At 38.8% G+C, this 71,655-nt stretch overlaps 5 protein-coding genes and 1 long non-coding RNA gene across 7 annotated transcripts; all 6 read right to left on the bottom strand.

The window, feature by feature from the left end:
- Window positions 1-1,055: 1,055 nt before the first annotated feature.
- Window positions 1,056-1,654, bottom strand: LOC117477744 (cytochrome P450 3A27-like). The gene is given in 3 exon segments (XM_034124484.1): window positions 1,056-1,185; window positions 1,288-1,340; window positions 1,419-1,654. Coding segments are annotated over 3 exon segments (342 nt in total). The 5' UTR covers window positions 1,578-1,654.
- Window positions 1,655-12,357: 10,703 nt separating this feature from the next.
- LOC117478154 lies at window positions 12,358-14,837 on the bottom strand. Its single transcript, XR_004555391.1, has 4 exons — window positions 14,303-14,837; window positions 14,099-14,210; window positions 13,817-13,990; window positions 12,358-13,666 (listed from the first exon to the last, which is right to left on the bottom strand). It is a non-coding gene; the product is annotated as an uncharacterized LOC117478154 (long non-coding RNA).
- A 4,098-nt stretch (window positions 14,838-18,935) lies between these two features.
- On the bottom strand, window positions 18,936-20,828 carry LOC117478149. Its single transcript, XM_034125066.1, has 5 exons — window positions 20,703-20,828; window positions 20,503-20,546; window positions 20,301-20,418; window positions 20,012-20,185; window positions 18,936-19,842 (listed from the first exon to the last, which is right to left on the bottom strand). The coding sequence occupies exons 1-5, from the start codon at window positions 20,703-20,705 to the stop codon at window positions 19,237-19,239; spliced, it is 945 nt and encodes a 314-aa protein (XP_033980957.1). The 5' UTR covers window positions 20,706-20,828; the 3' UTR covers window positions 18,936-19,236.
- Window positions 20,829-21,424: 596 nt separating this feature from the next.
- Window positions 21,425-58,057, bottom strand: LOC117478151. Of its 2 annotated transcripts, XM_034125068.1 has the most exons (8): window positions 57,938-58,057; window positions 56,614-56,650; window positions 56,463-56,494; window positions 55,003-55,031; window positions 54,510-54,889; window positions 54,273-54,402; window positions 54,059-54,134; window positions 21,425-21,823 (listed from the first exon to the last, which is right to left on the bottom strand). In XM_034125068.1, exons 2-7 carry the CDS (start codon window positions 56,626-56,628, stop codon window positions 54,100-54,102), a joined length of 621 nt encoding a protein of 206 aa, XP_033980959.1. In that variant the 5' UTR covers window positions 56,629-56,650; window positions 57,938-58,057; the 3' UTR covers window positions 21,425-21,823; window positions 54,059-54,099. The 2 variants fall into 2 exon arrangements, with proteins under 2 accessions (XP_033980959.1, XP_033980958.1); XM_034125067.1 differs by lacking the exon at window positions 21,425-21,823 and having other exon boundaries at window positions 53,577-54,134; window positions 57,938-58,056.
- On the bottom strand, window positions 22,691-31,538 carry LOC117478147. Its single transcript, XM_034125064.1, has 12 exons — window positions 31,520-31,538; window positions 30,587-30,641; window positions 30,163-30,194; window positions 28,308-28,348; window positions 27,812-28,194; window positions 27,574-27,703; window positions 26,176-26,207; window positions 25,616-25,647; window positions 23,906-23,943; window positions 23,413-23,792; window positions 23,176-23,305; window positions 22,691-23,039 (listed from the first exon to the last, which is right to left on the bottom strand). The coding sequence occupies exons 2-12, from the start codon at window positions 30,611-30,613 to the stop codon at window positions 23,005-23,007; spliced, it is 1,260 nt and encodes a 419-aa protein (XP_033980955.1). The 5' UTR covers window positions 30,614-30,641; window positions 31,520-31,538; the 3' UTR covers window positions 22,691-23,004.
- LOC117478148 lies at window positions 48,731-50,549 on the bottom strand. Its single transcript, XM_034125065.1, has 5 exons — window positions 50,504-50,549; window positions 50,301-50,356; window positions 50,103-50,220; window positions 49,819-49,989; window positions 48,731-49,667 (listed from the first exon to the last, which is right to left on the bottom strand). Exons 1-5 carry the CDS (start codon window positions 50,504-50,506, stop codon window positions 49,041-49,043), a joined length of 975 nt encoding a protein of 324 aa, XP_033980956.1. The 5' UTR covers window positions 50,507-50,549; the 3' UTR covers window positions 48,731-49,040.
- Window positions 58,058-71,655: the final 13,598 nt, after the last annotated feature.

The following is a 71,655-nucleotide window of genomic DNA, read 5'->3' as shown; positions in this document are numbered from 1 at the left end:
GTGATAACAATGCAGGCCAGCCGGTCGCATCACAGATTTCAGAGCGCTGGGCTCTGCCTGTTATTCGTCCTCCCAAATCCCATGGAAATGATTTACTCTTAGGCTTAGCACCCAGAGAGTTCCAGGGAGGACTACCACTTGTAGATTTATTACCCAGTACACAGCCCTCCTGTTCCTTGGAAACCTTGTAGCTGCTAACTAGCTGTGAGTTAGCATACCCTTTTCCATTATCTTGCAACACTGGTAAAGTGGTGTTATTCCCACAACATAGTCCATTCACTTCCACGTTAACTTCCAACCGTTGCATTTTCATTTCCAACACAGCCATCTTCTGTTGAAGTTTGTGGAAGTCATCTGTAGAGAACGGAGGCATTTTGCTACCAACTAGCTTAAGCTAAATAGCATGCAGTAGCCTACCAGGCTTTAGCTGTTGCTAGGCCACGCTACTGTAAGACTGAGGTCGTCGTAAAAATGTTGAAATATGGCTGAAACCCTCCGTCTATTTACGATGAATAACTGTCCCAGTGATAAGTTAATGTCCAGGAGCCGCTGCTCGAAGTTTTCAGAGAATAAGAATAGGAAAATCAGCATAAAAAGTAAGCAGAGGCAAGAGCAAGCAGAAAAGCGTCTGCACTGTAAGAAAGATAACAGAAGAGCATCTAGGACTTCTTCTGCCTCTACTTTCTTGTGAAGGCTCTGGATCAGATTACCTGAGTGCTGCAACATTATCGGATACATCTGTGAAAATAAAAAAATAAATAATGAATGCTTTTCATACCAGAATGATCAAACAATGCTCATTACAAATATTTTAAAGGTGCAGTGTGCTTTTTAACCTCTTTCAGGCGACCGCTGGTGAATGACGGTGAGAGTACACTGCGAATCCTCTTCCACATCTTCTACCATTGGTACGGCATCACGTAAGGGTCCATTTAGGCCCAGATCCCAAAGCCAACCCCCACCCCACACACACATATACAGACACAAACAAACACAAAATGCCTTATTTACATTGTGGTGTACATTTGATTAGTATTGAGGTCTTAACTTGGGAATCACTGGGAACAGGGTGCTTTGCTCCTTACCCGTCTGTTAGTGAAGACAGAATAACACTCCTTAACCAAGACTGCTTTGATCATAGCTGTGTCCATCGTAGCGATTATTGGCTGCCTGCCATCGTACAACCTTAAAATTAAATGACAGATATTGTGGCGAGCCAGTTACAGCCTGGAGCTTTGCTATGCTATGTATGTTAAGATAATAGAGTATTCTTGTACACACACTTACCCCCACATCTTTCCATATTTCTGATAGCATTATGTGTCGAAATTGTGAATGCCCTAAGGAATAGAGGAGTGACAAAGTCAAAATCATTATAAGAGGAATGTAAGCTTATCACACATTTGAATGCGTCTCACATTTTTGTACCCCAAAAAGGTCCCAATAAAGGGCATAGGTTTGGGTCCACGGATGCCTAGTTTCTTGAAAAGGCCATATGGAGGATTAAAAGCATGATTAAAAAACAGAGAACAAGTCCATTCTTCTTTCATATTGCCTTGTGTTTTCAGTTGTATCATCAGTAAAAGGAAAATAAACAAGTTTAAGTATGTTCTTGATAAAGAATATGGACTTGTATTGCAAACTGTACTTACATATCCACTGTGACATTATGTAGTTTAAACTGAACATTGTTAGCTGAATACCATGAACAAAAATGTTTTTTTAATGCAATATTTAAAGTCTACCAGCAATAACATGTATTCAGATTGTTAATTATTTTTGTATTTATCTGAATGAAGCTTTTTAGCTTGTACTCTTTCTTAACTTATAATTAAACAGTAAAGAATAGCAGTATATTCTAAAGATTAAATCCTCAAAAGCAAGAATGTAAAATGATGATGATGATAAAAATGACATTTTACAGACAGTTTGTAATGACTTCACCTCAATAAGTATCCCTGTTATCTATTATGAGTAATGATCACATGTTCACAGAAGTGGTCCTAATTTCAGAAGGGCAAAGTTTGAATGTGTTATCATTATTGATACTCCTAATCATTTCTTTACTATTACTGACCTCCTGGACCTCTGGTTGGCTACAGAGGCGGCTGTTAAAAGTGAACAGGTTTATATAGAAAAAAGCTGTTATCAGCTATTAAACTGTATTAAACCACAGACCTGCAGCATCATCAACTTGTTTGCACTTTATGTTGGTCAGTTCACTCAGGGCCGTCCCTGGCCAACATGAGGCCCCACGCAAAGTTATATGATGAGGCCCTCTGTTTCGCGACCGTCAACGGGGGCATCGCATTTTCGGCTCAGTTGAGGCTCCCTCCGCAAGATGAGGCCCCCTCCGCAAGGTCTGTAGGGAGGCTGATATTGTTTTCATAGAGGGTTGGCCATATGGTCTTAGCATAAATATTATAATTAGTTTGAGACGTTTTTTTCGGTTGTGTGATGTTTCACTTATGAAAGAAAATCCTGTCACATTTCAACTTTAAAAGCATTGGTGTAGTGGGCTAGATCTTATTTCCATAGCAGCAGCATTTGACTTGTATGAAGTCTTTAAAGAAGAATGTATACATTTTTATAAATTACAATTATTATTAATATTATTATTATGTTCTTTATGTTGATCAGATGCATTTCAAGATTAAAAGGAAGATAAGGAAATAAGAAAAGAAAAGCTTTTAGCCTGCTGCTTATTTTTTTGTCTAATTTGTGTCCTGATAAAGTGTAAGTTTAGCAAATGTTGTTTTCAAAGCTTAAGTATTGTGTCTGTCACAGTGAGCGCAGTTTCTTGGTTACGCAGCGGGAGTGAGGCTCAGCTGAGATGGTTGGAAAAGCGATCAATTACTTTTGGAAGAAAACCGGAAGTATTCTACACGCAAATCAATTCTGTTCACTTCTTCGCTGATCGTTTTGCTTCAGAATAGGTCGGTTCCCCCTGTGCAGCAACTTAAACTGCAAGACTTCACAGCTAAATGCTTTTTGCAACATAACATTGTGACGTTCACAAAATATCTCCAGTTTTCTATTTGTATTCGGCTCAATTTGTCTGAAATACATCAACTTTCAGAAGAAAAATAGTGGCAAACTACACATAAAAACTTACATTGCGATTAGGGTTAAGAAAATGACTATTAAAGCAGTGGCGGTTCTAGACCAATTTGACTGGGGGGGCCAGGCTGGGGCCAGTTATTTTCTGAGGGGGGCACAATAAATGCAGGACGAAAAAGACAAAGACAGTATGAAGTAATTGCGCATAAGAAAACAATGCAATACAGTTATTGGTATTTGTTTCATTACACATTATTATATGCTTACCTTTAATCTTTGCGTGCTGTTTGGGTCTGTGGGACTCTCACTCTATCGCTGCTTTAAACTCCTGAATTTCCCCACAGGGATAAATAAAGTCCATCTTGTCTTAACTTATCCTATCTTAAATTTAGATTTCTTTTATTTAAAAAAAATTATGAAAAAGCCACAAGAATAAAATTAAAATGAAACAACACAAAATAGAATAAGACAGGATAAAATATAATAATTAATGTTACAGTGTCAGACGTTAATAGTTGTTTGCTTTAATCGAAAGCAGCAACAAAAAGAAAAAATCTTCAGCCTTGATTTAAAAAAAGTAATAGTTGCAATAGACCTGCAGTAAAATGATTATATTTATGATGTGCCAAAGCCAAAAGAAAAGCACACCGGGGTATCACATACAAAACTGTTGAATCAACTAACATGGCCCATCTCTTTTGTCATCAAACTCAACCTTAATGTTGATCTCATCTACACATGGGGCCATGATTCTGATCTCATTAACCCATCAGTTTTCAGACAAAACCTGTTCACAGAGAGACGTGGAAAAATACTCCTTGTACATCATGTGAATAGTACAGTATGTACCATGAAGCACAATTTGTTATGATGACACACAGCCTCACAAACTGAAACAAATACCAGCGTTATTGTTTAGCAGGGAGTGTTATAGTAGGTAGTCATTCCAGTTTTGTATCTCATTGCTTAGAATGAAGGTGAAGAGAGACAAAACAAATCAGAGCCAAGAAGAGAACAGGAAACATGAAGGGTTTTCACACCGAGTACTCAAACAGACAAAAGCTGTTTTATAGTTGCATTGTGCAATTATCATCCCCACCTTAATAAATGCTACCTCAGAAGATCTTCCAGACTCATGAACAGCACATTCAGGACAAACAACTCTTGTCATTGTTTTAAAGAATGGTAACGTTATAGCTTATTATGATAAAGTTGAAATGCCAGCATACAAGAACATACATAAAGAAGAAGTCTACGGCAAGTGCCCTGACAAACAACCAAATCAATAATTATTTACATGATTGTCCTTTCTGTAACTCTCTATTTTTCTAATATTAGACTTCCTACTGCATAGTCCTTTAATGAGCAAATTCCCATTCAAATCAGAGTGTGATGAGAAAGTGAGGTTTAGCTATAACTAAAATAAAACTTGACTTAACTTTGACTATAGAATTGATGATTTGGATTGAAATGTCCTAATTCTTATTTTCAATGTGAAAGTAATAAGTGTGCTTATAACTTTTAGTCAATAACCTGTCAAAACTTTGTGATAACAATAAGGTCATGTTTCATATAAAGTGGAAAAGTGTCTCATTTGTGTAAAAACCTTTAAAGTATAATCCCATAAACATATTGGATCTAATGACTATGTGTAATGCTCATGAATCTACAGAGAAATATCGATAACTTTGAGTTGTTCTCCTCAGCAGAAAAAAGCCTCACAGAGTTTTGAATGAGATTTTAAAGATTGGTTTGACCAGGAGGCAATTGATGTGTTTCTCTGGATTCAAACACAATAACTTCAGATATATCTTTTAAGGTAATACGATTGTCTAGGCTAAATCGGAGGACTGTCCTTTAATAGTTGGTCAAACTGCATACTTGCACTAAGCAGGTTTCCGTCGTTTTACCCCAAAAGTAAACAGATAATATTGTCAAAGTATATTTTGAACGTTTAGTGGAGAAACATGTTTCAGGATGACAATTGATGATCTCTACTTTTGAACTGTGTTAGATTAGCTTTCTTCTGTCCCACATTAGAAATGTCCCTTCAGTTATTTGGAAACTGTCCAGGCATGCAACAAGTGAAAAGAGGAAGAACCTGTTCCACTCTGAGCCTGTTTTTCAGGTCTCAGGCTCGAAAATGACATTCCCAGAACAAATGACCATATCTTCCCTTCTAAAAGGGTTAAATTAATAATCTTTTCTCAAAGTAATGATAAACCTGTGAGTTGGATGTAGAAGTGTCAGAATCAATATAAATGTTTTTTATTTTAAAGAAAATTCAGATTTTACATAGTAAAAAACTGTAAATTATAGTGTCCGTCCAAAAATTATTTTTTACAGATAGTGAAAACTACCCTTGGATGATGGGTTAGTAGACTAAAAGCTTTAGGAATCCAAAGTACAACATATAATAAGTACCCTGTATCAAGATTGATGCAAAACAAGTGAAATTTGACCTTTTTAGAGAGATTTAGCCAAAAACTGGGCCATCTGGGGTCATTTGGGTGGATTTGACCTATCTCTGGCCCCCCTTGCTCGATCTGGTTGGTTGACATACCCTTGTGACCGTTAGAGCCAATAGAATCGAAGGAGGATACTTACATAGACACACATTGTAAAGAAAAAATGTTGCCGCTTCGCGTGTGGAAAGCGAAACTAAACTGGAGGAATGTCTCCTTCTGGAGTTTGGAAACTAAAACGCAGTTGTACAGGGTTGCCAACTTTGGGTACCTGGCTGGAGTGAGATTTTGATATCATGGGTTTAATTCGGTTTAATTACACATATGCGCACGAAATGACTGCTATCGTGTCAGCAGCGGGACCTTAGCATATAGGATATATATACAATATATACAAATACACAATAATGGACACAGACTATAAAGGGCACACAGTTTCATTCACTAATGAAAGTCAAACATGTTTGTTTCCACTGTTTTATTGTGTGCCTGTCGCGATAAGCAATTAATTGACTTATCGTACGATAAATAAAAATGCACACACACAAACAAATCTACAGACTTACTCCAAACTGCCAAATATATTAATTAACACACTCTCAATCTCATATACTCTTTGACTCTATTTTGGCCTAGTAGAACAATAAGCAGCAGACTTTTACTTTTTTATCATTTCTACTGGATTTTAGATCTGCGCATGCGCAATACGGGTCGGCAGTTGCGGCTCCAGAGTATTTTTGTTGGGTAATCTATGGTAGGGCTAACCCATACAGTGGTGGGGCTCAAGTCAGTATTTGCAATGTAATTACATACACGCTCCCCCCGACAGTGAAACGCCACGCGTGAGGTTTAGATCATTTCCCTGTCTCAATCCAAATTGAACTGTATGAAATAAAAAGGCACATTTGTCTTGCAGTAAATAAAAAGGGCGACCTGGAGCCAATCCTGCAATTTCCCCACAGGTGAAAGAGTTGACATGCTGAAGACCCAACCCCTGCAGGGGGGTCTGGGGGGATTCTCCCCCAGGAGATTTTTTGAAATACTAACATAAAATACACATTCTGGTACTCTCTTGAGAAGAAAAATAAATAAATCTATTACTACACGACATATTTAAACAAATTAATTAATTTTAGTTTTTTGTTACTTTGTTCTGAAAGCTGAACCTGCTGCTCCTCACAGAGAGAAGAGGGAAGAGGCTGTGTGAATTACTTTACATTGTGGATAAGGGTGGATAGCCCCCATTGTTCTGTGTGTCAAAATGAAAGACAGCCCACACACCTATCAATCATCAAACCGTGGGGTCTTATTTCATTACGTGTTGATTTCTATCAACACGTAATGTTGTATCGATGTATAGAGATGTACTACCGCAAAAGTATTCTCCGTCGGGACTTCCTGCAACAACACCACGCCGTTATCGTGATTCTGATTGGCCAGAAGACATTATCAAAGATGTTTTATTGAGAAGATGATCACTACGTGACAAAAGTTTTCAAAACCGTTTCTAGTCTTCGGTATTCTTGTTTTTGGCGTGAGAATAGTTTGGGCAGCGTGAGAGCGTGAGATTGAGAGTGAAAGCGTGTGTCACACGCCAGATGCGTGAGAGATATGCCCCTTTCACACCAACGCAACTCCGGTTCAAGCTCCGTGCTAGAGCTTTTCTGGTTCAGAACCGGTTCTTCGGTTTAGCGCCGGCTCTTTTCACACCGCTCAGAGCCCGACTGGTGCTGCCGCTGCTGCGTCATGACGTCACAGTTTACGTCGCTGAGTTTCTCCCCAACGCCGGAGCTCACCTCACAACAACGGGCCGGGGACTGCGTTGCTTTTAATCATACGAAGCCAGATTAAATTAAATAACGACTTCTCCAACCTTATACTTTTCTCCAGAGTGCCGTGGTTCATTGTTTATTAATGTGTTTCAGCGGCATTTACCGACCGCTGCAGTGCTGGCCGGCTGCTCTTCAACGGGAGTGTATTCTCCCGTTAGCTCCGGGTTAGCTCACACGGCTCTAAAGTATTCACTGTCTGACTGTCACACAAGCAGCTGATACATATCCCCAGTTCCCCTTAAGTGAATGTGTGTCAGTCTGAATTGACGCTGTTTGGTGTCAGTCTGAATTGACGCTGTTTGGCATCACAACGCTGTTATGAAAGTTTCTCTGGTATAACATGGGTGATGTTAGCATAGCAACCGAAGCTAAACTGACTACTTGCTAAGCAGTATTCTACAGGCACTTTTTACCGACGTATTTTTCATTATGATTCTACTTGTGATAGTCGGACATGACAACCTGTGCAGCCCATGTATTGATTCCATCCGATAGCTGCTATAATAACACACAAAACGTCTGCCTGCTCTCCACAATGATCAATAACAGAGAACGGATGGTCAAAGTAAGGTACAAATAAACAGAATCACACGAAGCCTGGTTAGTGTTGCCTGACTTTATAAAGTGTGTTTTTTTTAACAAGTGTGTGGTTGCGTTCTAGTCACTTTGCTCAGCACTACTGCTTGTTACAACTTTTATTTGCCGTACTCGCCTTAAGTGTTAGCTCAGGTTAATCTCGCCCCCCTCCGACGTAAGCGTGACGTATGCGGTTCTTGCTTCTAGACGGACAACTTTTTGGTGCTCGAAACGAACCGGATTCCGGAGCTATGACGCTGCTCCGCTGCGGTGTGAACAGGAAAACCCGGTGCTTTTCAAGCACCAGCACCGAACCGGCCCTGAAACACCGTTGGTGTGAAAGGGGTATTAGTGATGTGTCGGTCGCGAACGAGCCGGCTCTTTGAGCCGGCTCTTTTAAGTGAACGACGGGAGCCGGCTCGCGCCCGCGAACGAGCCGTTTTTTTGTTTTTGTTATTTTTTGTTAAGTAATACAGAATGATATGATGATCTCCGCGCTACAGCTGCTCCGTGCATGCATGCAGTGGCATGTAATATCCAAGGATTAGAGACTGTTGGATGCTGCTGTTTAGAGCATTGCAATACATTTATTTGTATTATGTTTTTTTATGATTAGAGACGGTTGGATGCTGCTGTACTGAGCATTGCAATATATTTATTTTCACTATGTTATTTATTTATGATTATCCTTGGGCTCGGCAAAGATTTGATGTCAGCTGTTGCTGTCTTTTTTTCTATAGTTAATACTGAAATAGAGCCCTGCTGTTTTGTCAGGGCCTTTTCTTTAAATATAATTTTAAAATGTCGATACAGTAGCCCCTTTTTTTAAATGTCTATGCTTAAGTTTTTATAGGTGTTGCTATCTGCTTTGTGTAGCGTGGTTCTACAAGCAAGTCTGTGCATTCATTGGGTGGTATCAGAGAGATACAAGGGTCTGTAAATGCAATGAAAACAATTGGCCACAGCAAATAATTGATATTAAACATGTCATTTTTACTTTTGAATACTTCAGTACCAAGGATGTATTGAATAATTTAAGTGATATGTGTACACATATAAATCATTAGTCAAAAAAGGGCTACATTTGATTGAATTATAAAAGGTATAATATGTGGTAAACTGAAGAGCCGTTTGGGAGCCGAAAGAGCCGGCTCTTCTTGGTGAGCCGAGCCAAATGATCCGGCTCACCAAGAAGAGCCGGAATTCCCATCACTAGTGAGAGTTGGCAACCCTGAGTTGTATTGCTTATGGATTATCAGAAATAATTTCAAAGAAGGCACAGACACATAGGATGAACCTATGGATTAACTGCAGCATCGTTTTTTTATCGTTTTAATGCCATTGAAGACCACTTTTGACCAAGGTAAGATATATTTACGTGTTTAGCTTCTTAGCTCCACATGTGATGATGTACGCTTTCGTTGATAGCGTCGCGAATGTTTATCACTGAGTGTTGAGGTGGGCACCGTTAGATTCAGTGTCTCCAGGACACCAAAAAATAGTGTTTGGTTGTGCATCTAGGATAAGTAATAAGGGAGTTCTGAGTGAGTTTATGTGTCTTTGTCGGTCCCGTTTTTTCGATCGAGGCTAATTCAGAGGCTGAGTGCTAGCATTGTGGGGTTTTTTTGAAAAAAAAAATTAAAAAGATCAGTTAGCTGAGTTTCTTCCCGTTACATGGATATAACACATTCATAGTTTTATTCAATATTAAGATTCCTTAGACGTTGTTTCCTGCAAATGACGCGTTTATCCGCCCGGTACCGGGGGGAAGGCGTGAAACAGGTTTTAAGGGCTAGCAACATTTGTATTGTTTGAGACTGGCAAGCTGAACACATTTTGTACATTATGGATAAGCTTCACCTGAGAATCTCAAGTCTTGAGATATCTTCAAATATTTTGTCAATGACTTCAAGACCCAATGACCATAGATAACAATAAGGATAGATGAGATGATATTGGAGTACTTATTATTCTCTAGCAAAGAATCACTTGAAGTGGCAGGAGAAAAAAACCAAACAATGTATGAAACTTAGTTTACGTTATTAGAATGTATTGTTAACAACATGATCAATACATCATTGCCTGCATGCTTCATTCAGACAGTTGACAAATATTTGCATTTATATATTTACTGTTACACATAACAAGTAGCAAATATAAAGCATGATGTATTTGATTTCCACATAAATAAATTCACAACACAGAGGATTCAAGTGAGATCATTTGTAAGTTAAAGTTCTTGTGACTAATATCAAAAGAGATCTGTCTGGTCACTAAATGAAAAAGGACCATAACAATTATACCTATCAATATATTCAATCTTTTCCCTTTTCTTATCATCAACTCAATCAAATCAATTCTACAACTGTGGGTTGTAGAATTGAATATCCCGTGTAAATCCTTCGGGCAAACATTCCCTGAGATATGTCCTGAGTCTGACCCTCTCTGCAGCCATCTTCCTGTTTTCATCTGAACTTCTCAGGATTTGGTCGTGCTTGCTCCCTAACTTCTGTATCATTTTTAAACAAGTTGCTCACACTTTCAACCTCAGCACAGTTGCCATAGGGAAACGTTTTAGCTGTATATGTATCTCTTATCAAACCAAACAAATTCTTACATGATGTGCAAGGTTTCATTTCCTCTTTCTCCCCCCTGAAAAGGTTAAACGTCTCGCAAGTGGCCTGCTCTGGAAGTCCGATGACTCCATCAAAACCCGTATGTTTCGTATCATTTGGATGGTAGGTCATCACTGCACCAGCAACATAACTGTGCCAGTGTTCAAGACAGGATGCAGAAATCATGATACGGCGTAATTCAGACCCCATTTTGGACATGGAGACCCCGTAGTACCTACAGACTGAGTTTTGGTTGTTCAGATTTGTTGTCACTCACTTTGTAACACACTGTGCTTTTTTCATTCTTACATCTGCTATACCAGCGTGTTTTAACCACTTATCTTACTTTTTATTTATATAGCACATTTCAACACAATTGCTTTACAATGAATGAAAACATTACGGCTCCGTTGTGTATATGTGTAACGGTTGTAAATATGCAGTGGGGTTTATTTGTAAATCATTTAGTATAATCACACAACTTCTGTGTTTTATATTTAGTCATTCTGTGTTCTTCATTGATTGAATGTTCAATACCTTGCCTGACAAGGTCGGAGATCAGTGGGCGGAGCCTCTGAAGTGTGGTCGCTGTGCTCAGAGAATTATTTTTGTGGGGACTTCCCCTTTATATTGTGTCCCTCACATTTCATCTTCCCTTTTTGTAAATGTTCCACGTGAGAGGACAAAACTATTGGTAACACACTACACCATAATGGATCAAATCCTGCAGCGCCTGAAGGCCCCCCTGCTGGAGAAGGCTCATGAAAGGCCCGTCTGAAATTTGACAATGAACATCTGAATAATAATGTCAATTTCTGGATTTCCGAAGATTTGCAGATAGAATCAGGAACAAAAAGATTCCCTAAAGCCAAACTTTTTCGTAGTGATCCAGCTGAAATAATTGAACATAAACGGAGTTCATTTAATTTAAAAGTAGCTCATAAGTCCTTATAAAAAAATTCTAAAAATGTGATAAAGTGAACGTCATTCTCAATGTCACAGAGTTCACACAACAAACAAAGTCTGGCCTCCTCCAAAGGAGCGTTACATGTGCTGCTCTCTTGGACTTTTTGATGATACTTACAGAGCTGACTGTGCACAAGCTAAGAAGTGAAGTTATACTGTTAAACCAAAGATAGAGACATCAGAATATATCTCCAAACATCTTTGTCTAATCATTTGTATTTATGTTTTATCTTGATTTACCACTGGTTTCCATGTTCACATTCTGTAACACAGTCAGCTTAACCAGCAGATATGTTTACGACTTCCTACTGAATATACCTTTATGAGAAAATACAAAATTAAAATGAGAAAGTATGGTTTAGCTATAACCAAAACAAATGTGACTAAACTTTGACTATAGTATTAATGATTAGGATTGAAGTTTCCTAATTCTTATTTTCAATGTGATAGTGATAAGTGTGCTTATAACTTTTAGTCAATAACCTGTCAAAACGTTGTGATAACAATAAGGTCATGTTTCATATAAAGTGAGTAAAGTGTCAACTTTTGCTAAAACAGTATCTCATTTGTGTAAAACCCTTTAAAGTAGCTATAATCCCATACACATCATTTTTGGATCAACTGACTTTGTGTAATGCTCATGAATCTACAGAGAAATATCGATAACTTTGAGTTGTTCTCCTCAGCAGAAAAAAGCCTCACAAGAGTTTGAATGAGATTTTAAAGATTGGTTTGACCAGGAGGCAATTGATGTGTTTCTCTGGATTCAAACACAATAACTTCAGATATACCTTTTAAGGTAATAAGATTGAAGTTGCAATGGAAAGAAAACAAACAAATATGAACCTTAGTTTACATTATTTTTATTGAATTATTAATAACATGATCAATACATCATTGTCTGCATGCTTCATCCAAACAGTTGACAAACATTTGCATTTATAAATTCACTGTTACACCTATCAAGTAGCAAAGATAAAGAATGACATGTTGCACCCATTAGAATGGTTTATATGATTTTGTTGTTTTGAACACTATAGACGGCGTAATGGGGCAACAACACTTATAACTGATCTCCTGGCACAGGTGTGTTTGATCGTGACTGGGAGAGCAATAGTTTTTTGACCGTGTCTGTGAACACACTGTTTTTCTTTGCAAATAAAAGATATTGAAAGCTAAAAACGTCTTCGTACATGGAAATTGCAAGCGTCCAATTAGTTTACCCAGTTTAGCCAATCCCAGGTGATATTGAGTGGCAATAGTCACCACAACATATTTGATTGAAGAACAGGAATTTCATAAGAGGATCTAAATGAGATGATTTGTTTGAAGTTTAAGTATTTGTGAATAATATCACAAGAGATGTGTCTGCTCACTAAATAATAAAAGACTATGCTAATTAGACTTATCAATCTTTAATGTCCAATATTTTCCCCCTTTATCAACTTTTAGGGGATGTAGAATTCAGGGCCGCCCCTGGCCAACTTGCAGACTTGCAAGTGATCTGCGTGATCAGCGTGATCAGCGTGATCAGCGTGATCTGCGTGATCTGCGTGATCTGCGTGTAGGGTAGAATTTTATGTGACCTTTTATGTCACATGTTTTGAGCCAATTCGTGAGATCTTCCCTGACACTTTTCTCCGCCTTATCCCTGTTCTTTTCAGATGGTCGTGCTTGCTCCCTAACTTCTGCATCATTTTTAAACAAGTTGCTCACACTTTCAACCTCTGCACAGTTGCCATAGGGAGACGGTTTATCTGTATATGTATCTCTTATCAAACCAAACAAATTCTTACATGATATGCAAGGTTTCATTTCCTCTTTCTCCCGCTTGAAAAGTTGAAACGTCTCGCAACGGACATGCTCTGGTCTGGAAGTGTAATGGTTCCATTAAAATGTTCCGTATCATTTGGATGGTAGGTCATCACTGCACCAGCAACATACCTGTCCCAGTATTCAAGACAGGACGCAGAAATCATGATACGGTGTAAATCAGAAATTCTGGACATGGAGACCCCGTAGTACCTGCAGACTGAGTTTTGGTTGTTCATGTTCTGAGAGACACAGATGGTGTAGGAGACCAGATGGTTTTGATCTCTTGAAGCCTCTCTCTTATTTCATCTTCTTTCTCTTGTCCTTCCAGGAAAACAATCTGAAAGCAATCACAAATGTTATTAAGCTGCTGTAACTTGCTACGTCATACTTCATGTTTGAATATGTGCATAAAACTCAAATATTTCAGGATGATTTTAGGGGGAAAAGCAACTATATAAATAGAATAATTGACCAACTGTAATCTTACCATGTCGAGCACACATGAGAATGGACTCCTCCTGGGTAGTTGAGAGGAATAATGTTTAAAAGGCTGAGGGTAGCGGCGCTTCAACTTCTTATACATCCACTTATCATTCACAATATCTTCCGGTGAAAATGGTGGTTTGTTGATCCTTCCCAAAAAGAAGATGCTGTGAAGAACCTTTAAAAAAAGAGATGCCATTTTCAATGTGTGTAACTGTAAAGCTCTATGAAGGATGTATTATGTCCAAAAAACACCTAATTTCAAAAGTTATCACATCATACATACCTCATCTACTAACTTTTTCTTTTTCTTTTCACTGGAGCGGTTCAGCTCTACCATTTTTTGGATAATCAGAAAAGCATTTCTTCTGAAAGGGTGGCTAAGATATTCTTCTTGTCTATAATAATATATAGTCAGTGTTAAGTTGTTTTCAATCATTTTAAATGACACGTCAGTATTAGTGTATGTTCAGGTAATCAGCTGACTCACCTCTGTTTTTTAGCCTTAGCCGCCTCAGCCTCAGCCTCATCAGCCTGGTGAGAAATAACACACGACACATTAAACCATGATTATAACACTTACACATTTTACTGACAACAGAAAGTAAATTAGCAATGTATAATTTATTCAGAAATACTTCAAATATTAGCAAAGGAAAGCAGTTAAAAGCAGCTACTTGTAGGTCAGGAGTAAATGAATGGAAATAAATGAATTAAGCCCTGCCTCATGTTTTGAACTACTGTACCACGCCTTATACGGTTGCATTATGTTATGACTGCCATAATAAGGTATTGTTATGAAAATGATGGTATTAAAGCTTAATACAGTGCAATCCTAATGAAATGTAACAGCTGTATCCTGGGGATGTCATGGAAATGTGTGATAAACAGATGTCTTTGGAAGGGGGTTTTATGACACTATAGGAAGAGAGGATGATGGAAGGAATTTACGATAGGGGTTATCTGTGACGGCCAGTCATACAGTACTTGTCACTCATCGTTTGGCTGTCAACCAATGTGTGTGTGTGTGTGTGTGTGTGTGTGTGTGTGTGTGTGTGTGTGTGTGTGTGTGTGTGTGTGTGTGTGTGTGTGTGTGTGTGTGTGTTGTGTGTGTGTTGGTGTGTGTGTGTGTGTTGTGTGTGTGTGTGTGTGTGTGTGTGTGTGTGTGTGTGTGTGTGCAGAGAGTCTGCAGCGGTACCGCCAAACCCCCGACCCGTCTTGTAACACGGAGCACGTTTACTGTTCTATAGTATACATTGGAATGATTTCAAACCTGTTTATCCTAATAATTATAAAGGAGTGTCTTGGAAATATTTGTTTACATAATTTGTATTTATCTCTCTTGCTCGCTCCCACGCCCACTTTGGCTGTGAGCTGCGGGCGCCTGATAAGCCAACACCCCCCACTTTCATCACTTACAGCTCCCATCGTGCAGGGCAAATGAAAAGTGTAACCGGGGTGCAAAGGGTGTTACATTTACTTAATTATGAATGTTGTTACATCAAGGCCGAAAATTAGGATGAGCGCAAACAGTCAAAAATGTTTTTTTCCCTCCCAGAGCTGCCAGCGCAGCGCCCCCCCCCCCCCCCCCCCCCCCCCCTCCCCCCAGATCTGGCGCCCTAGGCGACCGCCTATGTCGCCTATGCCAAAAACCAGCCCTGACTTAACCTAACAACTTTTAACACAATTACACAATTACTATTATAATTACTAATGTCATGTTTTTTTTATTCTTGAAGAGAATGTCTTTTTTTCTGGCATTCTTCCAGGATTAACAAAAATAAGAATAACATTGAGAAAAATCTTTGAAGTAAATGGCTGTTGTTAAACGCTTCCCACATTTACTTCAATCGTACAGTAGAAAAGATAAAAGTATCCAAGGAATACACAATAGAATATATAAAGAATAAATGAAAAATCTCTACAAAAGACCAATACACTACAAAAACAGAAACTTATTGACATAGGTAATATACGTCAAAAAGGCTTCAAATGTATTCAGTATTGTATGAACATGTTTTAATTGGGATGTGGACGTCACATCCTCTAGGGGGGTCCGGGGGTATGCCCCACCGGGAAGAAATGTTTGAACATTTAAAGTAAAATGCTTCAATCTGGTGCACTTTGAGCACACAATTACTAGAGACCTGATCTAGGGGGTACAACTCTAAAACACCCATATGAAAAAGATCGGTTTACATTTTAATACCCAAATATGTGAACATAACCAATAACCTACCATAGCCAATAACAAATAAATGTAACTTATTTTATTTTTGTTGTTCATTCATATCTTATTTTACCTAGTTAACATTTATTTATGCATATTTTTGCATCTCTCAAGTTTTAAATTATATTTTTGGTTTACTGTCCTATAGTATACATTGAAATGATTTCAAACCTGTTTATCCTAATAATTATAAAGGAGTGTCTTGGAAATATGTGTTTACATAAATTGCATGTATCTCTCTCGCTCGCTCCCACGCCCACGTTGGCTGTGAGCTGCGGACGCCTGATAAGCCAACACCCCCCACTTTCATCACTTACAGCGCCCATCGTACAGGGCAAATGAAAAGTGTAACCGGGGTGAAAAGGGTATTACATTTACTTAATTATGAATGTTTTTACATCAAGGCTGAAAATTAGGATGAATGCAGTCAAACAGTCAAAAAAAATGTTTTCCCCCCCAGATCTGGCACCCTAGGCGACCGCCTATGCCAAAAACCGGCCCTGTACACCATGCTAAATGTATGTCTGCATAAAGCTGAGTTATGATCGGTCATAATAACACAGAATTTGGTGATGATTAAATAGTTTACAGTGAGATTTACTCCCATACTATTGGCCATACTCACGCAGCCCTACAAATGAATTGAGATTTTCACAGAAATGTTCTTTAGCAAGTGTGCAGAGCAGTGTTGATTTAAAAAAGCAATTTGAAGGTTGGATATTTGTAAACCTTTTTTTGTGTATATATATTAATAATTTAAGATGTAAATGAATTCCAGTTTATTTGTAGTACTTTCTATTTTTATTGTGACATTTGGTGGCATCAATGTGTGCATTTGATACAGATAATGGAGCAGTTGCTTTAGGGCCACAGTGTATATCCTTTAAGGTCAAATAATGAGATCCTCGACCTCCGCCCCCCTCTCGCACCTCCACACAGAGCCCCCCCACATATCAAATCCCAATTTAACCCCTGGGTACAATAACAATATTACATCCCTACAGTACAGAATAGACATCTCTCTATACATATAATAACTGAGGACATATGTAAACATTTCCCTTAACACATATGCTTCTCTTTCTGCCTTTTACACTTCATTTGCATTGCGTTGTTGTTCACGACCAGTTTGTTACATCTGACAGGGAGTGTTTGTTGTTTTTCAAGGTGACGTGCAGGGAGATTTTATGAATGCAAAAGATGCATGGAAAAAGATGTGTCAATGCAAATAGAAGAGGAAACAGCGAAAACATGAGCGTCAACTATAGGGCCCTCTCTCCGAAGCTTTCGTGATAAAATCCGATAAAAATAGATTCAGATCAGATGCGGAACAGAGGCATCAACTGAGGCCCACTGAATTGAAGAACGTGTTGTGTAATACACCAATGTCGGTTACAAGACATCAGAAATACTGTTGCAGTGGTCAAACATCATTCATTATGACGTTGACTTTATCGAAAAATGTGATAAAGTGAACTTCATTCTCAATTTCACAGAGTTCACACAACAATCAAAGTCTGGCCTCCTCCAAAGGAGCATTACATGTGCTGCTCTCTTGGACTTTTTGATGATACTTACAGAGCTGACTGTGCACAAGCTAAGAAGTGAAGTTATACTGTTAAACCAAAGATAGAGACATCAGAATATATCTCCAAACATCTTTGTCTAATCATTTGTATTTATGTTTTATCTTGATTTACCACTGGTTTCCATGTTCACCATTCTGTAACACAGTCAGCTTAACCAGCAGATATGTTTACGACTTCCTACTGAATATACCTTTATGAGAAAATTCAAAATTAAAATGAGAAAGTGTGGTTTAGCTATAACTAAAACAAAACGTGACTAAACTTTGACTATAGTATTAATGATTTGGATTGAAGTTTCCTAATTCTTATTTTCAATGTGATAGTGATAAGTGTGCTTATAACCTTTAGTCAATAACCTGTCAAAACTTTGTGATAACAATAAGGTCATGTTTCATATAAAGTGAGTAAAGTGTCAACTTTTGCTAAAACAGTATCTAATTTGTGTAAAAACCTTTAAAGTATAATCCCATAAACATATTGGATCTAATGACTATGTGTAATGCTCATGAATCTACAGAGAAATATCGATAACTTTGAGTTGTTCTCCTCAGCAGAAAAAAGCCTCACAAGAGTTTGAAGGAGATTTTAAAGATTGGTTTGACCAGGAGGCAATTGATGTGTTTCTCTGGATTCAAACACAATAACTTCAGATATACCTTTTAAGGTAATAAGATTGTCTAGGCTAAATCGGAGGACTGTCCTTTAATAGTTGGTCAAACTGCATACTTGCACTAAGCAGGTTTCCGTCGTTTTACCCCAAAATTAAACACATAATGTTGTCAAAGTATATTTTTAACCTTTAGTGGAGAAACATGTTTCAGGATGACAATTGATGGTCTCTACTTTTTCTGTATTCATGGGAAAAAGTCAAAGTAAACCCAATGAACTGTTTTGAGAATCAAATAAATGCTTTCTTCTGTCCCACATTAGAAATGTCCCTTCAGTTATTTGGAAACTGTCCAGGCATGCAACAAGTGAAAAGAGGAAGTTAAGGGCTAGCAACATTTGTATTGTTTGAGACTGGCAAGCTGAACACATTTTAAACATTATGGATAGGCTACTTTTCAACTTTCAACAAGTCTTGAGATATCTTCAAATATGTTGTCAATGACTTTAAGACCCAACGCATGGTCAGACTTAAAAAAAACAAAAAAAACAGTGTTTCCAACTTGATGTCTCGTATGATTTTGACCTTGACCATAGATAACAATAAGGATAGATGAGATGATATTGGAGTACTTATTATTCTCTAGCAAAGAATCACTTGAAGTGGCAGGAGAAAAAAACCAAACAATGTATGAAACTTAGTTTACGTTATTAGAATTTATTGTTAACAACATGATCAACACATCATTGTCTGCATGCTTCATTCAGACAGTTGACAAACATTTGCATTTATATATTTACTGTTACACATAACAAGTAGCAAAGATAAAGCATGATGTATTTGATTGAAGAACAGGAATTACACAAGAGGATTCAAATGAGATAATTTGTTTGAAGGTTAAGTATTTGTGAATAAGATATCTGTCATGTCACTAAATATTAAAAGACCATGCTAAATAGACTTATCAATATTTAATGTCCAATATTTCCCCCCTTCATTTACTCTGAGGGGGTGTAGAAGTGATAATCACCTGTTAATTTAGATGTTTTCAGCAAAATCTTGAGATCTTCCCTGACACTTTCCTCCGCCTTTCTCCTGTGTTCAGGTGTGCACAGCTCCTTAACTCCTGCATCATTTTTAAACAAGTTGCTCACACTTTCAACCTCAGCACAGTTGCCATGGGCATACCCCGTCGTGCCGTTTCCTTCCAAACCAAACAACTCCACACATGATTTGCAAGGTTGCATTGGTGCTCCTTCCCCGTGGAGGCTATACGCCTTGCACGTTACATGCTCAGGCAGTTTGAAGGTACCATCAAAATATGGCTTCTTGTTCATATCTTGATTGAAACTCATCACTGCACCAGCAACATGACTGTCCCAGTTATCAGGAAGACAAGACGCAGCAATCATGATTTCCCTAGAAACCTTGCCAGAAGTGGACATGGAGACCCCGTAGTACCTGGCTGAGTTTGGGTTCTTCTGAGAGACGCAGATGGTGGAGGAGACCAGAGGAGCCCCCTTATGAAGTTTGAGATCTCTGATGATCTCTTGAAGCTTTTGTTTTATTTCATTTTCGTTCTCTCGTCCTTCCAGGAAAACAATCTGAAAATAATTTAGAAATGTTATCAAGCTGCTGTAATCCCTACAAGTACAGTAATTAAATATGTCATACTTCGTGTTTGAATATGTGCATAACACTCTTATATTTCAGGATGATTTAAGGGGGAAAAGCAACTATATAAATAGAAGAATTGACAAACTGTAATCTTACCATGTCGAGCAGACATGAGAATGGACTCCGCCTGGGTATTTGAGAGGAATAACGTTCAAAAGGCAGAGGGTAGTCGAGCTTCATCCTATCGTACATCTCGCTGTCATTCACAATCCTTTCCGGTGAAATTGTTGGTTCGTTGATCTTTCCCAAAAAGAAGATGCTGTGAAGAATCTGTCAAAAAATAGATTACATTTTCAATGTGTGTAACTCGAAAGCTCTATGAAAGATGCATTATGCCCAATAAACACATAATTTCAAAAGTTCATAAAAGCCACATCATACATACCTCATCTACGAACTGTCTAGTTTGATTATCACTGGAGACGTTCAGCTTCATCATTTTTTGGATAATCAGCAAAGCATTTCTTCTGAAATCCTTTGTCACCTCCAAAAAACGTTCTTCTCTATAATAATATATAGTCAGTATTAAATTGTTATCACACATTTTAAATTAGATGTCAGTATTGGTGTATGGTTCAGGTAATCACCTCTTCTTTTCAGCCTCAGCCTTAGCCCTCTTAGCCTCAGCATTCTAGGGAGAAATAACACACAACACATTCAACCATGATTATAAAACTTATACATTTCACTGACAACAGAAAGTAAATTAGCAATGTAGAATTTAATCTGAAATAAAATAAATATTTCAAATATTAGCAAAGGAAAGCAGTTAAAAGCAGCTACTCACCATTGTAGGTCAGGAGTAAATGAACGAAAATAAATGAATGAGGTCCTGCCTCGTGTTTTGAACTACCTACTAAACGGTTGCATTATGTAAAGGCGGGGCAAGGCAAGTTTATTTAAATAGCACCTTGCAACATAAGGCAATTCAAAGTGCTTTACAAAAATGAAAGACATTAAGAGCATTAAGAAACATATTATAAAATGGCATTTAAAAACACTCATTTAAAAGCAAAGATAATAAAACATGAATAACAAAGGTACATTAATTAAAGTTACAGTGCAGTGTGAGATACACACATCTGAAATGTTTCTGACTCTCAATCATTGCTAACTTTTTAGCAGAAATAGTTTTCTATGACCTCACTTTCTTTCTACTTTCTTTTTTAACTTGTCCTTTAGTTATTTCAAGTGTTTAATGCTAAACGAACCCCCCTTTGGAATATTCTATTCTGGCCCCATGTTACCTTTTAGAATCAAGATTTTCCCTTTCACATCAATTGTATTATGCAGATCTCAGGCTGTTAGAAATGCATGTTTCCCAAGGTCCTGTACTTTTTATTAATCAACACACTGTGATGGAAACTTCTGAAGCAATGGAGACAGGACTCAGAGAGACACAGGGAGAGCAGGAACTTTGATGGCAAACACTGATGGTTTATTTGGAGCTTCGGCCGGAGAATTCACAAGACATGTGCTGCAGACACGAGGTGACAGCGGTTGCCAAACCAATTCTGAAGATCTCTACCCCAAACCCATTTATTTAGCTGGTTCTGAGAGAATAATCAACATTGTGCATTACAAGATAAAGCAGGAGGAGCACTATAACAACTCTATCAGCTGACGCCAACAGGCGGGAACAGGGAGACAAAACACTGAGAGCAGCAGCCCAAGGTTGCAGGCCTGTGCTCAGCGAGGGCAGTACAAACTGATAAACTGGGTCAAAGTTATAGGCACAAAAATATTTCCCCAACAAGCAGACAATGTAGGTGCACATCCAACATATGTCCACCCTGTCATGGACAGATTTAAAGTAGAATATATACATTATCATTGCACAGTCATTAAAACATTGACACTTTCAGAAAGAGATTTGATCCCTTTCCTAATAACACACACACACACACACAAGTATTTTTGGGCACAAGTGACGTCACCGACTGACAATCACTTCACAAACAAGCTCTCAAAGTTTTGGACAGAAAACCTAAGCTATACCACCATTGCAAAATCCTGGACAAACATAACCTGCTCAGCTGGGAAAATCTTTTAAAAACACACTGATGCATGTCTCATTTTTAAGATTATAAACGGCAAGGCACCCCCACCACTCTGCACTTTTTATACAGCAGAAACATTCAAACAGCAGAACCACAAGGTCTGCCCTAAGAGGGGACTGTGTAGTCCCTCTTAGGTCCAGTTCCTTTGGTAAACATTGTTTCTCTGTGAGGGCATCAACACTTTGGAACACAATACCGATACAGATAAGGAATAACACCTCCTATCATACATTTAACCACTATCATAAGAACTGGCTTTTAAGCAATCAAAAATGTGAACACTTTTAACTGTATCATAGTATGATAGTATTTCATCTGTTTGCATGTTTGTCTGTTCCTATTTATTGTTGTACTGCTGTTCCTATTTATCTAGGTGCAGCCTCTCCCCAGGTGCAGCCTCTCCCCAGGTGCAGCCTCTCCCCAGGTGCAGCCTCTCCCCAGGTGCAGCCTCTCTCCAGGTGCAGCCTCTCCCCAGGTGCAGCCTCTCCCCAGGTGCTCCCAATCCCCAATCAGGGCCTCCATATAGGACCTGAGGAAGGCTGCAGTCGCTCTCTCCTTCTCCTCTGGCTGCATGTGTGCAGCATGTCTCTGTCTCTGTGTGAGGCCTGTGTTTTTGTGAAGTGTTAGGAGATGTGCTCCAGTTTGTTCGTGTATTGTTTATTTTGGTTTGCTTTGCAAGTTGGCTGGTGAGCCCTTTTTCTTTATCCATTAAAACCTCACTTTGTGGCTTTATAGCTCAGTTTCCTCTCCTTTTTTCTCTCTCCCGGTTATTTCATATGTTGTTACTTCCCTCTGGTTCCCCTAGCCCAGTAGGGAACGTAACAGTTGTACTGCTATTTATTGTTGTACTGCTGTTGTCTGTTGTATTCTATTTAATTATGTTTTTATTTCTCTAGTCTTGTTGTGGTTATTTAACATCTTGCCAAGGACAACAGTTGAAAATTCGCCTGCTGGTTAATACTGGCTCATTTACAGCAATGTAGATTAATGTGCACTGTCCTTTAAATAAATAAACAAGTAAGCAAGGACCTAGGGGCTTGTCACGAGCTTCTGGGAGGGACGGGCTGTGAGAAAAAAAGAGGAAGGGAGAGAGAGAGAGACAAATGAGCAAATGAGATCACTCAATACAGAAGAAACATGATAGTGACCCTAAATGCATGACCTTCATCTTTGTCCTGAAGCAGAGAAAAATATACTCACCCTTTATTGCAGCTGTGGCTTTGAGACATTCCATAAATGTGGCCTTGTTTTCTGTCACCAGTTCAAGATGTTCTTGATCCAGCCTCTTCCCCGTAGGGCTCTTCCACACTTCTTCCCAGTCTTCCTCGGTCTACACACAAAAGAAAATGTAAAAAAACTGTTGTCAGTGCCCACAGGTTATCGACTATCAGGTTCACATAGCTGTTTGTTCCCAGCTATTTTACTATAACTTCTCACCTTGTCTTTGAAGGCCTGCCCTTTGTAGTATCTCTTGGATCCTGGATAGCGTATTCCCTTTTCATCTACCTGCTTCATGTTTGAAGCCACCAAATGTAGCTCCTCTCCATCGTAGGCAAACAGCTTTCCGTCCTCACAGATCATTAGAACGAGCTGGTCCCATGGGCAGGAGGTCCCCTCCACTACACCTACAACCTGCATGCTTACTATCTCAGGAAGATAGAATTCTCCCCACTCATCCACTACGTCAGGCTTCCCTCTGTAAATGGTGTCTTCCAGGGGTCCTATCTTCAATTTGGCGCCAGCTGGTTTTTTTAATTCAAATATCTCGTGTCTCTCTTTGGACACACAATCTAAAACCTCTTTCAGGAAATATGGACCTGCAACACATGCCGAACAAAAGTTACATCACCGTTTTTATGAAATGTGAGGCAAAAAGAGTGTAGTCTAATCAACTACACAACCATTTCTCTTTAGTTCTACCTTATCTCACCTTTTCTCCCTTTTTTCCCAAACAGCAGATGTAATGACCTGAATGGAAGAGAAGACAACAAATGTTTCCCAATTAGTGGCTGCAAGTTAATCAGTGAGCTCCAGTCCATTTCTCCCAAAATATCTTTACTTTCCATGATTGTGATCCTAAGAGACTCTTGATTCAGCTACAGCTTCAGTACATGTTCAACAGCCATGAGGCTCAATGCCTGTGTGTCCTGAATTCTGTTTTTCAGTACCGATGTACACGAACCATCAGCCATCTTGAGACCTTGTCCGTCTCTTTTTTCACAAGGACTTCGAGCCGGTTAAAGTCATGGCTCATATACTCCTCCACACATCTCAGATTCATTTTCCCGGAGACACACAGACAATGTTTGCTCCGCCTTTGTGTCTGTGGCTCAGTGGTCTTGTCAATCAATCAAAGGGTTGGTGGTTTGATCTCCACCCCCTCAGGTCAACATGTTTGATTTTTTTCCTCAGGCAAGATATTGAACCCCAAATTGCTCCTGGTGGCCTGTTAATGGTGACTGTTTGAAGGGGCGAGTGCTGACATGTGTTTAAAACGCACTTTGAGTGGTCGCAAAGACTAAAAGATATGAAATCAGTCCATTTGTTACCTGCTCTTGCGTGGGAGTGTAGTATTCCATCTTTCCAGGTCTTCATGACACAGGGGAGGTTTTGTGATCCAGGTGATTGGCAACATCTGGAAATGGACTTTCTTTGAACGACATTCTTTACTCAAAACTCTTTTAGACGCTGTCACAATATTCTTGTTTCGATTTGATACGAAGGAACCGCAGATATACTATGTGATCTATAAGGATGAGCCATCCACCCTAAAGGGGAAACTCATTTTGGCCACTTGATTTCTCTGTTATCAACATTAGAAAATGACGAACATGACAAGCCACTTAGTCATCATGGTGTGAATCAACTACCTGCAGTCCTTCTAGTTTTACTACTTTATAATCCATGATACGCCTGAATGTGGCTGCTACCAAAACCACACAAGCAGAAATGATGAGATGCTGTGATTCCTAAAAATAAATCAGATTGACCATGCCATACTATTGACAATGTACAAGTAATGACATCATTATGAAGAGTAAACAAGCGAGTTGTTCTTACTTAATTTACAAATATGTAAAAAAATCCAGTAATGAAGTTACATTTTTTTTAAATGTTATTTATAACACAGCTTTTTATCCTCCAAATGACTCCAATGTTGATCCTGTTGCTCTTCCTGTTATCCACAGTTCCCATCTTTATCCTGCTTCTTCTTGTCTCTCGTCAGTGTTCAATCCAGTGCATCTTGTCTCTCCTCTTGAAGGTGTTCATGACGCAGTTAGTTTTGTGGTTCAGGTCTTATATGTGCATAGCAAAATTGCAAATCTTCTTTGAACCACATTCTTCACTCCAAACTCTCAAAGACACTTGAGGGTCTCTTAATGAAAAGGTGTTGAAGTCATTTTAAATTAAGGTTATAAATAGGTTCTGGCATTTTCTTTTATAGACACATTTTGCTTTTAATTGTGAAGTTGGAAGCATGTTGAAGTTGCTTTACATGTGACGTAGTTAATATTCAACATAGTTACAAGATTGACTGAAACAAGATAACAGGAAAGACTGCGTACCAAAGTAAGGTGTTGTCTGCCATTGTTGTTTTAACCCCCCCCCCCCACCCTTAACAGAAAATAAAAGTTCTTACTTGCTCTCCGGACTGCACTCCCCCCCAGCTTCCTGTTACAAGGAAAACAGAAAAATTGTTAACAGTGGTAAAAAATATCTAAATCAAAACCTTTACTCATTATAATAATAATAATAATAATAATGGATTTATTTTGTTAGTGCTTTTACAGGTGCTCAAAGTCGCTTTACAGAGATAGTGAAAAGAAAATAACAACAAATGAGTGAGTTTTTGTACGTTTTTTGACGTCCCGGGGGGGCCTGGTTGTACTATTACAGAATTTTCGGAAACACTATAATACACTATATCAACAGAGAGCATTGAATCTAATCAATAAAAATGTTATTAAAAAACAATAATGAACAATATAATAATAGTTATATTTAAACTTGTATTTATTATAAAGGATAAATAGCATTACAAAATGTTGGCTGAGCTGATAAGGTATAGCTTATCTAATATTGCATTTAATGTTGCAATATAAATGTGCAAATTTACAATTGTAATAGTCGGTTTCATTTAACAACATCTAACTAATTAATAAATGCATACTTCTTTTCCCATTAACATGTGGTACTCACTTTATTCGCAACTGGATCAAACTCCATTGTCGCTGTGGAGAACATTTTGGTGTACAGAAACGTTGTTAAAATAAATACATGAAATCTGAATGAGCACTTTTTTATGAAATAAGGACAATTGAAATTTCCCCAATTATTTTAATGAAAATATTTGTGGTTTATTTATTTCAATGTTAATAGTCTAAAATGTGTGTTTTAAATGTAACTTTAAAGATATTGTTTCCTAAAAACATATATATATATTAAATATTCAAAAGTTGATCCCTCACATTTCTTTATGTATTGAACAACAATTTCACAGATATTGGAAAGTATCCCAAAATGTTTGAGTCACAAAGACAGACAGATGTTTCAATAAATAAAACACATGATCATTTTATTAAGTCGAATCGTGTGGATTTTGCGAGAAATACTCGGTATGTATTTGTCCCTACGCTATACACCAGAAACCAGCAGGAACACATTTGCCTTCGCATTTCCTTTAAAGAGAGACCCAGACAACACCCTTTTCTCTTTGAGAATTTATATTCAGAATTGTATTCACATTTATAGCGACTTTAAACATCCCTGTTCCTGGTTTGAACAGGTTGCCACACCTTTGTTAAGCCACAGTGTTTTGGCTAGACATAAAAGGTTCATATATGTGGAGAGTAATCTTGCCGGAGAGCACTTCTTCCAAGGAAAAATAATATGTTCATATTAATCATAGACGCTACTTACGAAGGTATCCTTAGTTATACATATCTTATTATACATCCATGGTTAAAAGTAGTTTAACTTTTGGAACGCAGCAGTGTGGACCGCCTGTCAGGTGACGAGAACAACCAATCACAATCCCTCCTGTCTTCCCTAATAACATGTCTTCCGTATATTAAGAGTGTATTTATTTTACTGCAGGGCCAATGTTTGCCAGACTTTAAGATCTTTACAGTGTTTCGACTTTACAGGACATTTTATGAGCTATGATCTGTCATACGATCGAAATATCTTCTTGAAGCATTTTGGCTAAGTTAGAAAGACATTGATCAATACCTCAAACAAAACGTTCCCACGACACAAACGTTGTTTCTTAACCACCAACTAAGGTAGTAAAGGAGCTTCAACCTTATTTCTATCAAAACAATCCGATACACACCGAGATGCAGAACTTCTATCTGCAGGGACCGTCTACAAATTGTAACACTTCCCTGTCGAGATCTACCAAAACCATTTATCTTCTAACACTTCCCCTACTGGTTATACTAACTACATTAATACAATTAAAGAATAAAAAAATGTTGAAGGTATACATGCATTTGCTTTAAGGTTTATGAGATCACTCAATACAGAAGAAACATGATAGTGACCCTAAATGCATGACCATAATCTTTGCCCTGAAGCAGAGAAAAAGATACTCACCTTTTATTGCAGCTGTGGCTTTGAGATATTCCATAAATCTGTCCTTGTTTTCTGTCACCAGTTTAAGATGTTCTTGTTCCAGCCTCTTCCCCGTAGGTCTGTTCCGCACTTCTTCGCAGTCCTCCTTGGTCTACAAACGAAAGAAAATAGAAAAAAAACAGTTGTCAGTGCCCACAGGTTATCAACTATCAGGTACACAAAGCTGTTTGTTCCCAGCTATTTTACTATAACTTCTCACCATGTCTTTGAAGGCCTCCCCTTCGTAGTATGTCTTGGATCCTGGATAGATTATTCCCTTCTGACGTAGCTTCAGCAGGTTTGAAGCCACCCAATGTAGCTCCACTCCATCGTAGGCATACACCTCTCCGTCCTCACAGGTCATTAGAACGAGCTGGTCCGATGGGCAGGAGGTCCCCTCCACTACACCTACAACCTGCATGCTTACTTTCTCAGGAAGATAGAATTTCCCCCACCCATTCACTACGTCAGGCTTCTCACTGTAAATGGTGTCTTCCAGGGGTCCTATCTTCCATCTGGTGCAAGCTGTATTTTTAAATTCAAATATCTTGTGTCTATTCTTTTTGGACACACAATCTAAAACCTCTTTCAGGTAATCTGGACCTGCAACACATGCCGAAAAAAAGTTACATCACGGTTTTTATGATATGTGAGGCAAAAAGAGTGTAGTCTAATCAACTACACAACCATTTCTCTTTAGTTCTATCTTATCTTACCTGTTTTCCCTTTTTTCTGTGGGAACTGCAGACCTGCTGGCCTGAATGGAAGAAAAGACAAAAAATGTTCCCAATGAATGGCTGCAAGTTAATCAGAGAGCTCCAGTCCATTTCTCCCAAAATGTCTTTCCATGATTGTGATCCTAAGAGACTCTTGATTCAGCTACAGCTTCAGTACATGTTCAACAGCCATGAGGCTCAATGCCTGTGTGTCCTGAATTCTGTTTTTCAGTACCGATGTACACAAACCATCGGCCATCTTGAGACCTTGTCCGTCTCTTTTTTTCACCGGGACTTTGAGTTGGTTAAAGTCATGGCTCATATACTCCTCCACACATCTCGGATTCATTCTCCCGGAGACACACAGACAATGTTTGCTCCGCCTTTGTGTCTGTGGCTCAGTGGTCTTTTATCATTCAACGGTTTGGTTGTTTGATCTCCGCCCCTTCTGGTCAACATGTTTGATATTTTTTCTCAGGCAAGATACTGAACCCCACATTGCTCCTGGTGTCAAGGGTAATGGTGACTGTGTTTGAATGGGCGAGTACTGACATGTTTAAAACGCGATTTGAGTTGTTGCAAAGACTAGAAAATATGAAATCAGTCCATTTGTTACTTGCTCTTTACTCAAAACTCTTTTAGACGCTGTCACAATATTCTTGTTTCGATTCGATACGAAGGAACCGCAGATATACTACGTGATCTATAAGGATGAGCCATCCGCCCTAAAGGGGAAACTCATTTTGGCCACTTGATTTCTCTGTTATCAAAATTAGAAAATGACAAAAATGACAAGCCACTTAGTCATCATGGTGTGAATCAACTACCTGCAGTCCTTCTAGTTTTACTACTTTATAATCCATGATACGCCTGAATGTGGCTGCTACCAAAACCACACAAGCAGAAATTATGAGATGCTGTGATTCCTAAAAATAAATCAGATTGACCATGCCATACTATTGACAATGTACAAGTAATGACATCATTATGAAGAGTAAACAAGCGAGTTGTTCTTACTTAATTTACAAATATGTTAAATAATCCAGTAATAAAAAAAAGTTATTTATAACACCGTTTTTTATCCTCCAAATGACTCAGCCAATGTTGATCCTGTTGCTCTTCCTGTTATCCACAGTTCCCATCTTTATCCTGCTTCTTCTTGTCTCTCGTCAGTGTTCAATCCAGTGCATCTTGTCTCTCCTCTTGAAGGTGTTCATGACGCAGTTAAAGTTTTGTGGTTCAGGTCTTATATATGTGCATAGCAAAATTGCAAATCTTCTTTGAACCACATTCTTCACTCCAAACTCTCAAAGACACTTGAGGGTCTCTTAATGAAAAGGTGTAAGTCATTTTAAATTAAGGTTATAAATAGGTTCTGGCATTTTCTTTTATAGACACATTTTGCTTTTAATCGTGAAGTTGGAAGCATGTTGAAGTTACTTTTAGCTGCACTGCTCCCAGACTCTGCTCCCCGCACATCCGACAGTCAGACACAATCACCATATTCAAATCCCAATTAAAAACCCATCTGCCTACTCACTGTAGTGCTCCCCATTATATGTTTCATTTGTGTCCACTTGACTGTCTCCTCCATGATTTCCTGTTTGTGTTTTTATCATGTTTTGTTGCCTATTAGCGTTCTCTTTATTTTTTTAACAAATTGTACGGTGTCCTTGGGTGTCATGAAAGGCACCTAAAAATAAAATGTATTATTATTATTATTATTACTTTACATGTGACGTAGTTAATATTCAATATAGTTACAAGATTGACTGAAACAAGATAACAGTAAGGTGTTGTTTGCCATTGTTGTTTTAACCCCCCCCCCCCCTTAACAGAAAATAAAAGCTCTTACTTGCTCTCTGGACTGTACTCCACCCCAGCTTCCTGTTACAAGGGAAACACATTTTTTTATTGTTAACAGTAATACAATTTAAACATTTAAAAAAAACCTCTACTCATTATAACAATATGACAGAATTTGGACCTTTTTGAAAACACTATGAAATACACTATATCAACTAAGAGCATCTAATCAATAAAAAAATATATATAATATAATAATAGCAATATTTAAACTTGCTCATATTATAAAGGTTAAATAGCATTACAACATATTGGCTACTGAGCTAATTGGTAGAATACACAGCTTATCTAATATTGCATTTAAATGTTGCAATACAAATGTGCAATTTTACAATTTTAAAAGTAAGGTTAATTTTACAACATTTAACTAATTAATAAATGCCCTCTTTTTTCCATCAAGTAGTGGTACTTACTTTATAGACTGGTGCACAAACTGCCATTGTGACTGGGGGGTAAGTTTCGGAGTATCTGTGTAGAGAAACGTAGTTGTGAGATGAAGATTAAAAAAAAACTATTTTTAAATAAATAAGAAACAGCACTTTTTTATGAAATAAGGACAATTGAAATGTCCCCAATTATTTTAATGAAAATATTTTTTGCATAATTTCAATGTTAATATTCTAAAATGTGTGTTTTAAATGTAACTTTGAAATTATTGTTTCATAAAAACAAAAGTTGATCCCTCATATTTTGTATTGAATGTATTGAACAATAATTTCACAGATATTGGAAAGTATCCCAAAATGTTTGAGTAACACAGACAGACAGATGTTTCAATAAATAAAACACACACAAGTCGAATCGTTTGGATTTTTACGATAAATACTCGGTATGTATTGGTCCATACGCATTATATATATACACCAGCAACCAGCAGGAAAACCTTCGCCTTTCCATTAGAGACAGACACAGACTACATCCTTTTCTCTTTATTCACAGATCCTTTTTTAATTTGTGAAAATATTTTTGCGTATTTGCAGATCCGTTTCACATTTGCACATTCTTTTGTGAGTTTTCAAGTCTTTTGAATGCATTTGTGGAAGATGTTTTACTTTTACAAATCACACATTTACAAACAACTTATTTTTATGTTAACATAAATATTATTGAGACAAATCTAACCCCACAGTGACCTAATAACACATTTGGCACGGTTCTATCTCAATGTAATGTTAACCAGCCTAAACCTATATGCGTAAAACGCTCAAATAAAATAAAACAGTAACTCTTGATGTACATATTCTACGTTAATGTTAGCCTACACAATTGTTTTACAAAGACACCACAAACTGAAGTAAGCAAACAGAAAGTGAGAGATAAATCATACAAACGGAAATAATAGTTACCCAAAAAGTGGATTGAAGACGTTGATGTTTTCGAAATATTCACATTTATAGGATTATAGCAACTTTAAACCACTCCCCGTTCCTGGTTAGGTAACATGGTTGCCACGCCTGACACAGTGTTTTGGCTAGACATCAAAAGTTCATATATGAGGAGAGTAATGCTGCCCGAGAGCACTTCTTCCGAGGAAAAATAATATTTTCATATTAATCATATACGCCACTTATCCTTAGTTATAAATATCTTATTATACATCCATGGTCAAAAGTAGTTTAACTTTTGGAACGCAGCAGTGTGCACCGCCTGTCAGGTGACGAGAACAACCAATCACAATCCCTCCTGTCTTCCCTAATGACATGTCTTCGGTATAATATTTATATTACTGCAGGGTCAACGTTAGCCAGACTTCAAGAACTTTACAGTGTTTCGACTTTATCGGACATTTTATGAGCTATGATCTGTCTTACGATCGAAATATCTCCTCAATCCGTGAATCTACGGACCATTTGTTATTGTTTTTCTTTATTAAACAAGTAAATGGAAGAGCGTCTGAGAGGAACGGTGATAATATTATAAACAAGGTGAATTTAGCGATCACAACGAAAACGGCCAAGACACACATTGAGCCCGGAAACGAATGTTATTAAGGGCTGTAAATATAATAAGCCTATGTCTAAAATTGACAACATTGTTAGGAGATGTAAACTATACAACGATTCTGGACTGCGGTCAACTCAGCCGCCTCGAGTTTGTGTTTTCAAATCAGCTCTCTTTTTTTTCCTGCTACATTTGATGAGTGATACAAATATTTGTTACTACAAGTTCTTAATAAAACTGGCACTGTTGGACTCGGTACTAGTTCGACTGCTACCAGAAATAAAATGAAGTACTTTTACTGTGTAGGCTACTTTGTGAGTAATCCTCTGTCAAAGTCCCCTCCATAGGCTACATAATACATGTTTTTCTGCTATCTTTGATGAATGATAAAAATACAATTTTACCATTAGTTGAAATTGATACTGTTTGACTTTGTATTAGTTAACCTACTACTATCAATACATTGAAGTAGCCTACTTTTACTGTGTATTTTTTGAGAAAGTCCCCTGCTGAGAACAAAATCAAGCCACTTCTGATAAGTTTGATGAGGGAATTCTTTTTTGTTGCCTTCGTGTGATTGATCCTGTTGGACTTAGTACTACTGAAACTACTACTACTAAGTACTTTTACTGTGTACTTTTCCAGTAATCCTCTGTCAATGTCCCCTCCTGAGTACAAGAATGCATGTATTTTGTTTTGTTTGCACAGTATTGCATTACTGCTCTGGGGGAAATGTTTTAATTATAAGCTATAAAGGTGTATACCCCTATAGCGCTCAATAAGCCCATCTGATGACAGGTGGTTGTGAATATACCTGCTGCACTTTTCCTATTCTTGCCTTTAAAATATGGGAAATTATTCTGCGGACCACAGCACGCCTTCTGTCGTTGTTTGCTGTGAAAGAAACAGTCTGGCCTGTCAGAGGTAAAGGTGGCTTTGACACAAAAATGAATTAACACATTTTTTTATTTAAAGGTCTATTAGAGTATGGTGTGAATCAAGTATCTTAAGCTGCATACAAACACAAAAACATCTAGAGACAGCAACAACAATGTCAAGTTTCCTATAAACTTATCAAAAGGTTTACACATCTGGTTTATGTTAAACATAACCCAATGATTTACATTCAAACTCAGAATTACTTTTTCTCTGAAAGTATTTGTTTCAGTGGCAAAGAAGCATCACTAGATGGCAGCACCACCATGTTCAGTTAAAATCAGCTACCAGTCTATAATGGGTCCTATTCTAATAACTTCCAGGCTTCATATTTGTATTTATTGTCTCTACTGTGACATGTCTCCATGCTTTAATGTTCAAAAAGCTCTTTATTTTTCTCATATGCCCCTTTCACACCAACGCAACTCCGGTTCAAGCTCCGTGCTAGAGTTTTTCTGGTTCAGAACCGGTTCTTCGGTTTAGCGCCGGCTCTTTTCACACCGCTCAGAGCCCGACTGGTGCTGCCGCTGCTGCGTCATGACGTCACAGTTTACGTCGCTGAGTTTCTCCCCAACGCCGGAGCTCACCTCACAACAACAACGGGCCGGGGACTGCGTTGCTTTTAATCATACGAAGCCAGATTAAATTAAATAACGACTTCTCCAACCTTATACTTTTCTCCAGAGTGCCGTGGTTCATTGTTTATTAATGTGTTTCAGCGGCATTTACCGACCGCTGCAGTGCTGGCCGGCTGCTCTTCAACGGGAGTGTATTCTCCCGTTAGCTCCGGGTTAGCTCACACGGCTCTAAAGTATTCACTGTCTGACTGTCACACAAGCAGCTGATACATATCCCCAGTTCCCCTTAAGTGAATGTGTGTCAGTCTGAATTGACGCTGTTTGGCATCACAACGCTGTTATGAAAGTTTCTCTGGTATAACATGGGTGATGTTAGCATAGCAACCGAAGCTAAACTGACTACTTGCTAAGCAGTTTTCTACAGGCACTTTTTACCGACGTATTTTTCATTATGATTCTACTTGTGATAGTCGGACATGACAACCTGTGCAGCCCATGTATTGATTCCATCCGATAGCTGCTATAATAACAAACAAAACGTCTGCCTGCTCTCCACAATGATCAATAACAGCGAACGGATGGTCAAAGTAAGGTACAAATAAACAGAATCACACGAAGCCTGGTTAGTGTTGCCTGACTTTATAAAGTGTGTTTTTTTTAACAAGTGTGTGGTTGCGTTCTAGTCACTTTGCTCAGCACTACTGCTTGTTACAACTTTTATTTGCCGTACTCGCCTTAAGTGTTAGCTCAGGTTAATCTCGCCCCCCTCCGACGTAAGCGTGACGTATGCGGTTCTTGCTTCTAGACGGACAACTTTTTGGTGCTCGAAACGAACCGGATTCCGGAGCTATGACGCTGCTCCGCTGCGGTGTGAACAGGAAAACCCGGTGCTTTTCAAGCACCAGCACCGAACCGGCCCTGAAACACCGTTGGTGTGAAAGGGGTAATACTGCCTGTGCTGCAGCACCTATTTTCACCCTCTGTCTGAAACCAGAGCCCAGTCTGCTCTGATTGGTTAGCTGGTCGGCTCTGATGCCCCTTAGTCTATCAAATCTAAAGTGTCGGAGCGCAAGCCAATAGAAGCGCGAGTGTTACATCGTGATGTCATTATGTTATGGTAGTTAACAAAGGAGTCCAAAGGAGGCGTTTCAGGCAGGGGGAATGTGTGGGAGAGAAACTCTCTGGAGGGAACACAGGGAATTTAGCCTTTGCAGACCATTTACATGCACACAAACCTATATCACACTCTACAGGAAAGTGAAAACCCCAAATAGCATAATAGGGCCTCTTAAAGGCGTTTTCAGTTGCAGGATATATGTGAAGTCAGCAAACACTTGAAAGGGCTTATTGCCTGATCAGTCTGATTCAAGAAGGGTTCAGTTTTAATCATGAGCTCATGTTGAATAGAGAGAAGAAGTGTTTGATCTGATGAAATGCTTTGAGTATTCTCTCTCTGATTTGTTTGTCACTTCATGAGAATATACATGTAGTGGAAGAAATAAGTATTTGATCCCTTGCCGATTTTGCAAGTTTACCCACTCACAAAGAAAAGAACAGTCTATAATTTCAATGGTAGGTTTATTTGACTAATGAGAGACAGAATATCAAAAAGAATATCCAGAAATGAACATCATATAAGAGATATACATTAATTTGCATTTAATTGTGTGAAATAAGAATTTGATCCCCCTTGCAACCAGCAAGAACTCTGGCTCCAACAGACCGGTTACATAAGTCATTTTCCTTTAAGAAACTACTCCTGATATCAACTTGTTACCTGTATAAAAGACACCTGTCCACAGAATCAATCAATCAATCAATCAGATGCCAACCTCAACACTAAAGAGCTGTCTAAGGACCTCAGGGACAAGATTGTAGACCTGCACAAGGCTGGGATTGGCTACAAGACCATCAGAAAGCAGCTTGGTGAGAAGGAGACAACTGTTGCTGCCATTATTCAGACAAAATGAGCATCAATCGCCCTCGGTCTGGGGCTCCACACAATATCTGGCCCCGTGGGGTATTGATGATCATGAGAAAGGTGAGGGATCAGCCAGGAACTACACGGGAGGAACTTGTTAATGATCTCAAGGCAGCTGGGACCACAGTCACCAAGAAAACTATTGGTAACACGCTACATACCATAATGGATCAAATCCTGCAGCGCCTGAAGGCCCCCCTGCTGGAGAAGCCTCATGAAAGGCCCGTCTGAAATTTGACAATGAACATCTGAATAATAATGTCAATTTCTGGATTTCCGAAGATTTGCAGATAGAATCAGGAACAAAAAGATTCCCTAAAGCCAAACTGTTTCATCGTGTACTTTTCCAGTAATCCTCTGTCAATGTCCCCTCCTGAGTACAAGAATGCATGTATTTGGTTTTGTTTGCACAGTATTGCATTAATGCTCTGGGGGAAATATTTGTATTATAAGCTATAAAGGTGTATACCCCTATAGCGCTCAATAAGCCCATCTGATGACAGGTGGTTGTGAATATACCTGCTGCACTTTTCCTATTCTTCCCTTTAAATTAGTGGAAATGATTCTGCGGACCACAGCACGCCTTCTGTCGTTGTTTGCTGTGAAAGAAACAGTCTGGCCTGTCAGAGGTAAAGGTGGTAAAAGACTTTGACACAAAAATTAATTAACACATTTTTTTATTTAAAGGTCTATTAGAGTATGGTGTGAATCAAACCAGTATCTTAAGCTGCATATACAAACACAAAAACATCTAGAGACAGCAACAACAATGTAAAGTTTCCTATAAACGTATCAAAAGGTTTACACATCTGCTTTATGTTAAACATAACCCAATGATTTACATTCAAACTCAGATTCACTTTTTCTCTGAAAGTATTTGTTTCAGTGGCAAAGAAGCATCACTAGATGGCAGCACCACCATGTTCAGTTAAAATCAGCTACCAGTCTTTAAAGGTTCCTATTCTAATAACCTCCAGGGATCATATTTGTATTGTGTGTCTCTACTGTGACATGTCTCCATGCTTTAATGTTCAAAAAGCTCTTTATTTTCCTCATACTGCCTGTGCTGCAGCACCTCTTTTCACCCTCTGTCTGAAACCAGAGCCCAGTCTGCTCTGATTGGTCAGCTGGTCGGCTCTGATTCCCCTTAGTCTATCAAATCTAAAGTGTCGGAGCGCAAGCCAATAGAAGCGTGAGTGTTACATCGTGATGTCATTATGTTATGGTAGTTAACAAAGGAGTCCAACGGAGGTGTTTCATGCAGAGCAGTGATTCTCAAATGGGGGTACGCGGACCCCTAGGGGTACGTTGGGGTACTGCAGGGGGTACGTGAGATAAAAATTAATAAAAAGGTTAATTAAAAAAATACCATGCATGATTGCAAAAATAATCATAGTACAATAAGTTAAATAGAAAACACAATTTTATATAAAATATTCCTAGAACCACCAAGGGTTCAAGATCCGTTTTTGTGCATTTCTGGTGCTTAACTGGTTCTTCTCTGTTTTTGCAAGTGTGTGGTCACGTTCTAGTCACTTTGCTCAGCGCTACTGCTTGTTACAACTTTTATTTGCCGTACTCGCCATTAACTGTTATTGCTCAGGTTAATCTCGCCCCCCTCCGACGTAAGCGTGAAGTATTGGTAGCCTACTTGCCGGGCAGCACAGTGGGGCCAGCTAAGAACCGGGTTTCGGTACTGAGAGTCGGCTCCGGTGCGGTGGAAACAGGAAGAACCAGAGCTAAATCAGGCACTAGCCCGGAACCACGCTGAGCGGGAAGCCAGTTGCAATATTAGATTATAACAAATAGACATTGAAATGGTTCAAACGTAGCAGCACTACAGCAGGGAACGTGGACAACGGAGAAAAAAAGAAAGCCAAAATTGAGCCAACAAAATGCCGTCAATATCAGGAGGCGTATGCTTTGATGGGATTCACGGCAACAAACGGCAACCCGCCCCAGGCATTGTGTTTTTTCTGTGGGGAGAAACTAGCCAACAGCTCGATGAAACCAGCGCACCTCCAGAGACATCTCAGCACCAAACACCTGTGTCATGTTGGTAAGCCACCGGAGTTTTTCAAGAGAAAACTTGCTCAGTACAGATCCTCGCAAGAGATGATGCGAAAAGCCTCCACAACATCAGCCAAAGCACTGGAGGCATCGTATGCGGTGTCACTGCTCATCGCTAAAGCCAAAAAGCCGTACACGATCGCTAACGACCTATAACTCCTAAATAGTGTCATTGCAGTGTTATTACATAGTTTGTTTATAATTGCACATTTTTTCAGTTACAACGTTGTTGTTTTTTAACCCTTTCATGCATTGTGGTCACTACATTAGAGACTGCTAATTTAATGCTGTTTTCTTGTATATTCATGGGGTTTCGGATGGTATAGTTGCACATCAGGCACTACAGAGGATTTTATTATAATATTTGTGTATTGTATTTTATAGTTTTTGCATAATATATCATTTTGTTCATTGGTTTGTTAAACATATATTACTTAAAAATCTGTTTAAAAAAACATGCATACAAATGAAAATATCCTTAGTTTGTTGTAATTCATGCATGAAGGAGTTCATAAATCATACACTGATGGAACATCACTATATTGTAATTATTTGTATAGGCTTTTTCTATCAAAAATGTTCGGGGTCGGTCAGGGGGTACTTGGCTGAGAAAATGTTTCAAAGGGGGTACAATACTGAAAAAAGTTTGAGAAGCACTGATGCAGAGTGTGTGGGAGAGAAACTCTCTGGAGGGAACAAAGGGACTTTAGCCTTTACAGACCATTTACATGCACACAAAACCTATATCACACTTTACAGGAAAGTGAAAACCCCAAATAGCATAATAGGGCCTCTTAAAGGCTTTTTCAGTTGCAGGATATATGTGAAGTCAGCAAATACTTGAAAGGGCTTATTGCCTGATCAGTCTGATAAAAGAAGGGTTCAGTTTTAATCATGAGCTCATGTTGAATATAGAGAATAAGTGTTTGATCTGATGAAATGCTTTGAGTATTCTCTCTCTGATTTATTTGTCACTTCATGAGAATATACATGTAGTGGAAGAAATAAGTATTTGATCCCTTGCCGATTTTGCAAGTTCACCCACTTACAAAGAAATTAACAGTCTATAATTTCAATGGTAGATTTATTTTACTGATGAGAGACAGAATATCAAAAAGAATATCCAGAAATGTACATCATATAAGAGATATACATTCATTAGCATTTAATTGTGTGAAATAAGAATTTGATCCCCCTTGCAACCAGCAAGAATTCTGGCTCCCACAGACCGGTTACATAAGTCATTTTCCTTTAAGAAAGTACTCCTGATATGTAGTGGCAATTTCTTATGTTACCTTATATGGTAAAACCAAATGCAGCAGTTTCATGATGACACAGTGTCAGTTAATGTCCCTTGCTGGACCTATGTTTAACCTTTAACTGTGTCTGGGTGTCGGACACAGTGTCTTGAACAAGTTCCTGTTTTTTCGATTTAGCAATGCCCAGTTCCTGTTTCTCAAAAAGAGTAGTTCACAGTTCCTGTTTCTCAAAAAGAGCAGTTTACAGTTCCTGTTTCACCAAGAAGAACCGGTAACTGACCCACTCTGTTGTGCAACATGTACTATTGTAACCCTCAACTTGTTACCTGCAAGACACCTGTCCACAGAATCAATCAATCAGATTCCAACCTCAAGACTAAAGAGCTGTCTAAGGACCTCAGGGACACGATTATAGACCTACACAAGGCTGGGATTGGCTACAAGACCATCAGAAAGCAGCTTGGTGAGAAGGAGACAACTGTTGCTGTGATTATTCGGAAATAGAAGAAATACAAAATGAGCATCAATCGCCCTCGGTCTGGGGCTCCACACAAGATCTGGCCCCGTGGGGTATTGATGATCATGAGAAAGGTGAGGGATCAGCCAAGAACTACACGGGAGGAACTTGTTAATGATCTCAAGGCAGCTGGGACCACAGTCACCAAGAAAACTATTGGTTACACACTACACCATAATGGATCAAATCCTGCAGCGCCTGAAGGCCCCCCTGCTGGAGAAGCCTCATGAAAGGCCCGTCTGAAATTTGACAATGAACATCTGAATAATAATGTCAATTTCTGGATTTCCGATGATTTGCAGATACAATCAGGTACAAAAAGATTCCCTAAAGCCAAACTTTTTCATAGTGTACTTTTCCAGTAATCCTCTGTCAATGTCCCCTCCTGAGTACAAGAATGCATGTATTTGGTTTTGTTTGCACAGTATTGCATTAATGCTCTGGGGGAAATGTTTTAATTATAAGCTATACCCCTAGAGCGCTCAATAAGCCCATCTGGTGACAGGTGGTTGTGAATATACCTGCTGCACTTTTCCTATTCTTCCCTTTAAAATATGGGAAATGATTCTGCGGACCACAGCACGCCTTCTGTCGTTGTTTGCTGTGAAAGAAACAGTCTGGCCTGTCAGAGGTAAATGTGGTAAAAGACTTTGACACAAAAATTAATTGTATTTAAAGGTCTATTCGAGTATGGTGTGAATCAAACCAGTATCTTAAGGTGGGGCTCCACACAAGATCTGGCGCCGTGGGGTATTGATGATCATGAGAAAGGTGAGGGATCAGCCAAGAACTACACGGGAGGAACTTGTTAATGATCTCAAGGCAGCTGGGACCACAGTCACCAAGAAAACTATTGGTAACACACTACACCAGAATGGATCAAATCCTGCAGCGCCTGAAGGCCCCTTGCTGGAGAAGGCTCATGAAAGGCCCGTCTGAAATGTGACAATGAACATCTGAATGATTCAGAGAAGGCTTGGGAGAAGATCTTTGGCATCAACTCGATACCTCGTGTTTGGAGGAAGAGAGATGCTGACTATAACCCCCAGAACACCATGGGGCGGGCCGGGCAGTGGGCTGTGCGTTTGATCATCAGATCAAGGGGGTTGGTTGGGGAACTCCAGTTCGAAACCCGCTACCGCCGCCACTGCGTCAGGCCGTTGTGTCCTTGGGCAAGACACTTCACCCGAATGTGCTCCTGTGGGTATTGTCCACAGTACATGTATGATATTAATGTGTACTTGTAAAGCGCCTTGATGACTTCGAGGTGTGAAGATGGGCGGTGTGGCGCAGTGGGCTGTGATCATCAGATCAAGGGGGCGAAACCCGCTGTGTACTTGGGCAAGACACTTCACCTGAATTTGCTCCTGTGGGTATTGTCCACAGTCCATGACCATTACATGTATGATATGTATGTGTAATGTGTATCTGTAAAGCGCTTTGAGTCATTGAAAAGCGCTATAATAAAAAATATAAGGAATCCCCACCGTCAAGCCTGGAGGTGGAAACATTATGCTTTGGGGGTGTTTCTCTGCTAAGGGGACAGGACCACTTCCCTGCATCGAGGAGAGGATGGACGGGGCTATGTACCGTAAGATCTTGGCCGATAGCCTCCTTCCCTCAGCCAGGACTGGGTCCCATAGAAGATCTGTGGAGGGAGCTGAAGCTTCGAGAGGCCCAGCATCAGCTTCAAAAGCTTCATGATTTGGAGAGGATCTTCACAGAGGAGTGGACCAACATTCTTCCTGAGATGTTCACAGACCTGGAGACCAACTACAAGAAGAGTCTGACCTTTGTCTGTCCAACAAGGGTTTCTCCACCAAGTACTAAGACATGTGTTGCAAGGGGATCAAATACTTATTTCCCACAGTTAAATGCACATTTTATATTTTATATAATGTCCATTTATGGATTTTCTTTTCGATATTCTTACTTTCACTGTTAAAATAAACATACCATTAACTGTTCATTTCTTTGTAAGGGATCAAATATGTATTTCCTTCACTGTAGATACTTACTTACTTTCAATATGGACTGTACATACAGATGAAGCATAATAAGCAAACACTTTTTCCATTCTTACATCAGCTGTATTAAATATGATTTGTCCACTCATTTTCAGTATGTATGGAAACACATGCTTCTCTTTCTGCCTTTTGCTAAGACAGTATCTCATTTGTGTAAAAACCGTAAAAGTAGCTATAATCCCATAAACATATTGGATCAAATGACTATGTGTTATGCTCATGAATCTACAGAGAAATATCAATAACTTTGAGTTGTTCTCCTCAGCAGAAAAAAGCCTCACAAGAGTTTTGAATGAGATTTTAAAGATTGGTTTTGATGTGTTTCTCTGGATTCAAACATAATAACTTCAGATATACCTTTTAAGGTAATAAGATTGTCTAGGCTAAATCATAGGACTGTCCTTCAATAGTTGGTCAAACTGCATAAAACAAATGCCTTGGCTCAACAAAGAAAATCAACGCAACAGTTTGCATCGATGTTTATTGAGTTAAGACAACTTCTAATTGTCTTAAAGCAACAAAGTTATTTGAGTTAGGGGAGAAGGTTTTTCCTCTTCAATCAGAGGTGTTTTTAATTACCACTTACTTAATAATTGGTAGCATAAACACAAGTTTTTAAGTTGATTACTCAAAAGATTAAGTTGTTCCGACTAGTTTTACCACATGATTTAAAAGGAATTTTAAGTTGTATATACTTAATTACCATCATTGTGAACACACGTTTTTAAGTTGACAACCATTTATAAATTAAGTTGCTCCAAATATATTGTATTCAATAGTTATTTTTTTGCTTTTTCATGTTTTTGCCTTTAAAGAAAGAAATTAATTGATTCCACAACAAAAATATTAGGCAATTCACTTTTTATTTTGAACTGCAGTTGTTTATTTCAACACATGATGTTTCAATCAGGAGAGAATTCATTTAGTTTGAACATTTATTGACACATGCCATATGATAAGGTGCATGAACACCTGAAATCACAGCTGACTGCAGGAGAGAGGAGAACCATTTTATAGTTTGGTTGCAGCACGTTGATTGGCTGCTGGAGAATGAGGTGAAATGTACATGTAATAGGTTAAAGAGAACCCCTGTGATGAGCTGATTATATTCAGCTGCGGAGTGAATGTATATACACCCAGGGTGTTTCTCAATCGCGAGTACGCTTGCTTGGTAGCACATGTCTGCCGAGCATCTTGCTTCAGAAGCGAGGCAAGAATACTTCCTGCCATTCGGAAAACAAAGAGTGGAACAGGCTAGCAAGTGTGCAGGTGTGCGTCATATGAGAGGCCCCGCCTTACATTTTCCGCCACAGATTTGGGGAAATTGGTCCGTGCGCAAAGCATTGTGGGGATTTTAAGACCGCGGAGTGTACACATGTGCAGCCTCAACATTTCTCCAAACGGAGTACGCCGGGCTCGGTAGATTTCCAAGTATGCTGGAGATTGGAACAGTACTTCGGCGGCACTCGATGACGTAGTATGCTTGAAATAGTGGCTCTGAAGCAGCTTTACTCGCGATTGAGAAACACCCCCAGTCTTCCTGAAAGAACTTGCGCTGAGCTTAATTTAAATCTTGAAAAAAAAGATAAATAACACAAATTTAAATTGGCCCACAAATAATAAATAAACACATTAGCCATATTTCCATGGGAAATAGGGACACAGCAAATAAATGCTGCCATCACATCGAAGTTAGAGGCCTTTGCATATTTAAAACCAGTGCCAAATATGTAAAATCTGTAAAGTTTTTGTAAAACTACAGTAACAAACTTTCAATGGCCACCAATCTGCAGATCACACACATCAATTTTACAAAAGATGTAACAAAGATGTTTACACTGCAAAGAGTCATTATTTTAAACAGTATGAACACATTTAACGCAGAATGCTTGCTCATTCATTTGTTTCCCTCGACCACGATGGTTGCCATCGTATGGTCTGATCCTGGGGTGGACCGGTCAATGATGATGGCGATATTCATGTCCTTTTGAAGCACATTAAATAATAGGTTAGCGCATAAGAGATAATGAATTAGGTAATTGCATACTTTTTAAACTGTCACTCTTAGCGAATTCAGAGCCATTATTACCAGCTGCTAAAGCAACGCTGGTATTGTTTTCACCTATTGAGTCTGCATGTGTGTGTCATCATGGCAATGTGGTCCTGAAGACACACAGAGGTGGTTTTGAGTACTTTGCCTAGTCTTTAAATGTATGTGGACAGATTTTGTCAATCACAACCGTGCAAGTTTAAGTGTACCTTGTCATCTTTTTTGCAGGTTCAATACAATATTTGAACTGTGAAGAGCAGAAGCCACTTTTCAAATTTTACACAATCCTTTTCCCATGCCATTGCTGTCAACACCTATCCATGCTAAGATATTATTGATTAGGGTGTGGCCAAAAGTGCAATATGCTTCAAAATGTAACTGACAGAGAGCAGTGCTTTTGTCACTGTGCCCATGGATTTTATTTTATTTCAAGATTTTTAATTACGTCGCTAAACTCCTTGAAAAGGTCCTCTTCCTTTTCTCCAAGGTACACGACAAGGCAGCGGATGGCTACAGTATAGTTCTCTGCGTACTTCAATTGTATTGTGCTATTTTTGAAAAAGGAAAAAAAGAGAAATTACCTAAATTAATATATTCTGAATGGGTGACTGCCAACAACTTGCATTTCAATGACAACTCTAAATAACGATCCTACCTCAAGAAGCATGTCCTTGATCTGCTTCCCCAAGATTCATTTTTAATAAAAAGTGATATCACAATAGTACCCAAAGTATTTGTACACTCACAGTAGCCTCTACTACTTTGTATCCTCTCATATAACTATTCACAGTTCAAAGGCTGCTAATTTTGGTCAAACAGCAATTTGCCTATACAGTGCAACTACAAGGCTATCTACTGTATTTGAATGACAAAAGGTGACACTCACCTTAAAATTTCCTTTGTATATTTCTATTTGTCTTAACTGTCGGAACTTGTCTAGGCATGTTAAGTGGGAGTGGACTTGAAATCCTTAACTCAAGGTGTCGAACAATTAAGTTATCAAGTCAATTGCATTACTTACTACAACTTGAATTTTGTTTTAAGTCAATTAAGGCAGAAATCAGAGTTCAAATTACACACAATATTAAGTTGATGTAATTACCAACATTATTACGTCAACACAACTTATAAATTAATGTTTGCAACTTAAAATGTGTATCTAAATCAATTAACTCACATTTTCATCTTGCAACCATGCATTTAATTAAGTGGAGGTGAAAGGTCCCCTGAATTTGTTTTTAGAGTGTACTTGCACTAAGCAGGTTTCCGTCGTTTTACCCCAAAAGTAAACAGATAATGTTGTCAAAGTGTATTTTGAACCTTTAATGGAGAAACATGTTTCAGGATGACAATTGATGGTTCTACTTTTTCTGTATTCATGGGAAAAAGTCAAAGTAAACCAAATGAACTGTGTTTTGAGAATCAAATAAATGCTTTCTTCTGTCCCACATTAGAAATGTCCCTTCAGTTATTTGGAAACTGTCCAGGCATGCAACCAGTGAAAAGAGGAAGTTAAGCGCTAGCAACATTTGTATTGTTTGAGACTGGCAAGCTGAACACATTTTGTACATTATGGATAAGCTTCACCTGAGAATCTCAAGTCTTGAGATATCTTCAAATATTTTGTCAATGACTTCAAGACCCAATGACCATAGATAACAATAAGGATAGATGAGATGATATTGGAGTACTTATTATTCTCTAGCAAAGAATCACTTGAAGTGGCAGGAGAAAAAAACCAAACAATGTATGAAACTTAGTTTACGTTATTAGAATGTATTGTTAACAACATGATCAATACATCATTGTCTGCATGCTTCATTCAGACAGTTGACAAATATTTGCATTTATATATTTACTGTTACACATAACAAGTAGCAAAGATAAAGCATGATGTATTTGATTTCCACATAAATAAATTCACAACACAGAGGATTCAAGTGAGATCATTTGTAAGTTAAAGTTCTTGTGACTAATATCAAAAGAGATCTGTCTGGTCACTAAATGAAAAAGGACCATAACAATTATACCTATCAATATATTCAATCTTTTCCCTTTTTTTTATCAACTCAACTCAATCAAATCAATTCTACAACTGTGGGTTGTAGAATTGAATATCCCGTGTAAATCCTTCGGGCAAACATTCCCTGAGATATGTCCTGAGTCTGACCCTCTCTGCAGCCATCTTCCTGTTTTCATCTGAACTTCTCAGGATTTGGTCGTGCTTGCTTCCTAACTTCTGTATCATTTTTAAACAAGTTGCTCACACTTTCAACCTCAGCACAGTTACCATAGGGAAACGTTTTAGCTGTATATGTATCTCTTATCAAACCAAACAAATTCTTACATGATGTGCAAGGTTTCATTTCCTCTTTCTCCCCCCTGAAAAGGTTAAACGTCTCGCAAGTGGCCTGCTCTGGAAGTCCAATGACTCAAAACCCGGATGTTTCGTATCATTTGGATGGTAGGTCATCACTGCACCAGCAACATAACTGTGTCAGTGTTCAAGACAGGACGCAGAAATCATGATACGGCGTAATTCAGACCCCATTTTGGACATGGAGACCCCGTAGTACCTACAGACTGAGTTTTGGTTGTTCAGATTTGTTTTCACTCACTTTGTAACACACTGTGCTTTTTTCATTCTTACATCTGCTATACCAGCGTGTTTTATCCACTTATCTTAGTCTTTATTTATATAGCACATTTTAACACAATTGCTTTACAATTAATGAAAACATTACGGCTCCGTTGTGTATATGTGTAACAGTTGTAAATATGCAGTAGAGTTTATTTGTAAATCATTTAGTATAATCACACAACTTCTGAGTTTTATATTTAGTCATTCTGTGTTCTTCATTGATTGAATGTTCAATACCTTGCCTGACAAGGTCGGAGATCAGTGGGCGGAGCCTCTGAAGTGTGGTCGCTGGGCTCAGAGAATTATTGTTGTGGGGTCTTCCCCTTTATATTGTGTCCCTCACATTTCATCTTCCCTTTTTGTAAATGTTCCACGTGAGAGGACAAAACTATTGGTTACACACCACACCATAATGGATCAAATCCTGCAGCGCCTGAAGGCCCCCCTGCTGGAGAAGGCTCATGAAAGGCCCGTCTGAAATTTGACAATGAACATCTGAATAATAATGTCAATTTCTGGATTTCCGAAGATTTGCAGATAGAATCAGGTACAAAAAGATTCCCTAAAGCCAAACATTTTCGTAGTGATCCAGCCGAAATAATTGAACATAAACGGAGTTCATTTAATTTAAAAGTAGCTCATAAGTCCTCATAAAAAAATTCGAAAAATGTGATAAAGTGAACGTCATTCTCAATTTCACAGAGTTCACACAACAAACAAAGTCTGGCCTCCTCCAAAGGAGCGTTACATGTGCTGCTCTCTTGGACTTTTTGATGATACTTACAGAGCTGAGTGTGCACAAGCTAAGAAGTGAAGTTATACTGTTAAACCAAAGATAGAGACATCAGAATATATCTCCAAACATCTTTGTCTAATCATTTGTATTTATGTTTTATCTTGATTTACCACTGGTTTCCATGTTCACCATTCTGTAACACAGTCAGCTTAACCAGCAGATATGTTTACGACTTCCTACTGAATATACCTTTATGAGAAAATACTAAATTAAAATGAGAAAGTATGGTTTTGCTATAACCAAAACAAAACGTGACTAAACTTTGACTATAGTATTAATGATTAGGATTGAAGTTTCCTAATTCTTATTTTCAATGTGATAGTGATAAGTGTGCTTATAACTTTTAGTCAATAACCTGTCAAAACGTTGTGATAACAATAAGGTCATGTTTCATGTAAAGTGGAAAAGTGTCAACTTTCCCACTTTATCCTCATTTGTGTAAAACACTTTAATGCACATGTGTCTAACTCAAGGCCCAGGGGCCAAATCCGGCCCTTGGTGGATTTAATTTCGGCCCGCAGGATAATTTCTAATTACCATTAGATCTGGCCCGCCGGTATATTGCACGCACACCTTCCTCAGCTCAGAGCCTGACCCCAAACATTGATGAACTTGCACCCAAGATGAGATGCCAAGTATCTGGCTTGAACTAGCATCACAGAGCAGCACACTGAGTTGCAATAGATGTTTCCTTCTGCATTTCTTTTCTTGCGACAACAGGGTGTGTTTGGTTTTTTCTTTGAGGGAAATCGTTTTTTTGAAGCTGTTGTTGGCCTGTGGAGAAATGTACTCATAAGAAATGACTCCGGAAAAGCTGATAGAGCCATAAGAAATGAATGCAACTGATTATTTAATGTTTAATGTTCTTTTTTTAGGCAATAATGTAAGCTTTGTTAGTCCCAGGTTTAATATGTGCAATAAGTTCATTTCAATAAGTTTTGCAATAAACATTGAACCAGTCCGGCCCTCGACTAGTACCCATTTTTTTAATTTTGGCCCACTGTGTATTTGAGTTTGACACCCCTGCTTTAAAGTATAATCCCATAAACATATTGGATCTAATGACTATGTGTAATGCTCATGAATCTACAGAGAAATATCGATAACTTTGAGTTGTTCTCCTCAGCAGAAAAAAGCCTCACAAGAGTTTGAATGAGATTTTAAAGATTGGTTTGACCAGGAAGCAATTGATGTGTTTCTCTGGATTCAAACACAATAACTTCAGATATACCTTTTAAGGTAATAAGATTGTCTAGGCTAAATCGGAGGACTGTCCTTTAATAGTTGGTCAAACTACATACTTGCACTAAGCAGGTTTCCGTCGTTTTACCCCAAAAGTAAACAGATAATGTTGTCAAAGTATATTTTGAACGTTTAATGGAGAAACATGTTTCAGGATGACAATTGATGGTCTCTACTTTTGAACTGTGTTAGATTAGCTTTCTTCTGTCCCACATTAGAAATGTCCCTTCAGTTATTTGGAAACTGTCCAGGCATGCAACAAGTGAAAAGAGGAAGTTAAGGGCTAGCAACATTTGTATTGTTTGAGACTGGCAAGCTGAACACATTTTGTACATTATGGATAGGCTTCACCTGAGAATCTCAAGTCTTGAGATATCTTCAAATATTTTGTCAATGACTTCAAGACCCAATGACCATAGATAACAATAAGGATAGATGAGATGATATTGGAGTACTTATTATTCTCTAGCAAAGAATCACTTGAAGTGGCAGGAGAAAAAAACCAAACAATGTATGAAACTTAGTTTACGTTATTAGAATGTATTGTTAACAACATGATCAATACATCATTGTCTGCATGCTTCATTCAGACAGTTGACAAATATTTGCATTTATATATTTACTGTTACACATAACAAGTAGCAAAGATAAAGCATGATGTATTTGATTGAAGAACAGGAATTTCATAAGAGGATTAAAATGAGATGATTTGTTTGAAGGTTAAGTATTTGTGAATAATATCACAAGATATCTGTCATGTCACTAAATATTAAAAGACCATTCTAAATAGACTTATCAATATTTAATGTCCAATATTTCCCCCCTTCATTTACTCTGAGGGGGTGTAGAATTCAAAATCACGTGAGAAATGTCTTATTTCCCGCTCATTCATGAGATAATCCCTGACACTTTTCTCCGCCTTGCTCCTGTTGTCATCTGTGAACTTCTCAGATGTTGGTCGTGCTTGCTCCCTAACTTCTGCATCAGTTTTAAACAAGTTGCTCACACTTTCAACCTCAGCACAGTTGCCATGGGCATACCCCGTCGTTTTGTTTCCTACCAAACCAAACAACTCCACACATGATTTGCAAGGTTGCATTGGTGCTCCTTCCCCGTGGAGGCTATACGCCTTGCACGTTACATGCTCAGGCAGTTTGATGGTTCCATCAAAATATGACTTCTTGTTCTTATCTTGATTGAAACTCATCACTGCACCAGCAACATGACTGTCCCAGCTACCAGGAAGACAAGACGCAGCAATCATGATTTGCCTAGGAACCTTGCTAGAAGTGGACATGGAGACCCCGTAGTACCTGGCTGAGTTTGGGTTCTTCTGAGAGACGCAGATGGTGGAGGAGACCAGAGGAGCCCCCTTATGAAGTTTGAGATCTCTGATGATCTCTTGAAGCTTCTGTTTTATTTCATTTTCGTTCTCTCGTCCTTCCAGGAAAACAATCTGAAAATAATTTAGAAATGTTATCAAGCTGCTGTAATTTACTATGTCATACTTCGTGTTTGAATATGTGCATAACACTCTTATATTTCAGGATGATTTAAGGGGGAAAAGCAACTATATAAATAGAAGAATTGACAAACTGTAATCTTACCATGTCGAGCAGACATGAGAATGGACTCCGCCTGGGTAGTTGAGAGGAATAAAGTTCAAAAGGCTGAGGGTAGCTGTCCTTCAACTTATCGTACAACCCTTCATTCACAATCCTGTCCGGTGAAATTGGTGGTGTGTTGATCTTTCCCAAAAAGAAGATGCTGTGAAGAATCTGTCGAAAAAGAGATGCCATTTTCAATGTGTGTAACTCGAAAGCTCTATGAAAGATATTATGCCCAAAAAACACATAATTTCAAAAGTTCATAAAAGCCACATCACACATACCTCATCTACTAACTGTATAGTTTGATTATCCCTGGAGTGGTTCAGCTTCATCATTTTTTGGATAATCAGCAAAGCATTTCTTCTGAAATGCTCTGTCACCTCCAAAAAACGTTCTTCTCTATAATAATATACAGTATTAAATTGTTATCACACATTTTAAATGAGATGTCAGTATTGGTGTATGGTTCAGGTAATCACCTCCGCTTTTCAGCCTCAGCCTTAGTCTCAGCCCTAGCCTCAGCCTCAGCCTCATCCTAGGGAGAAATAACACACAACACATTAAACCATGATTATAAAACTTACAAATTTAACTGACAACAGAAAGTAAATTAGCAATGTAGAATTTAAACTGAAATATTTCAAATATTAGCAAAGGAAAGCAGTGAAAAGCAGCTACTCACCATTGTTGGTCAGGAGTAAATGAACGAAAATAAATGAATGAAGCCCTGCCTCGTGTTTTGAACTACCTACTAAACGGTTGCATTATGTAAAGGCGGGGCAAGGCAAGTTTATTTATATAGCACCTTGCAACACAAGGCAAGTGCTTTACAAAAATGAAAGACATTAAGAGCATTAAGAAACATATTATAAAATGGCATTTAAAAACACTCATTTAAAAGCAAAGATAATAAAACATGAATAACAAAGGTACATTAATTAAAGTTACAGTGCAGTGTGAGATACACACATCTGAAATGTTTCTGACTCTCAATCATTGCTAACTTTTGAGCAGAAATAGTTTTCTATGACCTCACTTTCTTTCTACTTTCTTTTTTAACTTGTCCTTTAGTTATTTCAAGTGTTTATTTATTTAATCGTTTATTTGGCAGGGACAATGCACAATAATGAACACTTTAAACATTCAAATGTGTCAAGCGTAACAGTGCCAGATTTAGCTTTGAGCTCATTTCCATCCGCAGTCCCTCACATAAAACATTTAAGAACATGACAATTATAAACATAGTAAAAACAAAATACATGATATGCAATAAGTGCAAAAGAGCAAGAGCAGCATATACAAGTATTTACAACATGGCAGTACAATCTAGCAGCTACGACATGTAAAGTGCAAGAGAAGATACAAGAGATACATAAAGTGCGAGAGGAGATACCCCTGTTTTAAAGTGCATTTAGCGGTGATCACACGTCTGTTTGTTTCTCAACCATTCTTTGAGTTGACCTTTGAAGCTATTGAGAGTGGGACAATCCCGTATCTCAGTTGGGAGACTATTCCAGAAAGAGCTGCCTTTAATGGAGAGGACATTTGGTCCAAAAGTGGTCCGTCTATGGTGGACTTCACAGTCTCCTCTGGTTTCTGACCTAGTGCAGCGTCCAGTGTGTTTTCTGTGGATGAATTCCCCTAAGAGAGGGAGGGGGGGCCAGTCCACGGAAACATTTATAAAAAAAACACATACTTTTAAAAGACTTAAAATTGTCAAAACTCAAGAAATTGTGTTTTTCAAGGATGGTACAGTGGTGGTATGAATAAGGCTTTCTGTCAAAAACCTTGATAGCTCTCTTGTACAGCTGTTCTATTGGTTTCAGGTTTGTGGCACAAGCAAACGACTAGTTTGTAAAACAGTATTCAATGTGGGATAGAATCATATAGTGGAGGTATGACTTTGCAGCACTGACACATTTTGCAAGTTGAATTTAACGGTATTGGATACTTTCTTAATATGTTTCTTAAAAGTCAAGTTCGAGTCCAATATGACTCCAAGATACTTGAACTGGGAGACTAGTTCTAATTCTGCTCCGTTTAAAAACACATTGGATCCTTCGATTTTGACTGGTCGTTTACTGAACATCATGCATACTGTTTTTTTTTACATTTAACTGTAAGCAAATGTTGTTCAGCCAGTGTTGAACCTTGTCCAAATTATTTGAGAGACAGGATGTGATTATTTCAGTCTTTTTCCCATGTACAAAGATGACCGCATCAGCGACATACATTTGCACATTCAACTCAGGACATACATTAGGCAAGTCATTAATGTACAGAGAAAACAGTAATGGTCCAAGAATGGAACCTTGTGGAACCCCAACAGGGTTCACAAGGTAGGGGGATTTGGCACTGTTGACCAAAACACACTGTTTTCTGTTTGATAAGTAAGACTTAACCCACTGTATTGAATCTGCCGAAAAATTGAAATAAGTCAGCTTTGTAAGGAGCACTTGGTGGTCAACAGTGTCAAATGCCTTCCTGAGATCAAGGAAGACAGCACCTACATATGGGCTCGTATCCAACATTGAACCTTTTCCACAAAGACACAGTTAGCTGTCTCAGTGGAGTGGTGAGCACAGAAACCAAACTGCATTGGGTGGAGTGGAGCGAAACCTTTGTCTAAATGTTTGGTGATTAGTTTTGACACCCATTTCTCAGCTACCTTAGAGACACAGGGGAGGATGCTGATTGGTCTGTAATTGGACATCATTGCCTTATCCCCAGATTTAAAAATCGGTGTCACCGTGGCCACTTTCCAGGATGATGGAACTTCCCTCGTGCTGATAGATTGATTCACTAGCATAGAAATTGGTTTTATTAGACCGTCGATATGTGTCTTTATGAAGTTGGTGTCGAAATCATCTGCATCCGTAGCCTTAGAACCTCTTAACCCTGAGATTATATTCTTTACTTCCACCTCTGTGATTTCCTCCAGGTCAAAAAACGGGGTGTGTATCCACAGTCGGGCTAGGTGAGACCTCAGATGGCAGGAAGAGCTTTGTAATGTCCAAAGCACTATTTATGAAATACTCATTGAGAGAGTTGGCCAACACTGCAGGGTCTTTTATCAGGGCATCATTGATGTTTAATTCTATTATTTTCCTGTTTCTTATGTTTACCTAATAGTTTATTTAAGATTTGCCAAACGTTTTTACTGTTACCTTTCGCACCTTCAATTATATTGATGAAAAGGTTTGCTTTGGCCTGTCTTAATGTTTGAGTTACTTTATTACGAGCATGAGTAAATGTATGTCTGTCAGTGGATCGTCCGGATTTCAAGCTCTGCTTTAATAGTTGGTCTCTAGATTTCATTAAATTCCTGCACTGTAGATTCAGCCAGGGAAGATGATGTTCCTTCCTGTCCCTAAGGCACCCTCTCCTTGAGAAGGAAGACATTGTGTCATTAATTTGAGATATAAACAGATTACTGTTTTCACCAATGTCTTCAGAGGACAGAGTGTCCCCCAAATTAATAATTTTCACTGCCTCCATAAAACGTGTCATGCTAAACGAACCCCCCTTTCGTTTAGCATGAAAAGGGGGGTTCATGAAAATTATAATCTGGCCCCATGGTACCTTTTAGAATCAAGATTTTCCCTTTCACATCAATTGTATTATGCAGATCTCAGGCTGTTAGAAATGCATGTTTCCCAAGGTCCTGTACTTTTTATTAATTAACACACTGTGATGGAAACTTCTGAAGCAATGGAGACAGGACTCAGAGAGACACAGGGAGAGCAGGAACTTTGATGGCAAACACTGATGGTTTATTTGGAGCTTCGGCCGGAGAATTCACAAGACATGTCGTGTGCCACGAGGTGACAGCGGTTGCCAAACCAATTCTGAAGATCTCTACCCCAAACCCATGTATTTAGCTGGTTCTGAGAGAATAATCAACATTGTGCATAACAAGATAAAGCAGGAGGAGCACTATAACACCTCTATCAGCTGACGCCAACAGGCGGGAATAGGGAGACAAAACACTGAGAGCAGCAGCCCAAGGTTGCAGGCCTGTGCTCAGCGAGGGCAGTACTGATAAACTGGGTCAAAGTTATAGGCGCAGGAAAATATTTCCCAAACAACTACAAGCAGACAATGTAGGTGCACATCCAACATATGTCCACCCTGTCATGGACATGATTTAAAGTAGAATATATACATTATCATTGCAGTCATTAAAACATTGACATTTTCAGAAAGAGATGTTATCCCTTTCCTAATAACACACACAAGTATTTTTGGGCACAAGTGACGTCACCGACTGACAAGGACCTAGGGAATTGCCACGGGCTTCTGGGAGGGACGGGCTGTGAGAAAAAAAGAGGAAGGGAGAGAGAGAGAGAAACAAATGAGCACATGAGATCACTCAATACAGAAGAAACATGATAGTGACCCTAAATGCATGACCTTCATCTTTGTCCTGAAGCAGAGAAAAATATACTCACCCTTTATTGCAGCTGTGGCTTTGAGACATTCCATAAATGTGTCCTTGTTTTCTGTCACCAGTTTAAGATGTTCTTGATCCAGCCTCTTCCCCGTAGGTCTGTTCCACACTTCTTCCCAGTCCTCCTCGGTCTACACACAAAAGAAAATGTAAAAAAACTGTTGTCAGTGCCCACAGGTTATCGACTATCAGGTTCACATAGCTGTTTGTTCCCAGCTATTTTACTATGACTTCTCACCTTGTCTTTGAAGGCCTCCCCTTCGTAGTATGTCTTGGATCCTGGATAGCTTATTCCCTCTTCAAGTAGCTGCTCCATGCTTGAAGCCACCAAATGTAGCTCCTCTCCATCGTAGGCATACAGATTTTCGTCCTCACAGATCATTAGAACGAGCTGGTCCCATGGGCAGGAGGTCCCCTCCACTACACCTACAACCTGCATGCTTACTATCTCAGGAAGATAGAATTCTCCCCACCCATTCACTACCTTAGACTTCTCACTGTAAATGGTGTCTTCCAGGGGTCCTATCTTCAATGTGGCGCCAGCTGGTTTTTTTAATTCAAATATCTTGTGTCTCTCTTTGGACACCCAATATAAAACCCCTTTCAGGTAATCTGGACCTGCAACACATGCCGAACAAAAGTTACATCACCGTTTTTATGAAATGTGAGGCAAAAAGAGTGTAGTCTAATCAACTACACAACCATTTCTCTTTAGTTCTATCTTATCTCACCTTGTTTCCCAAACAGCAGATCTAATGACCTGAATGGAAGAGAAGACAACAAATGTTTCCCAATTAGTGGCTGCAAGTTAATCAGTGAGCTCCAGTCCATTTCTCCCAAAATGTCTTTCCATGATTGTGATCCTTGGAGACTCTTGATTCAGCTACAGCTTCAGTACATGTTCAACAGCCATGAGGCTCAATGCCTGTGTGTCCTGAATTCTGTTTTTCAGTACCGATGTACACAAACCATCGGCCATCTTGAGACCTTGTCCGTCTCTTTTTTTCACCAGGACTTTGAGTTGGTTAAAGTCATGGCTCATATATCCCTCCACACATCTCGGATTCATTCTCCCGGAGACACACAGACAATGTTTGCTCCGCCTTTTTCCCTCCCTGTTCAGAAGATGTCGGGGCGTCTGTGGCTCAGTGGTCTTTTATCAATCGAAGGGTTGGTGGTTTAATCCCCGCCCCCTCTGGTCAACATGTTGAATGTTTTCCTCAGGCAAGATACTGAACCCAAATTGCTCCTGGTGTCAAGGGTAATGGTGACTGTGTTTGAAGGGGCGAGTGCTGACGTGTGTTTAAAACGCGAAATTGACTTTCTATGATCGACATACTTTACTCAAAACTCAAATTCTTGTTTCGATTCGATACGAAGGAACCGCAGATATACTACATGATCTATAAAAGGGGAAACTCATTTTGGCCACTTGATTTCTCTGTTATCAAAATTATAAAATGACTGAATGTGGCTGCTACCAAAACCACACAAGCAGAAATTACGAGATGCTGTGATTCCTAAAAAATAAATCAGATTGACCATGCCACTGACAATGTACAATTAATGACATCATTATGAAGAGTAAACAAGCAAGTTGTTCTTACTTAATTCAAAAATATGTAAAAAGAAATCCAGTAATGAAGTTACATTTTCAATTTTTGTATTTATAACACAGCTATTTATCCTCCAAATGACTCAGCCAATGTTGATCCTGTTGCTCTTCCTGTTATCCACAGTTCCCATCTTTATCCTGCTTCTTCTTGTCTCTCGTCAGTGTTCAATCCAGTGCATCTTGTCTCTCCTCTTGAAGGTGTTCATGACGCAGTTAAAGTTTTGTGGTTCAGGTCTTATATATGTGCATAGCAAAATTGCAAATCTTCTTTGAACCACATTCTTCACTCCAACTCTCAAAGACACTTGAGGGTCTCTTAATGAAAGTTGTGGAAGTCATTTTAAATTAAGGTTATAAATAGGTTCTGGCATTTTCTTTTATAGACACATTTTGCTTTTAATTGTGAAGTTGGAAGCATGTTGAAGTTGCTTTACATGTGACGTAGTTAATATTCAACATAGTTACAAGATTGACTGAAACAAGATAGCAGGAAAGACTGCGTACCAAAGTAAGGTGTTGTCTGACATTGTTGTTTTAACCCCCCCCCCCCTCTTAACAGAAAATAAAAGTTCTTACTTGCTCTCCGGACTGTACTCCACCCTAGCTTTCTGTTACAAGGAAAACAAAAAAATGCATTGTTAACAGTAATAAAATTAAAATAAATAAAAAAACTCTACTTATTATAACAATATGACAGAATTGTTTTCCATCAAGTAGTGGTACTTACTGGAGAAACTGCCATCGTGCCACAAACAGACACAAATCTGTGCACAGAAACGTAGGTAAATTCAGATGTGGAAGAAACAATTATTTTGAAAATAAATACATCAAATCTGAGTTGTGAGATGAAGATTAAAGGTGGGGTAGGTACATTTGAGAAACCAGATCGAGTGCGCTAGAATTTGAAAATACACAACCGGAGAAAATCTGCTACTTCCTTACAGAGTCCCTCCTCCAACACATACGAACGCGCACATGACCAATGAGGGCACGAGATAAGTTTGTGCCCCGATGGAAGGCTGACAGGCAGGTAGGCCATCCAGTTATTTTAGCCGGCCGGCTAAAATGATTGGTCGTACTTTTTACAGTATTACGGCTTCCACAGATGAAATTTTTTTATGGATTTTTTGTCAAAGCACTTAAGATATTCATTGCTATCGGGATGTTAAGAGCATTCCATGGAATATAACACAAAGTGTATCTCGAGCCGGTTTCTCAAACTTACCTACCCCACCTTTAAACAAAAAAAGATTTCTAAATAAATAAGAAACAGCACTTTTTATGAAATGAGGACAATTGAAATTTCCCCAATTATTTTTATGAAAATATTTTTTGCATAATTTCAATGTTAATATTCTAAAATGTGTGTTTAAATGTAACTTTGAAGTTATTGTTTCATAAAAACAAAAGTTGATCCCTCATATGTTGTATTGAATGTATTGAACAACAATTTCACAGATATTGGAAAGTATCCAGACAGACAGATGTTTCAATAAATAAAACACACATAAGTCGAATCGTATGTAGTACTCGGTATGTATTGGTCCATACGCATTATATATACACCAGCAACCAGCAGGAAAACCTTCGCCTTTCCTTTAAAGAAAGACCCAGACTACACCCTTTTCTCTTTAATCACAGATCTTTATTTTATTTGCGAAAATATTTTTGCGTATTTGCAGATCCGTTTGACATTTGCACATTTTTTGTGAGTTTGCAAGTCTTTTGAATGCATTTGTGGAAGGTGTTTTACATTTACAAATCACAGATTTACATTATTTTTATGTTAACACAAACATTATTAAGACAAATCTAACCCCACAGTGCTCCTCCCAAACCTATTAACACATTTGGCACGGTTCTATCTGAATATAATGTTAAGCAGCCTAAACCTATACGAGTAAAACGCAAACATAAAATAACACAGTAACTCTTGATGTACATATTCCACGTTAATGTTAGCCTACACAATTGTTTTACAAAGACACCTCAAACTGAAGTAAATAAACAGAAAGTGTGAGATAAATCATACAAACGGTAATAATAGTTACCCAAATAGTAGATTGAAGTCGTTGGTGTCTTCGATTTACATTCAGAATTGTCGCATTCACATTTATAGAGACTTTAAACACTCCCTGTTCCTGGTTTAAACACCCGATCCGCCTGTCACTACCATGTCTGTACCATGTATAATAAGTGACACTGCTCCCCTGCCCGATCTGCACTGCGCATGTGCGAGATGGTCCGCCATATTTGACAACTACATACGGCAACTCTAATAGGACAATTGACACAGTGGAGTTTGGCAAAGCAGAAAAAGAACACTAAACAAAAACGACAATATTAATATGAACGAGAGAGATGAGTTATTGTTATTACAACGTAACTTCACTATTATTTAACAACTCCTTTTATTGGGTCATTTTATTGGGTAAAGTACATTGTCAGAATAAGTGAGAAATGGATTTAACTTCTGTTAGACAGCTATCATACATACTGAAGAAATATTGACTGTGAATGTATGCAATATGTATGGCATTCATCATTTATATCTAATTACATTAACTGTGAATGTCCTTCATTTTATTTCAAATAAAATAAAATAACGAAATATTTTTGTATAGATATTTGAGACGTTTATGACTCGCGCATGCACGATGCAAATCGGGCAGCCGTCTAGACGTCAAATGTCCTATTTGAGTTGCCGTATGGAGTTGTCCAATATGGCAATATGGCGGACCATCTCGCACATGCGCAGTGCAGATCGGGCAGGGGGCCAGATCGGGTAGTGACTATAGTTATATTTTTATTTAAATGTAGGCTACATTTTACACCAAAACGGAACACAATAGCAGGACCAACCACCAGTAATCCTCTGTCAAAGTCCCCTCCATAGTAGGCTACATAATGCATGTTTTTCTGCTATCTTTGATGAATGATAAAAATACAATTTTACCATTAGTTCTTAATAAAATGTATACTGTTTGATTTTGTATTAGTTAACCTACTACTAACAATACATTGAAGTACTTTTACTGTGTATTTTTTGAGAAAGTCCCCTGCTGAGAACAAAATCAAGCCATTACTGCTAAGTTAGATGAGGGAATTCTTTTTTGTTGCCATTAGTTCTTCGTGAGATTGATCCTGTTGAACTCAGTACTACTGAAACTACCCCCACAAGTACTGTGAAGTACTTTTACTGTGTACTTTTCCAGTAAACCTCTGTCAATGTCCCCTCCTGAGTACAAGAATGCATGTATTTGGTTTTGTTTGCACAGTATTGCATTAATGCACTAGGGGAAATATTTTAATTATAAGCTATAAAGGTGTATACCCCTATAGTGCTCAATAAGCCCATCTGATGACAGGTGGTTGTGAACCTGCTGCACTTTTCCTATTCTTCCCTTTAAAATATGGGAAATGATTCTGCGGACCACAGCACGCCTTCTGTCGTTGTTTGCTGTGAAAGAAACAGTCTGGCCTGTCAGAGGGAAATGTGTTAAAAGACTGACACAAAAATTAATTAACACATTTTTTTATTTAAGAGGCCCTATTATGCTATTTGGGGTTTTCGCTTTCGTTTAGTGTGTTATATAGGTTTTTGTGCATGTAAATGGTCTGCAAAGGCTAAAATCCGTGTGTTCCCTCCAGACGGAGTTTCTCTCCCACACACTCTGCATGAAATACCTCCATTTGACTCCTTTGTTAATAACATAATGACATCACGATGTAACACTCGCGCTTCTATTGGCTTGCGCTCCGACACATTAGATTTGATAGACTAAGGGGCATCAGAGCCGGCCAGCTAACCAATCAGAGCAGACTGGGCTCTGGTTTCAGACAGAGGGTGAAAAGAGGTGCTGCAGCACAGGCAGTATGAGAAAAATACATTTTTGAACATTAAAGCATGGAGACATGTCAAACTGAACATGGTGGTGCTGCCATCTAGTGATGCTTCTTTGCCACTGAAACAAATACTTTCAGAGAAAAAGTAATTCTGAGTTTGAATGTCAATCATTGGGTTATGTTTAACATAAAGCAGATGTGTAAACTTGTTGATAAGTTTATAGAAAACTTGACATTGTTGTTGCTGTCTCTAGATGGTTTTTGTGTTTGTGTGAGGCTGAGGCTCAGTGGATTAGTGCACTGATCTTTGAATCAGGGGATAGCAAGTTCGAGTCCCACTGCAGTCAGCATGTCGTTGTGTCCCTGGGCAAGACACTTCACCCCAAATTGCTCCTGTGGAGATTGCCCACAGTACTGAATGTATGTAAGTCGCTTTGGATAAAAGCGTCTAACAAGTGACATGTAATGCACCTTAAGATACTTGATTCACACCATACTCTAATAGACCTTTAAAGGCTTTTTCAGTTGCAGGATATATGTGAAGTCAGCAAACACTTGAAAGGGCTTATTGCCTGATCAGTCTGATAAAAGAAGGGTTCAGTTTTAATCATGAGCTCATGTTGAATATAGAGAAGAAGTGTTTGATCTGATGAAATGCTTTGAGTAATCTGTCTCTGATTTGTTTGTCACTTCATGTGAATATACATGTAGTGGAAGAAATAAGTATTTGATCCCTTGCTGATTTTGCAAGTGTACCCACTTACAAAGACATGAACAGTCTATAATTTCAATGGTAGATTTATTTTACTGATGAGAGACAGAATATCAAAAAGAATATCCAGAAATGTACATCATATAAAAGATAGACATTTATTTGCATTTCATTGTGTGAAATAAGTATTTGATACCCCTTGCAACCAACACGAACTCTGGCTCCGACAGACCGGTTACATAAGTCCTCTTCCTTTAAGAAAGTACTCATAATATCAACTTGTTACCTGTATAAAAGACACCTGTCCACAGAATCAATCAATCAGGTTCCAACCTCAAGACTAAAGAGCTGTCTAAGGACCTCAGGGACAAGATTGTAGACCTGCACAAGGCTGGGATTGGTGACAAGACCATCAGAAAGCAGCTTGGTGAGAAGGAGACAACTGTTGCTGTGATTATTCGGAAATAGAAGAAACACAAAATGAGCATCAATCGCCCTCGGTCTGGGGCTCCACACAATATCTGGCCCCGTGGGGTATTGATGATCATGAGAAAGGTGAGATATCAGCCAAGAACTACACGGGAGGAACTTGTTAATGATCTCAAGGCAGCTGGGACCACAGTCACCAAGAAAACTATTGGTTACACACTACACCATAATGGATCAAATCCTGCAGCGCCTGAAGGCCCCCCTGCTGGAGAAGCCTCATGAAAGGCCCGTCTGAAATTTGACAATGAACATCTGAATAATAATGTCAATTTCTGGATTTCCAAAGATTTGCAGATAGAATCAGGTACAAAAAGATTCCCTAAAGCCAAACTTTTTCATAGTGTACTTTTCCAGTAATCCTCTGTCAATGTCCCCTCCTGAGTACAACAATGCATGTATTTGGTTTTGTTTGCACAGTATTGCATTAATGCTCTGGGGGAAATGTTTGTATTTGAAGCTATAAAGGTGTATACCCCTAGAGCGCTCAATAAGCCCATCTGGTGACAGGTGGTTGTGAATATACCTGCTGCACTTTCCCTATTCTTCCCTTTAACATATGGGAAATGATTCTGCGGACCACAGCACGCCTTCTGTCGTTGTTTGCTGTGAAAGAAACAGTCTGGCCTGTCAGAGGTAAAGGCGGTAAAAGACTTTGACACAAAAATGAATTAACACATTTTTTTATTTAAAGGTCTATTAGAGTATGGTGTGAATCAAACCAGTATCTTAAGCTGCATATACAAACACAAAAACCATCTAGAGACAGCAACAACAATGTAAAGTTTCCTATAAACGTATCAAAAGGTTTACATATCTGCTTTATGTTAAACATAACCCAATGATTTACATTGAAACTCAGAATTACTTTTTCTCTGAAAGTATTTGTTTCAGTGGCAAAGAAGCATCACTAGATGGCAGCACCACCATGTTCAGTTACAATCAGCTATCAGTCTTTAAGGGGTCCTATTCTAATAACTTCCAGAGATCATATTTGTATTGTTCTCCTCTACTGTGACATGTCTCCATGCTTTAATGTTCAAAAAGCTCTTTATTTTTCTCATACTGCCTGTGCTGCAGCACCTCTTTTCACCCTCTGTCTGAAACCAGAGCCCAGTCTGCTCTGATTGGTCAGCTGGTCGGCTCTGATGCCCCTTAGTCTATCAAATCTAAAGTGTCGGAGCGCAAGCCAATAGAAGCGCGAGTGTTACATCGTGATGTCATTATGTTATGGTAGTTAACAAAGGAGTCCAATGGAGGTGTTTCATGCAGAGTGTGTGGGAGAGAAACTCTCTGGAGGGAACACAGGGATTTTAGCCTTTGCAGACCATTTACATGCACACAAACCTATATCAAACTCTACAGGAAAGTGAAAACCCCAAATAGCATAATAGGGCCTCTTAAAGACTTTTTCAGTTGCAGGATATATGTGGAGTCAGCAAACACTTGAAAGGGCTTATTGCCTGATCAGTCTGATAAAAGAAGGGTTCAGTTTTAATCATGAGCCTATGTTGAATAGAGAGAAGAAGTGTTTGATCTGATGAAATGCTTTGAGTATTCTGTCTCTGATTTGTTTGTCACTTCATGTGAATATACATGTAGTGGAAGAAATAAGTATTTGATCCCCCTTGCAACCAGCAAGAACTCTGGCTCCCACAGACCGGTTACCTAAGTCATTTTCCTTTAAGAAAGTACTCCTGATATCAACTTGTTACCTGTATAAAAGACACCTGTCCACAGAATCAATCAATCAGATTCCAACCTCAAGACTAAAGAGCTGTCTAAGGACCTCAGGGACAAGAGTGTAGACCTGCACAAGGCTGGGATTGGCTACAAGACCATCAGAAAGCAGCTTGGTGAGAAGGAGACAACTGTTGCTGTGATTATTCGGAAATAGAAGAAAGACAAAATGAGCATCAGTCGCCCTCGGTCTGGAGCTCCACACAATATCTGGCCCCGTGGGGTATTGATGATCATGAGAAAGGTGAGATATCAGCCAAGAACTACACGGGAGGAACTTGTTAATGATCTCAAGGCAGCTGGGACCACAGTCACCAAGAAAACTATTGATTACACACTACACCATAATGGATCAAATCCTGCAGCGCCTGAAGGCCCCCCTGCTGGAGAAGCCTCATGAAAGGCCCGTCTGAAATTTGACAATGAATATCTGAATAATAATGTCAATTTCTGGATTTCCGAAGATTTGCAGATAGGTACAAAAAGATTCCCTAAAGCCAAACTTTTTCATAGTGTACTTTTCCAGTAATCCTCTGTCAATGTCCCCTCCTGAGTACAACAATGCATGTATTTGGTTTTGTTTGCACAGTATTGCATTATTGCTCTGGGGGAATTGTTTTAATTATAAACTATAAAGGTACCCCTATAGCGCTCAATAAGCCCATCTGGTGACAGGTGGTTGTGAATATACCTGCTGCACTTTTCCTATTCTTCCCTTTAACATATGGGAAATGATTCTGCGGACCACATCACGCCTTCTGTCGTTGTTTGCTGTGAAAGAACCAGTCTGGCCTGTCAGAGGTAAAGGTGGTAAAAGACTTTGACACAAAAATTAATTAACACATTTTTTTATTTAAAGGTCTATTAGAGTATGGTGTGAATCAAACCAGTATCTTAAGCTGCATATACAAACACAGAACCATCTAGAGACAGCAACAACAATGTTAAGTTTTCTATAAACTTATCAAAAGGTTTACACATCTGCTTTATGTTAAACATAACCCAATGATTTACATTCAAACTCAGAATTACTTTTTCTCTGAAAGTATTTGTTTCAGTGGCAAAGAAGCATCACTAGATGGCAGCACCACCATGTTCAGTTACAATCAGCTATCAGTCTATAATGGGTCCTATTCTAATAACTTCCAGGGATCATATTTGTATTGTGTGCTTCTACTGTGACATGTCTCCATGCTTTAATGTTCAAAAAGCTCTTTATTTTCCTCATACTGCCTGTGCTGCAGCACCTCTTTTCACCCTCTGTCTGAAACCAGAGCCCAGTCTGCTCTGATTGGTCAGCTGATCGGCTCTGATGCCCCTTAGTCTATCAAATCTAAAGTGTCGGAGCGCAAGCCAATAGAAGCGCGAGTGTTACATTGTGATGTCATTATGTTATGGTAGTTAACAAAGGAGTTCAGAGGAGGTGTTTCATGCAGAGTGTGTAGGAGAGAAACTCTCTTCACTTCATGTGAATATACATGTAGTGGAAGAAATAAGTATTTGATCCCTTGCCGATTTTGAAAGTTTACCCACTTACAAAGAAATGAACAGTCTATAATTTCAATGGTAGATTTATTTGACTAATGAGAGACAGAATATCAAAAAGAATATCCAGAAATGTACATCATATAAAAGATATACATTCATTTGCATTTAATTGTGTGAAATAAGTATTTGATCCCCCTTGCAACCAGCAAGAATTCTGGCTCCCACAGACCGGTTACATAAGTCCTCTTCCTTTAAGAAAGTTCTCCTAATATCAACTTGTTACCTGTATAAAAGACACCTGTCCACAGAATCAATCAATCAGGTTCCAACCTCAAGACTAAAGAGCTGTCTAAGGACCTCAGGGACAAGATTGTAGACCTGCAGAAGGCTGGGATTGGCTACAAGACCATCAGAAAGCAGCTTGGTGAGAAGGAGACAACTGTTACTGTGATTATTCGGAAATAGAAGAAAGACAAAATGAGCATCAATCACCCTCGGTCTGGGGCTCCACACAAGATCTCGCCCCGTGGGGTATTGATGATCATGAGAAAGGTGAGGGGTCAGCCAAGAACTACACGGGAGGAACTTGTTAATGATCTCAAGGCAGCTGGGACCACAGTCACCAAGAAAACTATTGGTTACACACTACACCATAATGGATCAAATCCTGCAGCGCCTGAAGGCCCCCTGCTGGAGAAGAGCATGAAAGGCCCATCTGAAATGTGCCAATGAACATCTGAATGATTCAGAGAAGGCTTGGGAGAAGGTGATGTGGTCAGATGAGACCAAAATGTGGATCTTTGGCATCAACTCGACACGCCGTGTTTGGAGGAAGAGAGATGCTGACTATAACCCCAGAACACCCTCCACCGTCAAGCATGGAGGTGGAAACATTATGCTTTGGTGTTTCTCTGCTAAGGAGACAGGACCACTTCCCTGCATCGAGGAGAGGATGGACGGGGCCATGTACCGTAAGATCTTGGCCGATAGCATCCTTCCCTCAGCCAGGACTGGGTCATGGATGGATCTTCCAGCCCGACAATGACCCTGAACATACGGCCAAGGCAACACAGGAGTGGCTAAAGAAGACGAGCATATAGGTGATGGAGGGCCTAGCCAGTCTCCAGACCTTAATCCCATAGAAAATCTGTGGAGGGAGCTGAAGCTTCCAGAGGCCCAGCATCAGCTTCAAAAGCTTCATGATGTGGAGAGGATCTTCAGAGAGGAGTGGACCAACATCCTTCCTGAGATGTTCACAGACCTGGAGACCAACTACAAGAAGAGTCTGACCTCTGTCTGTCCAACAAGGGTTTCTACACCAAGTACTAACACATGTGTTGCAAGGAGATCAAATTGTTATTTCCCACAGTTAAATGCAAATACATTTTTATATTTTATATAATGTCCATTTATGGATTTTCTTTTCAATATTCTTACTTTCACTGTTAAAATAAACATACCATTAAAATTATAGACTGTTCATTTCTTTGTAAGTGGGCAAACCTGCAAGGGATCAAATGTGTGTTTCCTTCACTTAGATACTTACTTACTTTCAATATGGACTGTACATACAGATGAAGCATAATATGCAAACACTTTTTCCATTCTTAGATCAGCTGTATTAAATATGATTTATCCACTCATTTCAGTATGTATGGAAACATATGCTTCTCTTTCTGCCTTTTACATTTCATTTGCATCAAACAAAGATCTTCCAGTGCACTCGGGTTTCGCTGCGCCACACACTGTAGATGTTTAATGTTTCTATGTGGTTGTTACGACCAGTTTGTTACATCTGACAGAGAGTGTTTGTTGTTTCTCAAGGTTTCTCAAGGTACAGGGAGATTTTTGCAATGCAAAAGATGCACGCAAAGAGATGGGCCAATGTAAATAGAAGAGGACACAGCGAAAACACGAGCGTTGTCAGGGAATAATTTGCCCTAGTGTCCTCCTTCGCCCTCTGACACAGATGCTCCAACCTTGAGCAGATGTTATCTCCCTTAAGGAGGGGCTGCCCTAGCAAGTTGTTGTTGTTACCAGTTTATGACCGGGCAACTGTCGGTCAGAGATAGTCATTGTTGTGGGACACCTGACACATCCTTCTCGGGGTGTAGATGACCCCGAGCCATAACCGACAACTAAAGTGGATTCAGTTTCCTCCGCTGTTTAGTCTAACTAATGAAAGAATGTTGATGACCCTTAGCGAAACTAGTTAAAACATCATACGAGAGGAAGGTTTCTTCAGAATTGATTTGGCATCTCTACCGTGTGGTCAACTCGTGGCTCGTGACATGTCTTGTGAATTCTCCGGCCGGAGCTCCAAATACACCGTCAGTGTTTGCCATCAAAGCTCCAGCTCTCCTCGTGTCTCTCTGAGTCCTGTTTCCAATTGCTTCAGAGGTTTCCCCCACAAGCGTGAACTAGGGCCCTTTCTCCGAAGCTTTCGAGATAAAATCCGGTAAAAATAGATTCAGATCAGATGCGGAACAGAGGCATCAACTGAGGCCCACTGAATTGAAGAACGTGTTGTGTAATACACCATTGTCGGTTACAAGACATCAGAAATACTGTTGCAGTGGTCAAACATCATTCATTAAAATAACAAACTTAATTTTTAGCTTGGCCCTTTAAAAAAAAAAAAGTGCTCTCTCTCTGAAGATTTGCAGATAGAATCAGGTACAAAAGGATTCCCTGAAGCCAAACTGTTTCATAGTGATCCAGCCGAAAGAAGTCCTCGTAAAAGAATTCGAAAAATGTGATACGTCATTGTGGAGGGAGCTGAAGCTTCCAGAGGCCCAGCATCAGCCTCAAAACCTTCATGATTTGGAGAGGATCTTCAGAGAGGAGGGGACCAACATCCTTCCTGAGATTAGCACACACCTGGAGACCAACTACAAGAAGAGTCTGACCTCTGTGTGTCCAACAAGGGTTTCTCCATCAAGTACTAACACATGTGTTGCAAGGAGATCAAATACTTATTTCCCACAGTTAAATGCATATACATTTTTATATTTTATATAATGTCAATTTTTGGATTTTCTTTTCAATATTCTTACTTTCACTGTTAAAATAAACATACCATTAAAATTATAGACCGTTCATTTCTTTGTAAGTGGGAAAACCTGCAAGGGATCAAATATGTGTTTCCTTCACTTAGATACTTACTTACTTTCAATATGGACTGTACATACAGATGAAGCATAATAAGCAAACACTTTTTCCATTCTTAGAGCAGCTGTATTAAATATGATTTATCCACTCATTTCAGTACGTATGGAAACATGTGCTTCTCTTTCTGCCTTTTACATTTCATTTGCATCAAACAAATATCTTCCAGTGCACTCGGGTTTCGCTGCGCCACACACTGTAGATGTTTAATGTTTCTATGTGGTTGTTACGACCAGTTTTTTACTTCTGACAGAGAGTGTTTGTTGTTTTTCAAGGTGACGTGCAGGGAGATTTTGGCAATGCAAAACATGCACGCAAAGAGATGGGTCAATGTAAATAGAAGAGGAGACAGAAGTATCAGATGCAAAACTGAGGCGTCAACTAGGGCTCTCTCTCCGAAGCTTTCGTGATAAAAATCTGGTAAAAATAGATTCAGATCAGATGCGGAACAGAGGCATCAACTGAGGCCCACTGAATTGAAGAACGTGTTGTGTCATACACCATTGTCGATTACAAGACATCAGAAATACTGTTGCAGTGGTCAAACATCATTCATTAAAATAACACACTTTATTTTTTGCTTGGCCCTTTGAAACAAAAAATGTGCCCTCTCTCCAAAGATTTGCAGATAGAATCAGGTACAAAAAGATTCCCTAAAGCCAAACTTTTTCATAGTGATCCAGCCGAAATAATTTAACATAGTTCAATTCAATTAAATGTGATGAAGTGAACGTCATTCTCAATTTCACAGAGTTCACACAACAAACAGGAAATAAGTATTTGATCCCAAGTTTACCCACTTACAAAGAAATGAACAGTCTATCATTTCAATGGTAGCTTTATTTTACTAATGAGAGACATAATATAAAAAAGAATATTGAGAAATGTACATCATATAAGAGATCCCCCTTGCAACCAACAAGAACTCTGGCTCCCACAGAGCGGTTACATAAGTCCATTTCCTTTAGGAAAGTACTCCTGATATCAACTTGTTACCTGTATAAAAGACACCAGTCCACAGAATCAATCAATCAGATTCCAACCTCTCCACCATGGGCAAGAACAAAGAGCGGTCTAAGGACCTCAGGGACAAGATTTTCCCTGAGGTCCTAAGACCCTCTGATGAATGCATATGGCTGGGATTGGCTACAAGACCACCAGAAAGCAGCTTGGTGAGAAGGAGACAACTGTTGCTGTGATTATTCGGAAATAGAAGAAACACAAAATGAGTATCAATCGCCCTCGGTCTGGAGCTCCACACAAGATCTCGCCCTGTGGGGTATTGATGATCATGAGAAAGGTGAGGGATCAGCCAAGAACTACACGGGAGGAACTTGTTAATGATCTCAAGGCAGCTGGGACCACAGTCACCAAGAAAACTATTGGTTACACACTACACCCTAATGGAAAATATAAGTAGCTCATAAGTCCTCATGAAAAAATGTGATAAAGTGAACTTCATTCTCAATTTCACAGAGTTCACACAACAAACAAAGTCTGGCCTCCTCCAAAGGGGCATTACATGTGCTGCTCTCTTGGACTTTTTGATGATACTTACAGAGCTGACTGTGCACAAGCTAAGAAGTGAAGTTATACTGTTAAACCAAAGATAGAGACATCAGAATATATCTCCAAACATCTTTGTCTAATCATTTGTATTTATGTTTTATCTTGATTTACCACTGGTTTCCATGTTCACCATTCTGTAACACAGTCAGCTTAACCAGCAGATATGTTTACGACTTCCTACTGAATATACCTTTATGAGAAAATTCTAAATTAAAATGAGAAAGTATGGTTTTGCTATAACCAAAACAAAACGTGACTAAACTTTGACTATAGTATTAATGATTTGGATTTAAGTTTCCTAATTCTTATTTTCAATGTGATAGTGATAAGTGTGCTTATAACTTTTAGTCACTAACCTGTCAAAACGTTGTGATAACAATAAGGTCATGTTTCATAGAAAGAGTTTTGAATGAGATTTTAAAGATTGGTTTGACCAAGAGGCAATTGATGTGTTTCTCTGGATTCAAACACAATAACTTCAGATATACCTTTTAAGGTAATAAGATTGTCTAGGCTAAATCGGAGGACTGTCCTTTAATAGTTGGTCAAACTGCATACTTGCACTAAACAGGTTTCCGTCGTTTTACCCCAAAATTAAACAGATAATGTTGTCAAAGTATATTTTGAACGTTTAGTGGAGAAACATGTTTCAGGATGACAATTGATGATCTCTACTTTTGAACTGTGTTAGATTAGCTTTCTTCTGTCCCACATTAGAAATGTGTAAATCCTTTGGGCAACCGTTCCATGAGATATGTCCTGGCAATCTCTACAGCCGTCTCTATGTTGTCAGCTGTGAACTTCTTGGATGTTGGTCGTGCTTGCTCCCTAACTTCTGTATCATTTTTAAACAAGTTGCTCACACTTTCAACCTCAGCACAGTTGCCATAGGTACTCTTGTTAACTGTATCTGTACCAAACCAAACAAATTCTCACATGATGTGCAAGGTTACATTTCCCTTTCCTCCCCCCTCAAAAGTGTAAATGTCTCGCAAGTGGCCTGCTGTGGAAGTGTAATGGTTCCATCAAAAATCCAGATGTTTCGTATCATTTGGATGGTAGGTCATCACTGCACCAGCAACATAACTGTGCCAGTGTTCAAGACAGGACACAGAAATCATGATACGGCGTAAATCATACATTCTGGACATGGAGACCCCGTAGTACCTACAGACTGAGTTTTTGTTGTTCATGTTCTGAGAGACACAGATGGCACCGGAGACCAGTTGCTTTTTGTTTAGTGGACTGATGATCTCTTGAAGCCTCTTTATTATTTCATCTTCCTTCTCTGGTCCTTCCAGGAAAACAATCTGAAAGAAATCAAATGTTATCAAGCTGCTGTAATTTATTAGGTCATACTTCGTGTTTGAATATGTGCATACAACTCTTATATTTCAGGATGATTTTAGGGAAAAGCAACTATATAAATAGAAGAATTGACAGAAAGAATAAGTGTGAGTATGATTATATGCTTTAATAATTTGGATTCAGATTTGTTTTCACTCACTTTGTAACACACTGTGCTTTTTTCATTCTTACATCTGCTATACCAGCGTGTTTTAACCACTTATCTTACTCTTTATTTATATAGCACATTTCAACACTATTGCTTTACAATTAATGAAAACATTACGGCTCCGTTGTGTATATGTGTAACAGTTGTAAATATGCAGTGGGGTTTATTTGTAAATCATTTAGTATAATCACACAAATTCTGAGTTTTATATTTAGTCATTCTGTGTTCTTCATTGATTGAATGTTCAATACCTTGCCTGACAAGGTCGGAGATCAGTGGGCGGAGCCTCTGAAGTGTGGTCACTGTGCTCAGAGAATTATTTTTGTGGGGACTTCCCCTTTATATAGTGTCCCTCACATTTCATCTTCCCTTTTTGTAAATGTTCCATGTGAGAGGAGTCACTGTGAGGGATACCTAATATAATACTGATTTGTTATATCTGTTGTCATCAGGTACGTTTTAATCTTCCCTTTTTGTAAATGTTCCACGTGAGAGGACAAAACCTGTTCACAGACAGACGTGCAAATACTCAAAACCACTTATGTGATAGTTCCTTGTACAGCATGTGAATAGTATGTTCCATGAAGCACAATTTGTTATGAAGACACGCACAGCCTCACAAACTGAAAACAATACCAGCGTTGTTGGTTTTCAGGGAATGTTTGTTCATTAATGAGGGCAGGTGCAGTCATTCCAGTTGTGTATCTCATTGCAGAATGAAGGTACAAAGAACAGAAAACAAGAAAGGTTTTCAAACGGAGTACTCACACAGACAAAAGCTGTTTTATAATTGCATAAAACCACGACCCTTAGCTGTGATATAATGACCATACACCACGGCCTGTCGTGAGCTATTGTTTAAACATACAATTCATCAGCAGATAAAGAAGATGTCTACGGCAAGTGCCCTGACAAACAACTAAATCAATAATTATTTACATGATTGTCCTTTGTGTAACTCTCTATTTTTCTAATATGAGACTTCTTACTGCATAGTCCTTTAATCAGCAAATTCCCATTAAAATCAGAGTGTGATGAGAAAGTGAGGTTCAGCTATAACTAAAATGAAACTTGACTTAACTTTGACTATAGAATTTATGATTTGGATTGAAATTTCCTAATTCTTATTTTCAATGTGATAGTGATAAGTATGCTTATAACTTTTAGTCAATAACCTGTCAAAACGTTGTGATAACAATAAGGTCATGTTTCATATAAAGTGGAAACTTATCTAATTTGTGTAA

This window comes from Trematomus bernacchii, unplaced genomic scaffold, assembly GCF_902827165.1.
Source record: "Trematomus bernacchii unplaced genomic scaffold, fTreBer1.1, whole genome shotgun sequence".
Classification (NCBI taxonomy): domain Eukaryota; kingdom Metazoa; phylum Chordata; class Actinopteri; order Perciformes; family Nototheniidae; genus Trematomus; species Trematomus bernacchii.
Note: the sequence above shows the minus strand (reverse complement) of the source record. Positions and strands in the feature narration are given on the sequence as shown.

What these genes read in the sequence shown, in the direction of transcription:
- LOC117478151 (XM_034125068.1), bottom strand. An exon ending in GAGTACAGTCCGGAGAGCAA is followed by an intron (nt 55,032 to 56,462) that starts GTAAGAACTTTT and finishes TCTTCCATTCAG; the next exon opens with GTCATTAGATCTGCTGTTTG. An exon ending in GGGAGGCCTTCAAAGACAAG is followed by an intron (nt 54,403 to 54,509) that starts GTGAGAAGTCAT and finishes TTTTGTGTGTAG; the next exon opens with ACCGAGGAGGACTGGGAAGA.
- LOC117478149 (XM_034125066.1), bottom strand. An exon ending in GCTGAGGCTGAAAAGAAGAG is followed by an intron (nt 20,419 to 20,502) that starts GTGATTACCTGA and finishes ATATTATTATAG; the next exon opens with AGAAGAACGTTTTTTGGAGG. An exon ending in TCTCATGTCTGCTCGACATG is followed by an intron (nt 19,843 to 20,011) that starts GTAAGATTACAG and finishes AATTATTTTCAG; the next exon opens with ATTGTTTTCCTGGAAGGACG.
- LOC117478148 (XM_034125065.1), bottom strand. An exon ending in CTATACAGTTAGTAGATGAG is followed by an intron (nt 49,990 to 50,102) that starts GTATGTGTGATG and finishes CTTTTTCGACAG; the next exon opens with ATTCTTCACAGCATCTTCTT. An exon ending in TCTCATGTCTGCTCGACATG is followed by an intron (nt 49,668 to 49,818) that starts GTAAGATTACAG and finishes AATTATTTTCAG; the next exon opens with ATTGTTTTCCTGGAAGGACG.
- LOC117478147 (XM_034125064.1), bottom strand. Translation starts at nt 30,613, where the DNA reads ATGGCAGTTTGTGCACCAGTCTATAAA. An exon ending in TTTGTGCACCAGTCTATAAA is followed by an intron (nt 30,195 to 30,586) that starts GTAAGTACCACT and finishes CCCTTGTAACAG; the next exon opens with GAAGCTGGGGTGGAGTACAG. An exon ending in TGGGAAAAAAGGGAGAAAAG is followed by an intron (nt 23,793 to 23,905) that starts GTGAGATAAGGT and finishes CATGTGTTGCAG; the next exon opens with GTCCATATTTCCTGAAAGAG.